General features: G+C 47.6%; 2 protein-coding genes across 3 annotated transcripts in view; one reads left to right on the top strand and one right to left on the bottom strand.

Moving 5' to 3' along the window:
• Positions 1 to 252: 252 nt before the first annotated feature.
• On the bottom strand, positions 253 to 28,905 carry LOC143935024 (TBC1 domain family member 24-like). The gene is made up of 7 exons (XM_077458603.1): positions 28,776 to 28,905; positions 17,823 to 18,849; positions 13,130 to 13,288; positions 11,496 to 11,559; positions 11,219 to 11,317; positions 4,370 to 4,685; positions 253 to 1,087 (listed from the first exon to the last, which is right to left on the bottom strand). Exons 2-7 carry the CDS (start codon positions 18,845 to 18,847, stop codon positions 942 to 944), a joined length of 1,809 nt encoding a protein of 602 aa, XP_077314729.1. The 5' UTR covers positions 18,848 to 18,849; positions 28,776 to 28,905; the 3' UTR covers positions 253 to 941.
• Positions 28,906 to 37,655: 8,750 nt separating this feature from the next.
• The window catches only part of STX8 (syntaxin 8), a 258,492-nt gene continuing 235,199 nt past the window's right edge, over positions 37,656 to 60,948 (top strand). For both annotated transcript variants that reach the window (XM_077458610.1, XM_077458611.1), the window contains exons 1-4: positions 37,656 to 37,736; positions 40,131 to 40,230; positions 57,711 to 57,805; positions 58,951 to 59,061. In XM_077458610.1, the coding sequence (XP_077314736.1) occupies positions 37,720 to 37,736; positions 40,131 to 40,230; positions 57,711 to 57,805; positions 58,951 to 59,061 (323 nt within the window). In that variant the 5' untranslated portion in view covers positions 37,656 to 37,719. The remainder of the gene's footprint in view (positions 37,737 to 40,130; positions 40,231 to 57,710; positions 57,806 to 58,950; positions 59,062 to 60,948) is intronic.

Below are 60,948 nucleotides of genomic sequence, written 5' to 3'. Positions count from 1 at the left end.
AACGGGCATGGATCGAGATGCATCATAAGTCCCTCAGTTATGGGGGGAGGAGGAGGGCCGGCTAGACTACAAATACGTGTGATGGAACCATATTGCTGCATTCAGCCCCCCCCCCCAGCCTAGACGTTCCGCTGTAAGTCTTCCCCAGGAACACTCATATTATATGAATTGCATTAATTGTATAAAGAAGCACAGAGACCCAGTGATGACATTATTGGGTCTAAAATAAGGTTTATAATGAACACAAAACAATTTTATTTAAAAATTTAATTGGCAAGTCGATGGGGGGTTGTCCCCAGGATAGGAAAGTCTTTCAATAACGATATCTGCCCTACAACAGGGGCACAGCCTGCAATAAACATCAATGCTTCCTCACTTTATCCAAACTAAATTTGGCCGGAGTTACGACTTAATAGAACAATGCAAACTGCACAACCCATGGCCCATAGGGAATTTTTTTTTTTTACGTGTTGAAGTGCTCCGAACTTTTCACAATGTACTTTATTGCTTTATTACACTCATGTCCCATTGGCGGAGCAGACCTTTGTCTAGGTGCTAGAGGCCATTCCGTGGGGGCAATTTGAAATTCACAAAAAAACAAAAACAAAAAAAACTAAAATGTGCACATAAAAGCATTTTTCACATTCAATAGTGTGTAAAAGGGGCCCTTGCAGCTCGAACAGTCCGTATTCCAACCTGCACGAGGCAAAGACTTGTTTCAAGCCAGTTTTATTATGAAGTCTTTCGTTGCTTGTTCTCATCTTCCAGTCTATTTTGTCTTCAAAGTTCTGCTCCCAAGTAAAAAAAAATCGGTGGATGGAGAGCGGAGACACAGGAACGTCGGAGGCCATTTGGTTACGGATAAGAAGAGCGCGGTGCCGGCTCTAGCCACCCATCTGTGATTTATACAATAGTTTTTTTCCTGTGGCCTCTCTGGGCATTTAGGAATTTTGGTAGCCCCAGACCTCCAGGTGCTGGATGTGAAAGTTCTCCTCGCAAAGCGGCGGGTTGTCAAAGGTCTCGCAGTGCTCCGTCCGCCCAATGTTCAGATCTGCGTCGATGTTTAAGGCCTGACCCCCGCCACCACCTGGAATGGAGCAAAAAAAAAAAAAAGAAGGTTTGGTCAGATAAAAAATCTGAAAGACAACTAAAGGGATGTGGGCACCTAACCATCACACCTACACCTGTATGGCCAATAACAGGGATCTCCAAACTTTCTAAACAAAGGGCCATTTTACTGTCCTTTAGACTTTAGGGGGCCGGACTGTGGCCATCGGGAGTACAAAATGTCCCAGCATCAGTGGAAGTAAGCAATCCACCATCATTGGTGCGATTGAAAGGAACTGAGCCCCATAGTGTCATTGGGAGGAATTGCACCCATCATTGGTGTAATTGGGAGGAATTGTGCCCATCATTGGAACTTTGCCCCATTATTGGTGTCCTTGGGAGGAGCTGTGCACCGCCATTGGGCGGAATTGTGCCCCATCAATTGTGTCATTGGGTGGAATTGTGCCCCATCAATGGTGTCATTGGGAGGAATTGTGCCCATCATTGGTGTAATTGGGAGGAATTGTGCCCGTCATTGGGAAGAATTGTGCCCATCATTGAAGGAATTGTGCCCATCATTGGTGTAATTGCGAGGAATTGTGCCCATCATTGGTGTAATTGCGAGGAATTGTGCCCATCATTGGATCTGTGCCCCATTATTGGTGTCCTTGGGAGGAGCTGTGCACCACCATTGTGCCCCATCATTGGTGTCATTGGGAGGAATTGTGCCCATCATTGGTGTCATTGGGAGGATTTGTGCCCATCATTGGTGTCATTGGGAGGAATTGTGCCCCATCATTGGTGTCATTGGGAGGAATTGTTCCTGTCATTGGGAAGAATTGTGCCCATCATTGGTGTTATTTGGGAGGAATTGTGCCCATCATTGGTGTTATTTGGGAGGAATTGTGCCCATCATTGAAGGAATTGTGCCCATCATTGGTGTAATTGGGAGGAATTGTGCCCATCATTGGGAGGAATTGTGCCCATCATTGGGAGGAATTGTGCCCATCATTGGTGTAATTGGGAGGAATTGTGCCCATCATTGATGTCATTGGGAGGATTTGTGCCCATCATTGGTGTAATTGGGAGGAATTGTGCCCATCATTGGGAGGAATTGTGCCCATCATTGGGAGGAATTGTGCCCATCATTGGGAGGAATTGTGCCCATCATTGGTGTCATTGGGAGGAATTGTGCCCATCATTGGTGTCATTGGGAGGAATTGTGCCCATCATTGGTGTCATTGGGAGGATTTGTGCCCATCATTGGTGTCATTGGGAGGAATTGTGCCCATCATTGGTGTAATTTGGAGGAATTGTGCCCATCATTGGTGTCATTGGGAGGAATTGTGCCCATCATTGGTGTCATTGGGAGGAATTGTGCCCATCATTGGTGTCATTGGGAGGAATTGTGCCCATCATTGGGAGGAATTGTGCCCATCATTGGTGTCATTGGGAGGAATTGTGCCCATCATTGGTGTCATTGGGAGGAATTGTGCCCATCATTGGTGTCATTGGGAGGATTTGTGCCCATCATTGGTGTCATTGGGAGGAATTGTGCCCATCATTGGTGTAATTTGGAGGAATTGTGCCCATCATTGGTGTCATTGGGAGGAATTGTGCCCATCATTGGTGTCATTGGGAGGAATTGTGCCCATCATTGGTGTCATTGGGAGGAATTGTGCCCATCATTGGTGTCATTGGGAGGAATTGTGCCCATCATTGGTGTCATTGGGAGGATTTGTGCCCATCATTGGTGTCATTGGGAGGAATTGTGCCCATCATTGGTGTAATTGGGAGGAATTGTGCCCATCATTGGTGTAATTGGGAGGAATTGTGCCCATCATTGGTGTAATTGGGAGGAATTGTGCCCATCATTGGTGTAATTGGGAGGAATTGTGCCCATCATTGGTGTTATTTGGGAGGAATTTTGCCCATCATTGGGAGGAATTGTGCCCATCATTGGTGCCATTGGGAGGAATTGTGGTCATCACTGGTGTAATTGGGAGGAATTGTGCCCATCACTGGTATCATTGGGAGGAACTGTGCTCAGTCATTGGGAGGAATTGTGCCCCATTATTGGTGTCATTGGGAGGAACTGTGCACCGTCATTGGGAGGAATAGTGCCCTATCATTGGTGTCATTGGGAGGAATTGTGCCCCATTAGCGGTGTCCTTGGGAGGATCTGTGCCCCATCATTGGTGTCATTTGGGAGGGATTGTGTCCATTACAATGTTTACTACACTTCCGTTTGAGAACGACCAGAAAGCCGCTCAGCGCAGAGCACTTCTCATTCATTTACCGTCCAGTTCAGCTGAGGCTGCAGAGAAAGGGATGGAGGAATCTCTGTCCTCCGTCCATTTATCTTTCTCAAATGTGAGACATCAGGTGACTGTTTCAACCCCTGATATGTCACCAAAGGTCCCCCCAACACGGCAGTTAAATTTTTTTTTTTTTTTTTTTTTACAAAATTAGGGACTCGTTCAAATGTGCTTTGCTCTCTATAGAGCAGTCAGCATTTGGATCACTCTTCAGAGAACATTTGACAGGCAGTGAGGAGGCATATTGCCTTCTCACTGCCTGCATTAACCCCCCCCCCCCCTGCACTATCACACTGCAACTGCTTTGCATGTGGGTTGGGGGGCGGCACTTGCAGAGCAATGCTTCTCACCTGACTGGGTCTTATTTTCGATCGATGAGGGTATCAATTTTTGCTAGGGCTGCGAAGCATAGCTTTGGGTCCATGGCATTTTGGCGAAAATATAATTTGATGGGGGGGGGGGGTCCTGTCAGACAGGCTGTATGGGGCTCCCCGTGATTTCTAACAGCAGCCCTGCATACAGTGTGTGACGCCACCCCCATCGTGCTGTACCATATGTTCCTGCTTAGGGCCCATATCGATTTTTTTTTGCATTCTCTGAATGTAGTCCAACAGAGTGATGGAGTTGCTGCTTAAAATGTGAAGAAGATCTAGAAGCGTGAAAGCAGAAATCTGACCGCTGGAATCCTCCAGAGAAAGAAGAAGCCAATAGGGTGGCTTAACCCTCCCATCATCTGCCAAACACTAGAATGCAGATTTTTGGAGGACCAAACCTTTACCACTGCTACAGAGCTTACTGCAGGAAACACGGCTATCCAAAATGGTTCTACTAGACCAGTTATGGTGAACATTGCCACCCTAGATGTTTTGAAACTACATCTCCCATGACGCTCATGCACTCTGCCATGTAGTGGAGCATCATGGGCAATGTTGACCATCACTTTACTAGACCTCTGTTGGCTGGTATGGGTTTGTGCCCTCGGTAATGGTTTCCACCCACCTTACCTATGATAAAACCTTGGCTGTTGCCAGACATAAACATGGAGGCAGTTTTGGAAGGCAGCTGGAAGTGACGGACGGACAGGAACGGAGATAACCGGCTTGGGTTTCCTTCCGCGGGGACGGTCAGAAAGTTGGAGGACTCCGGAGGGCTGCTGGGCGCAGAGCTCATACTCGATGAATGAGGACGCAGCGGGGGTAAAGCTATACGGGAACCGTGGGAGTAGGAACGAGGTCTGGAGCGCGGGGAAAGCGGGGCTACCTTCACCATCTCCGGCTTCCTCACCACAACCCACTCGTATCTCTCCATCTCTGGCCGGACCTGGGGAGGGAAAAGAAAAACTGTAAAAAAAATAATACTGTATTATGGGCACTAGATGGAGCTGACGATTGTAGTAAATAATCATAGCATAAATAATATGGCAAACATTTGTGGTACCCAGGACTTTTTTTATTTTCAGGGAATAGGTGCAAGTACTCCCTCCTTTCATATCACCCCTTGCCTCTGCCCCCTACCCACCTCTTAGCACCGTCCCTTGGTTCCACCACCTACCCACCTCTGAGCACCGTCCCTTGGTTCCACCCCCTACCCACCTCTGAGCACCGTCCCTTGGTTCCACCACCTACCATCCTCTGAGCACCGTCCCTTGGTTCAACCCCCTACCCTCCTCTGAGCACCGTCCCTTGGTTCCACCCCCTACCCACCTCTGAGCACCGTCCCTTGGTTCCACCCCCTACCCACCTCTGAGCACCGTCCCTTGGTTCCACCACCTACCATCCTCTGAGCACCGTCCCTTGGTTCCACCACCTACCATCCTCTGAGCACCGTCCCTTGGTTCCACCCCCTACCCTCCTCTGAGCACCGTCCCTTGGTTCCACCCCCTACCCACCTCTGAGCACCGTCCCTTGGTTCCACCACCTACCATCCTCTGAGCACCATCCCTTGGTACCACCGCCTACCCTCCTCTGAGCACCGTCCCTTGGTTCCACCACCTACCCTCCTCTGAGCACCGTCCCTTGGTTCCACCCCCTACCCACCTCTGAGCACCGTCCCTTGGTACCACCCCCTACCCACCTCTGAGCACCGTCTCTTGGTACCACCCACTACCAACCTCCGAGCACCAAACTTGGTACCACCCCCTACCCACCTCTGAGCACCATCCCTTAGTATCACCCCTTACCCACCTCTGAGCACCGTCCCTTGGTTCCACCCCCTACCCACCTCTGAGCACCGTCCTTTGATTCCACCTCCAAGCACCGTCCCTTGATCACACCCCCTACCCACCTCCGAGCACTGTCCCTTGGTTCCACCCCCTACTCACCTTATAGTACCACCCCTTTTAGAGAATACCATACCATGAAATTTGTACGGATAACAAGAAAAGCAATAAAATATATCCCCTGCAGCCAACAACAATAGACCCCCCCAGCAATAATAGATCCACCACAAAAAATACTCCCAACCCCAGCAACAATAGACCCCTCCCTCAACAGTAGATCCCTCCCAGCAACAATAAACGTCCACAGCAACCACTGGACCCCCCCCCCCCCACCACCACTGACCATAGATCCCCCAGCAGCCAGCATCAATAGACCCTCCAGCGCACTCTAGTACCCCTTGCCATTGCATACATACTGGAGGTGACAGAACTGCATTCCCCCGCGTTTCTGTTTGAAAAAAAAAATAAAAAATCCCGGTGGTACCCATACGAATAGTTAAGACATCTACATATATAGACCACTGTGCATATGATTGATAAAAATCTGCCACGGCTGAGCCTTATAAGAGTTTGCTTATACCAACTGTAATGATCTATAAATATATTGGCAAGTTATAATAAATGTGTGACATTAAATTGCAAATGGAAACTCCTTCCCATCATGAATTGATGTATGTGGTCGGGTGTAATTATTGAATTGACCACAAGATGGCGATATAATTATGAATTGCGTTATTTAATTTAAATAGATTTTAATTTGTATCATTTTAACATCTGTACCTTTTTATGAATTGTTTGACAATTAATTGAGATCATAACGAGTACAATTGTAAGGGAACGGGAATCAGATTCTGGATTCATGAGTTGGAAGCAGCTCCCATTTGTAGCGGTTCATATACAGGCGCATCTCAAAAAATGTAAAAATATCAAAAAAGTTTAAAGTTATTTCAGTAACTTAATTCAAAAAGTGAAACTCATATTTTATATAGATGCGTTACACACAGAGTGATATATGTCAAGCATTTCCTTTCTTTTATTTTGATGATTATGGCTTACAGCGAGTGACATCCCAAAATTCATTATCTCAGAACATGGGAATTTTATATAAGACCAATAAAAAAAGGATTTTTAATACAGAAATGTCCATGTACAGAATAAAATGCACTCAATACTTGGTCGGGGCTCATTTTGCATGAATTTTGGCATCAGTGGCGGCGTGGCATGGAGGAGATCAGTCTGTGGCACTGCTGAGGTGTTATGGAAGGTCAGGTTGCCTTGATATCGGCCTTCAGCTCGTCTGCATTGTTGGGTCTGGTGTCTCTCATCTTCCTCTTTCAGATTCTCTATGCGGTTTAGGTCAGGCGAGTTTGCTGGCCAATCAAACACAGTGATCCCATGATCATGTGACCAGTTATTGGTAGTTCTGGCAGTGTGGGAGGTGCCAAGTCCTGCTGGAAAATGAAATCGGCATCTCCATAAAGCTGGTCAGCAGAGGGAAGCATGACTGCACTGACTTTGGACTTGATAAAACACAGGAGGACCAACACCAGCAGATGACACGGCTCCCCAAATCATCACCGACTGTGGAAACTTCACACCGGACCTCATGCAACTTGGATTCAGTGCCTCTCCGCTCCTCCTCCAGACTCTGGGACCGTTATTTCCAAATGAAATGCAAAAATTTACTTTCATCTTTAGGCCGGGAAAGACTCTTCTGACGTCTCTGGTTTAGGAGTGACTTGACACAAGGAATGGGGCAGTTGTAGCCCATGTTGTGGACATCTCTATGTGGTGGCTCTTGAAGCACTGACACCAGCCGTAGTCCACTCCTTGTGAATCTCCCCTATATTCTTGAATGGTCTTGTCAGGTCATCTTGAGGCGAGGTGACAGGTGCACACCGAAGGATCAGGAGTGCACCGCAAGGTTGTGGACCCTACGGCTGACTGCTGCAGACGGGGGACAGATCCCACTGGGGTTAGAGCGTAAGATTCCCTGGGGCCCGGAGTCTAAGAGCCAGCAGGTGTTCACCAGAGCCTCGAGTGGTGAGGATGGACTTGGCTGAAACTGGCTCCAGGTCGCGACCCCCAGGGTCCCCCAGCTCACACCCACAGTAGGCAACAGGAGGATAGGAATGGTGAGGGACAAAGCCAAGGTCGGGGCCACAAGCAGACAAGAATAGTCAGGGACACGCCAAAAGGTCAGGATCACAGGCAAACAGGGATAGTCAAGACACGCCAAAGTCGGTAACGGAAAACAGTAGAAGCGCACACGGCAGGAAACAGGAAACTAACACACAAAGGAATATACAATGGTTGATCAGCTGATCTGTGTCTCACCTTTACTGCAGTGGGTCGGCTGCCATCTGTTGTCCACTGTCAGGTGTTCGGCTCTGTGCACTCTGCAGCTATGGGCATCGACACCCTTCACCTGTTGCCTGATATATGTTTCCTTCCTGCTACTTCCTGTCCAGCCCCTCATGTGCTTCTCTATTTAAATCCCTTCCTAACTTGCTACCATTGCTTGAGCAACGTTTGTTTCTGAAGCTCCCCTGTGTAACCTGTTTTACCTGACTTCTCGTGAACTGATCTTCTGTGTACCGACCCGGCTTGTTCTGATTACGTTGTCTGCAGCCCACTCTGACCTTAGCTCACTACCTGGCTTTCCTTGCTTCATCCATCCAACCATCCTTGTCTACAGTGTCTTCTGGTACTTCCCTAGCGAGCAGGGTGAACCCGGGGGTCGTGACCTGGGGTCAGCACGCAGCTAAGTCCAAACCTTCGTGAGAGGGTCCCTGGCAGAACACCGGCTGACTCTTAGATTCCACGCCCTGGGGGATCCCGTGTCACCTGCTCGCCTGTGGGTTCGTAGTACCGTGACAACAATATTCAACTTTCACAATATTCTAATTTTCTGAGATACTGAATTTGGGGTTTTCACTCGCTGTAAGCCATAATTAGCAAAATTAAAAGAAAGAAATGCTTGTAATATATCACTCTGTGTGTAACGAATCTACAGTATATAATACAGTTCCTTGAAAAAGTATTCATACCCCTTGAAATTCTCCACATTTTCTCATGTTACAACCAAAAACATAAATGTATTTTATTGGGATTTTATGTGATGGACCAACACAAAGTGGCACATAATTGTGAAGTGGGAGGAAAATGATAAATGATACAAATTAATGTGAAAAGTGTGGGGGGGGGGGGGGCATTAGCATGGCGCCCCCCGGAGTCAATACTTTGTAGAACACCCTTTCTCTGCAATTATAGGACATGGTGACACAAACAGCTATTTCTTCAGAGCAGAAAAGGTAGGAATCTGCTACAAAGTTTATTAAAAACCCTGCAACGTTCATAGATTACCCAGAGGGGATTGTTTTTTTTTTCTTCTCAACATAAATGGAATTATTCTCTAAGCTTTTCTGTAGAACTACAAACCTCAGATGTCCTATAAGGTCAGTTTTGACTGGAGTCTGTTTCCTTTACATATTCAGTATATACAGTATCTCACAAAAGTGAGTACACCCCCTAGTCTCCAACATCCACCAGCTCTGTGATGTCATCATGGGGGAGGGGAAGAGGACTCCAGTGGCGACCTGTGAAGCTCTGGTGACCTCCATGCCCAAGAGGGTTAAGGCAGTGCTGGAAAATAATGGTGGGCACACAAAATATTGACACTTTGGCCCAAATTTGGACATTTTCACTTAGGAGTGTACTAGAGCTGCACAATTAAAAATAATAATAAATCGTGATCTCGATTCAACCCCCCCCCCACCCCCCCTGACGATCTCTGTTGCAGAGTTTGCCGATTCTTTCATATAACAAGTGGAGAGACTTATCTGGTCAATCAACTGCCAAAAGAAAACATCTGGGCAGTCTGACAAGTTTTTAACATGAAACATTGTAACTAACCCTTCCTTCTTAGATCAAAGGGATAAACTTCTGTGTGTAAAGAAAAAAAATCCAGGCAGTCTGCCAAGTTTTTAAACAATGTGTAAATGCAGGAAGTTTAACCACTTAAAGTGTAAATCTTTTTCTGGCACTTGTTTCTTAACCGGTTCCCGACCGGCGCACGCCGATGTATGTCGGCAGAATGGCGTACAGGTACGTCCAATCTTTAATGCCGCCCTGCCATCGTGAGTGCGCCGCCAGACCCCCATGAGTCCGATCGCGGGTCCAGCGGACTCGATTGCCGCGGGCATACCCGCGATTGTCTCATGGGGCGGCTGAATGGAGGAAATGCAGTGTAAACAGCATTTCCCCATTCTGCCTAGCAACTAGTGACGTTGATCTCTGCTCCATGTGATTGGAGCAGAGATCAGTGTTCACTAAAAGAAAGCCCAGCCCCCCCACAGTTAGTAACACGCCCCTAGGAACACTTAACCCCTTCACTGCCACCCGCTAGTTAACCCCTTCACTGCCAGTGTCATTTACACAGGAATCACTGCATTTATATAGCAGTGATTACTATATAAATGACAATGGTCCCAAAAATGTCCGATGTGTCCGCCGCAATGTCGCAGTCACAATAAAAATCGCTGATCGCCGCCATTACTAGTAAAAAAATATATAATAAAAAATTATTAATAAAAATGCCATAAAACTATCCCTATTTTGTAAAAGCTATAACTTTTGCGCAAACCAATCAATAATCGCTTATTGCAATTTTTTTATTTTTTTACCAAAAATATGTAGAAGAATACGTATCGGCCTCAACTGAGGGAAAAAAATGTTTTTTTATATATTTTTGGGGGATATTTATTATAACAAAAAGTAAAAAAATAATGCGTTTCTTTCAAAATTGTCGCTCTATTTTTGTTTATAGCGCAAAAAAAAAAAACCGCAGTTGTGATCAAATACCACCAAAAGAAATATCTATTTGTGGGAAAAAAAATGACGTCAATTTTGTTTGAGAGCCACGTCGCACGACCGCGCAATTGTCAGTTAAAGCGACGCAGTGCCGAATCGCAAAAAATGGCCTGGTCTTTGACCAGCAAAATGGTCCGGTCTGTAAGTGGTTAAGATAAAATCAATATTTTTTGTTATAAAATTACTTGCAACCCCCCCAAACATTACATATATTTTAGCAGAGACCCTAGGGAATAAAATGTCAATTGTTGCAATATTTTATGTCACGCTGTATTTGCCCAGCGGTCTTTCAAACGCAATTTTTGGGGAAAAAAATACACTTCAATGAATAAAAAAATAAAAAAATAAAAAACAGTAAAGTCAGCCTAGTTTTTTTTTTTGTTTTAATGTGAAAGATGATGTTACCCTGCGAGAATCGTGATCTATCATCTAAGCAAAAAAAAGAGAAATATCACGATTCTGATTTTAGCCAGAATCGTGCAGCTCTAGGGTGTACTGACTTTTGCTGCCAGCGGTTTAGACATTAATGGCTGTGTGTTGAGTTATTTTGAGGAGACGGGAAATTTACACTGTTATACAAGCTGTACACTCACTACTTTACATTGTAGACAAGTGTCATTTCTTCAGTGTTGTCACATGAAAAGAGAGAAGAAAAGATTTACACACATGTGAGGGGTGTACTTACTTTTGTGAGATAGTGTATATATATGGCGATACAAAAATATATTTACAGTCTCCTTTAACTACATCCGGGACAACTTACCGTGAACACAAAGCATTCTCCAGTGCCGAAAAAGGTGGCCACTTGTCCACAGCATTTCCTCCGCTCATTCCAGTCAGTGGAGAGGTAGGCTCCGAACACCTGCGAAACACAGAGATACTCAGACCCTCAGATCTCTCCAAGCAAAACACAGGAAGCGTGAATAACCGGCAATACTACGGCCAGTTTATTATTTGCAGAATGTGTTGGCACTAAAGGAAAAAAAAAAAGCAACAGATAAAAACTTTATAGCTTTTTTTTTATTGGAGCTGTTGATTACCTTGCTTGTAGTTGTTTTGATGAGCAAGACGGTAGGTTCAAACCCTTCACAGTGGGCATAAAATCTGCAATTAGATATACAGTCATCACTGTTTCTGTTGGGGTAGGGTTGCCAAGGCACCATGGAGGTGTCAAAGAGAAGCTTGCCTTTCATATAAACTATATTGCCTTTACACACACGTGAACTTTAAAGAGGAAGTAAACCCTGATGGGTTTACTTCCTCTTTCATTCCCTGCAAAGGCAAAGCATAATGGACTACTATGCATCGCATCGCATCGCATCGTATCGCATAGTAGTCCGTTATGTGTCACTTACCTGACACAGGAGCCAGAGAAGTCACCGCTGTCCCCTGTAGTCTGGAGCCTCCATCTTCTCGGTGGGTCTCGTCGCCGCCATTCGGCGAAGCCCCAATGACATCACTCCCGCGCATGCGCACGGGAGCCGCCACGCATGGCATATCGCCGTTGACGGGTGCCGCGTTCACTGCGCCTGCGCGCTGCTGTCTACGGCGTGCTGTCTTTCGGCAAATATCTCCTAAACCGTGTAGGTTTAGGAGATATTTCTTGGACCTACAGGTAAGCCTTAATCTAGGCCTTACCTGTAGGTCAAAGTGTGTTGTAAGGGCTTTACAACCACTTTAATGGCATCCCAGTCTTAGTCCGGAGGGTTCAATATTGAGTTGGCTCCGCCCTTTGCAGCTATAACAACTTCACCTCTTCTGGGAAGGCCGTCCACAAGGTTTAGGAGGGTGTCTATGGGGAATGTTTGACCATTCTTCCAGAAGAGCATTTGTGAGGTCACGCAATGATGTTGGAGGAGAAGGCCTGGCTCACAGTCTCCGCTCAAATTCATCCCAAAAGGTATTCTATCAGGTTAAGGTCAGGACTCTTTGAAGGCCAGTCAAGTTCCTCCACCCCAAACTCACTCATCCATGTCTTTATGGACCTTGCTTTGTGCACTGGTCTAAATAATTTGGTGGAGGGTGGATAATGGTGTGGGGGGGGGGTTGTTTTTCAGGGGTTGGGCTTGGCCCCTTAGTTCCAGTGAAGGGAACACTTAAGGAGTCAGCATACCAAGACATTTTGGACAATTTCATGCTCCCAACTTTGTGGGAACAGTTCGGGGACGGCCCCTTCCTGTTCCAACATGACTGCGCACCAGTGCACAAAGAAAGGTCCATAAAGACAGGAACTTGACTGGCCTGAACAGAGTCCTGACCTCAACCTGATAGGACACCTTTGGGATGAATTGGAGTGGAGACTGGGAGCCAGGCCTTCCCGTCCAACATCAGTGCCTGACCTCACAAATGCTCTTCTGGAAGAATGGTCAAACATTCCCATAGACACCCTCCTAAACCTTGTGGACGGCCTTCCCAGAAGAGGTGAAGCTGTTATAGCTGCAAAGGGCGGAGCCAACTCAATATTGAACCCTCCGAACTATGACTGGGATGCCATTATAGTTTAAGTGTGTGTAAAGGCAGGCGTCCCAATAATTTTGACGCCGTGAAATGGTAAGTAATGTGTGCTACACATCTATTTATTTATTACACAGACATCACAGTACTCCCCCCCCCCCCCCCCCCCCTTGGCAATGCCTTCATCTGCTTTTCAGATATTTGACTATTGATTACTGACCTCTGTAAGCTATAGCCGTGTTCCAGCGTAGAGAACAGCAGGACAGGGGGGTACAAGGAAAACCGTTCCGGTATCCAGGACCAAACCACCCTCATCTCCTGCGCCGTGACAATTTCAGAGCTGAAATTCAAAATGTCGACCGACATATGCGCAGACTGCCTGCCGAGAAATAAAACATTATTATTATAAGGTTATTGTAATGGCGGGATTGCGCCCACCACAGCATAATGGAGCTCATATATAATATATATATATATATACAGTACAATAACGCAGAACAAAATAAGGGTTCTGAATACTTTTTCAAGGCACTATAACTATATACTGTACTGGTAACGTCATTTCATCGATAGTGATTGTGATAAATATTAACCACTTTCAGCCCCCGGACCATTTTGCTGGTCAAAGACCAGACCACTTTTTGCGATTCAGCACTGCGTCGCTTTAACTGACAATTGCGCGGTCGTGCGACGTGGCTCCCAAACAAAATTGACGTCCTTTTTTTTCCACCAAAAGCTCTCTTTTGGTGGTATTTGATCGCCTCTGCGGTTTTTATTTTTTGCGCTATAAACAAAAATAGAGCGACAATTTTGGAAAAAACGCATTATTTTTAACTTTTTGCTATAATAAATATCCCCCAAAAATATATAAAAAAATATTTTTTCCCCTCAGTTAAGGGCGATACGTATTCTACATATTTTTGGTAAAAAAAAAAAAAAAAAAAAAAAAATCGCAATAAGCGATTATTGATTGGTTTGCGCAAAAGTTATAGCGTTTACAAAATAGGGATAGTTTTATAGCATTTTTATTAATAATTTTTTATTATTTATTTTTTTACTAGTAATGGCGGCGATCAGCGATTTTTATTGTGACTGCGACATTGTGGGGGACCCATCGGACATTTTTGACACATTTTTTGGGACCATTGTCATTTATACAGTAATCACTGCTATATAAATGCAGTGAATCCTGTGTAAATGACACTGGCAGTGAAGGGGTTAACCAGTGGGTGGCAGTGTAGGGGTTAAGTGTTCCTAGGGGTGTGTTACTAACTGGGGGGGTTGGGCTTTCATTTAGTGAACACTCATCTCTGCTCCAATCACATAGAGCAGAGATCAGCGTCACTAGTTGCTAGGCAGAATGGAGAAATGCTGTTTACACGGCATTTCCTCCATTCAGCCGTCCCGTGAGACGATCGCGGGTATACCCGCGGCGATCGAGTCCGCGGGTCCCGCGACCGGACTCACGGGGGTCCCGACCGGCGCGGGAGCGCGCTCCCGATGGCAGGGCGGCATTGAAGATTGGACGTACATGTACGCCAATATGCCTGCCCGTGCCATTCTGTCGACGTACATCGGCGTGCGCTGGTCGGGAAGTGGTTAAAGCATCAACATGAAATATCTATAATCAGGTCATTGCATATCACACATAGTTACAAATGGTGTAATATTACTGTTTATAGAGACACAATAACTATTGATGGGACGTGGCACCCCTTCCTAGACATGTGCACTGCAGAGAAATGTGTTTGTTTTCGTTTCATTCTGGGGGTTTTTGTTTTGTTTTTTCCCATTTTTCAGGTCATTCGTTATGATCGCAATTCATAAATTCGAAAAGAAAGAGAAAATCTAAGAATTCAAAAGAATAACTAACTAACTAATAATAACTAACTATTCAATTATAGGTATTGTCAGGGCCGTCTTTAAGGCAGGGCAAAAGGGGCAGCTGCCCTGGGCCCTGTCATTGTTTTGGGGCCCAAAGCAGCTGCCTCATACTTGCCAACTATCCCAGTTTAAATTCCTTTGAAGTTTTAGTCCCTTGCTATGTCCTGATATCTCAGTGTGAAGTGCTGCTACTAATGCTGCCCAGCTCTGCCCTATTGTTGTGTACAGATAACTCACCTGCAGACCCTGTGTTTACATGTAAATAACCGGCATTCCTATGTAAATAGCAGCATTCCTATGTAAATAGCTTCATCCGAAGGCATAGATATGTAAATAAAGGCGGCATTCATATGGATATCATGCCCCCTGCAGCGAGCAGTATTACTGTACAGTAATCGCTAGCAACCAACCAACAAGAGGAAATCATGTGCTGTAACCTCTAGCAACTAATCAGCGAGCTGTAATGTGTGCTGTAACCTCTAGCAACCAGTCGGTAAGGGGTAATGATACAATGTAACCTCTGGCAACCAATTTCAATTGCTGCCTGATTTGATACAGTAAACTGATTTTTAGTCTAGCTGCTATTTATTGTATGTTTCAGAGCAGGTGGAGAGCAAAATTGTATTGGGGGGGGGGGGGGGGGGGGCAAGAAAACGTTTGCCCAGGGTCCAATTAAAGACGGCCTTGGGTATTGTAATTTCCTTTTCAAATTTGGGTTTTAGTGATCGGAACGAATACGAATTTATCCAAAGTTAGGAATTATCCAAAATAACGGATGCTGTATATAAACAGATTAAACATAACAAATTAATAATAAATAGTAATAAAAAGTTTTCATTATTAATTATTATTAATTCATTACATTGCATTTGTTTAGAGACGGCATTCAGGCATTTCTGATAAATCGTAACTTCAGATAAATTGGTATTTGTTACGTTCACTAACAGCCAAATTTGAAAGGAAATTAAAATACCTATAATTGAATAATTAGTAATAGTTAAGTTATTATTTCAGATTTTCGAATTTTCCGGTTTTCAGATTTACGAATTTTAGAATATTCAGAAACATTCGGTAAACGAGCTTTCGTTAATTCGGATATGTCCAAATTTGTCCAAAATTCATTAAAAAACTAATTCGTAACGAACCGAATTGCACATGTCTACCCCTTCCTGCATGGCTGCTCTGTGGGTCCCTCACTTGTATTTGAAGTATTGATTGTACAACACGATGAAGAAGAAATTCACTTGTATTGTTCCTTTAAGAGATTTAATTTCATATACAGTGCCTTGCGAAAGTATTCGGCCCCCTTGAACTTTTCAACCTTTTGCCACATTTCAGGCTTCAAACATAAAGATATAACATTTTTTTTTTTTTTTTTGAAGAATCACCAACAAGTGGGACACAATTGTGAAGTGGAACGAAATCTATTGGATAATTTAAACTTTTTTAGCAAATAAAAAACTGAAAAGTGGTGCGTGCAAAATTATTCGGCCCCCTTTACTTTCAGTGCAGCAAACTCACTCCAGAAGTTCAGCGAGGATCTCTGAATGATCCAATGTTGTCCTAAATGACTGATGGTGATAAATAGAATCCCCCTGTGTGTAATCAAGTCTCTGTATAAATGCACCTGCTCTGTGATAGTCTCAGGGTTCTGTTGAAAGCGCAGAGAGCATCATGAAGACCAAGGAACACACCAGGCAGGTCTGTAATACTGTTGTGAAGAAGTTTAACGCCGGATTTGGATACAAAAAGATTTCCCAAGCTTTAAACATCCCAAGGAGAACTGTGCAAGCGATCATTTTGAAATGGAAGGAGTATCAGACCACTGCAAATCTACCAAGACCTGGCCGTCCCTCTAAACTTTCAGCTCAGACAAGGAGAAGACTGATCAGAGATGCAGCCAAGAGGCCCATGATCACTCTGGATGAACTGCAGAGAACTACAGCTGAGGTGGGAGAGTCTGTCCATAGGACAACAATCAGTCGTACACTGCACAAATCTGCCCTTAATGGAAGAGTGGCAAGAAGAAAGCCATTTCTCAAAGATATCCATAAAAAGTCTCATCTAAAGTTTGCCACAAGCCACCTGGGAGACACACCAAACATGTGGAAGAAGGTGCTCTGGTCAGATGAAACCAAAATCCAACTTTTTGCCCACAATGCAAAGCGATATGTTTGGCGTAAAAGCAACACAGCTCATCACCCTCAACACACCATCCCCACTGTCAAACATGGTGGTGGCAGCATCATGGTTTGGGCCTGCTTTTCTTCAGCAGGGACAGGGAAGATGGTTAAAATTGAGGGGAAGATGGATGCAGCCAAATACAGGACCATTCTGGATGAAAACCTGTTGGAGTCTGCAAAAGACCTGAAACTGGGACGGAGATTTATCTTCCAACAAGACAATGATCCCAAACATACAGCAAAATCTACAAAGGAATGGTTCACAAATAAACGTATCAAGGTGTTAGAATGGCCAAGTCAAAGTCCAGACCTGAATCCAATCGAGAATCTGTGGAAAGAGCTGAAAGCTGCTGTTCACAAACGCTCTCCATCCAACCTCACTGAGCTCCAGCTGTTTTGCAAGGAAGAATAGGCAAGAATTTCAGTCTCTCGATGTGCAAAACTGATAGAGACACCCCAAGCGACTTGCAGCTGTAATCGCAGCAAAAGGCGGCTCTACAAAGTATTAACGCAAAGGGGGCCCAATCATTTTGCACGCCCCACTTTTCATTTTTTTATTAGTTAAAAAAGTTTAAAATATCCAATAGATTTCGTTCCACTTCACAATTGTGTCCCACTTGTTGATGATTCTTCACAAAAAAATTAAAATTTTATATCTTTATGTTTGAAGCCTGAAATGTGGCAAAAGGTTGAAAAGTTCAAGGGGGCCGAATACTTTCGCAAGGCACTGTATATACCCAATCACTAAGTACACAGAAGGAACCACAAGAAACAGAGAATCTGAAAAGCATACCATGATTTTGTCTGTCAATGGAATACTTGGTGGACAGCTAATATACTACTTACCTTGGCTGCATTACAGTAATCCCGCTTTGGGACAAGGCTTTTCTGTTGGCCATGTGCAACAGCCAGATCTCTTTGTGGGTGAAAAGTCGAATGCTGAAAGCTTTATCTAACAGCTTCTCTACACAGACATATTGGGAGATGTTCTTCACAAAATTCTGGATGTCGCCCCTGATGTCCTGTCCTACATATTCAGTTTGGAGTTTGTACTGTTTGAGTAGGGCTAGAGCCACTCGATACAAGACTTTGTTGCCCTCAAGAAGAAAAACGTCAAAGACCCTAATGGCATACTCAAAGGGTAAGTCACCAAAGACCCATGTTTGCCAGTCAGAGAAGACCTCTGCTGAATTTTCACAGTGGGAGACGATTAACTTATGACCGGCTTGACAATACTTCTTGGCCAAGTCACCAAAGGCCATGCTTGAGGCTTCGTAGGACAAGAAGCTTTGTTCAATGTAAGACTTGTGCGGATCAGTGCAAGAGATAAGACGACAAGTCTTCTCAAAACATTCTGCCTCGTCTTCACTGAAGTGCATCAAGAGCGCCACCACTGCCGGCAAGGCCGGGGAATAGGTAATGTCTGGATACTGGTTACTAATACAGATCAGTACTTTCTTCACAGCGTTCTCTCCTCTAGCAGTGAGGCAGTACATGGGCAGAAGACAACCCTCCACAAACTCCGGCAAAGGATGGTCGATAGCGTCATCATGACCGAAGAGCCTCTCGGCTACATCATGGTAAACCTTGGCATTGGGTGTGAATATCCGGCAGTTGATGTCCTTGATGATCTTGTTGTAGGCCTCTGCTCTCAAGGTTCGATGGCTAGCCCAAATGCCCTCTCTGGCCATCCGCTTGAGTTCCTTGGCGGAGAAGGGGATTTCCAGATGTGAGGGACCCTTCTTCTGAGGCTTGGCGGGGAACTGATCCCAGTCCACAAAATGACCACAGTCGGCATAGTGAGACGTGTCGATATCCCAGGCATTGTCGTCTGGCGTAACAATGATTGGTGGGGGGCAAAAGTCACTCATACCTGTTCAATGAGATAAAAATTATTTATATACATAGAAAAATACTGTAGGTTTTACTTCCACAAGCCACATCCGAAAACATTTATCAAATAAATCAAGCCAAACATAGCAAACAACCAGACTTTACTGGCTCAGCATGGGAGACGACAAATATTTTATGAACTATAAACTTTATTGTACATGTTAAAAAACACGTAGATAAAAAGGAATACCCTCAATGACCTAAAGCCCTTGCAGGGTTAAGAGTACAGTACCCCGATGAGGAACAACCGTAAAATCTAAATTCATATCACAAATAAATAACATATCCATGGTCATAACAGTATAGTGAATACAACTTTATAGATTTACGGTACGCATGTCGACGCGTTTCACCAATTGTTGACTTCTTCAGGACCCAATAGGAAGGGGTAGTATCAATGGATGTAACGGGTCAAGGGATATCCAAAATTGGCCCACGGACATCAGAGCAACCAGACAGGATATGTAGAAGATGACATAACAGTATAAAGAATTTGGATGGTAGAGCAGGTGAATGGACTTGAAGTACACCATTATCACAAGTATTGGTTTGGGACACCTGCCTTTACACGCACATGAACTTTAATAGCATCCCAGTTTTAGTTTAATATTGAGTAGGCCCACCCTTTGCAGCTGTAACAGCTTCAACTCTTCTGGGAAGGCCGTCCACAAGGTTTAGGAGATGTGTCTATGGGAATGTTTGACTATTCTTCCAGAAGCGTATTTGTGAGGTCAGCCACTAATGTTGGAAGAGAAGGTCTGGCTAGCAGTCTGCAGTCATCCCAAGGGTGTTCTATCGGGTTGAGGCCAGTCAAGTTCCTCCACCCCAAACTTGCTCATCCACATCTTTATGGACCTTGCTTTGTGCACTGGTGCGCAGTCATGTTGGAACAGGAAGGGACCATCCTCAAACTGTTCCAACAAAGTTGGGAGCATGAAATTGTCCAAAATGCCTTGCTATGCCGATGCCTTAAGCGTTCCCTTCACTGGAACTAAGGGGTCAAGCCCAACCCCTGAAAAACACCACCATAATCCCCCCTCCACCAAATGATTTGGACCAGCGTACAAAGCAAGGTCCATAAAGACATGGATGAGCGCGTGTGGGGTGGAGGAACTTGACTGGCCTGCACAGAGTCCTGACCTCAACCCAAAAGAACACTTTTGGAATGAATTAGAGTGAAGACGGCGAGCCAGGCCTTCTGGTCCAACATCAGTGCCTGACCTCACAAATGCTCTTCTGGAAGAATGATCAAACATTCCCAACATTCTTCCCACTGATCACCAATGTAAGGAACATTCTTCCCACTGATCACCAATGTAAGGAACATTCTTCCCACTGATCACCAATGTAAGGAACATTCTTCTCACTGATCACCAATGTAAGGGACATTCTTCCCACTGATCACCAATGTAAGGAACATTCTTCCCACTGATCACCAATGTAAGGAACATTCTTCTCACTGATCACCAATGTAAGGAACATTCTTCCCACTGATCACCAATGTAAGGAACATTCTTCCCACTGATCACCAATGTAAGGAACATTCTTCCCACTGATCACCAATGTAAGGAACATTCTCACTGATCACCAATGTAAGGAACATTCTTCTCACTGATCACCAATGTAAGGAACATTCTTTCCACTGATCACCAATGTAAGGAACATTCTTCCCACTGATCACCAATGTAAGGAACATTCTTCTCACTGATCACCAATGTAAGGAACATTCTTCTCACCGATCACCAATGTAAGGAACATTCTTCTCACTGATCACCAATGTAAGGAACATTCTTCTCACCGATCACCAATGTAAGGAGCATTCTTCTCACTGATCACCAATGTAAGGAACATTCTTCTCACTGATCACCAATGTAAGGAGCATTCTTCCCACTGATCACCAATGTAAGGAACATTCTTCTCACTGATCACCAATGTAAGGAACATTCTTCTCACTGATCACCAATGTAAGGAACATTCTTCTCACTGATCACCAATGTAAGGAACATTCTTCTCACTGATCATCAATGTAAGGAACATTCTTCTCACCGATCACCAATGTAAGGAACATTCTTCCCACTGATCACCAATGTAAGGAACATTCTTCTCACTGATCACCAATGTAAGGAACATTCTTCTCACTGATCACCAATGTAAGGAACATTCTTCTCACTGATCACCAATGTAAGGAACATTCTTCTCACTGATCATCAATGTAAGGAACATTCATCCCACCGATCACCAATGTAAGGAACATTCTTCTCACTGATCACCAATGTAAGGAACATTCTTCTCACTGATCACCAATGTAAGGAACATTCTTTCCACTGATCACCAATGTAAGGAACATTCTTCTCACTGATCACCAATGTAAGGAACATTCTTCTCACTGATCACCAATGTAAGGAACATTCTTCTCACTGATCACCAATGTAAGGAACATTCTTCTCACTGATCACCAATGTAAGGAACATTCTTCTCACTGATCACCAATGTAAGGAACATTCTTCTCACTGATCACCAATGTAAGGAACATTCTTCTCACTGATCACCAATGTAAGGAACATTCTTCTCACCGATCACCAATGTAAGGAACATTCTTCTCACCGATCACCAATGTAAGGAACATTCATCCCACCGATCACCAATGTAAGGAACATTCTTCTCACTGATCACCAATGTAAGGAACATTCCTCTCACTGATCACCAATGTAAGGAACATTCTTCCCACTGATCACCAATGTAAGGAACATTCTTCTCACCGATCACCAATGTAAGGAGCATTCTTCTCACTGATCACCAATGTAAGGAACATTCTTCTCACTGATCACCAATGTAAGGAACATTCTTCTCACCGATCACCAATGTAAGGAGCATTCTTCTCACTGATCACCAATGTAAGGAACATTCTTCTCACCGATCACCAATGTAAGGAACATTCTTCTCACTGATTACCAATGTAAGGAACATTCTTCTCACTGATCACCAATGTAAGGAACATTCTTCTCACTGATCACCAATGTAAGGAACATTCTTCCCACTGATCACCAATGTAAGGAACATTCTTCTCACTGATCACCAATGTAAGGAACATTCTTCTCACTGATCACCAATGTAAGGAACATTCTTCTCACTGATCACCAATGTAAGGAACGTTCTTCTCACTGATCACCAATGTAAGGAACATTCTTCTCACCGATCACCAATGTAAGGAACATTCTTCTCACCGATCACCAATGTAAGGAACATTCTTCCCACTGATCACCAATGTAAGGAACATTCTTTCTGTAAATATACATGTTTTTTAATAAAATGATACAATTTTAACAAACATTTGTCTGGGTACCTTAATGCCGCGTATACACGGTCAAACTATCTGGCGTACAATCCGCCCGTGTGTATGCTCCGGCTGACTTTTTTTCCCAAAGTCCGGCGGACTTAGAAAGTAGTTTTGACTCAAAAATCCGGCCGTCTGTGTGCTAGCCTGCCGGACTTTTGAAATGAACAGACTTCCCCGCACATGGAGAAAAGAACGCGGCTCCACATAGACGGGACTAGCGCAGGAGGTCAATGTTACAGCCTTCGGCGGCAAGATTGACACCTTGCTGGCCCGTCACCTGGTATGGACTTAAAGGGGAAGCCCTACGCTGAAAAAACGGTGTGGGGGTCCCCTCCAAGGTCCATATAAGACACTTATCCAAGCACGCAACCCCCCCCCCCCTCCTGAGCCGTACCAGGCCGCGTGCCCTCAACATGGGCCCCCCCCACCCCAAAGCACCTTGTTCCCATGTTGATGAGGACAAGGGCCTCTTCCGATAAGCCCCCCACCCGCAGACCCCGACAACCAACGGCCAGGGTTGTCGGGGTCTGCGGGTGGGGGGCTTATCGGAATCCGGGAGCCCCCTTTAATAAGGAGACCCCCAGATACCGGCCCCCCACCCTATGTGAATGAGTATGGGGTACAATGTACCCCTACCCATTCACCTGGTAAAAAAAAAAAAAAACACCACACAAGGGTTTAAAATAATTTATTGCACAGCTCCGGGGGTCTTCTTCAGTCTTGGGGGGTCTTCTCGCCGGACTCCTCCGCTATCTTCTGCTAGCTCTTTTACTAGCAGAGGAGCCCGGCTTTCTTCTTTGTCGCCGTCCGGAGGTCTTGTCCCCCTCTTCGGTTCTTCTTGCTGGGCCTCTGCTCCTTCTTCCAGCTCTTTTACTAGCGGTGGCCTGGTCTTCTGTTGCCGCCACCTTCTTTTATTCGTGCTTGAGATGTTGACTCGACGATGTCTCTGGCCGTAATGACAGGGACGTGTTGCGCGGCGACTTATATAGGGACAATGGGCGGGTGATGTCTCCGCCCATTATGATGTCACAGTCCCAGCATCCTCTGGGACTGTGACATCATAATGGGCGGGGACATCACCCGGTGACCCGCCCATTGTCCCTATATATGTCGCCGCGCAACATGTCCCTTTCATCACGGCCAGAGACATCGTCGAGTCAACATCTCAAGGAAGAAGAAGAGAAGGCGGCGGCAACAGCGGCGACAGAAGACCGGGCCACCGCTAGTAAAAGAGCTGGAAGAAGGAGCGGAGGCCCAGCAAGAACTGAAAAAGGGGACAAGACCCCCGAAGAGGGAGACAAGACCCCCGAAGTCAGAAGAAGACTCCCGGGCGGCGACGAAGAAGAAAGCCGGGCTCCTCTGCTAGTAAAAGAGCTAGCAGAAGATAGCGGAGGAGTCCGGCGAGAAGACCCCCCAAGATGGAAGAAGACCCCCGGAGCTGTGCAATAAATTATTTTAAACCTTGTTGAGGGCATGTGGCCTGGTACGGCTCAGGAGGGGGGGGGGCCTTGCTCGTCCTCACCCCCTTTCCTGACCGGTCAGGTTGCGTGCTCGGATAAGGGTCTTACATGGACCTTGGGGGGGACCCCCACGCCGTTTTTTTCGGCGTAGAGCTTCCCCTTTAAGTCCATACCAGGTGACGGGGCCAGCGAGGTGTCAATCTCGCTGCCGAAGGCGGTGAGATTGACTTCCTTCGCTAGTCACTTTCCTCCGTGTGTGGGCAAGTCCGTTCATTTTCAAAAGTACGGTGGGCTCCCGCCAGTCACCTGATTGGCCTGCCCTAAGCTCCTGCTCCTCTCCTCCCCATAGATGTTGCGTTTTGCTGTGTGAACCTTTCGCATGACAGTTGCGGCAGAATCGCGTCACGTTTGGAGTGCCGTTAAAGAATAGCATTGTGCAGCAATTGCCACACAATTTTGGATTCCAAATCATGAAGGGTGAATGGAGCCTGAATGTTTGCACCTATTTGGACTACATTGGGTGACTTCCCATGGTCTGGGAGGTCGGTTACTCTATTTATTTGTATATTGTGGGAATATTACAATGTATTTATTGATGTATGTTTATGTTGCAGATTATCACCAGATTGATTGTATCATTTTTGTGTGTATCACAATTTAAGTAATGTGACGCTTTTGTACACAGGAGCAGTGTATGGGTTGTGTTTATCCTGCTGTAGGGTGGAGGGTGTGACCTTAGGAAGGAACCCGGTGGCCCCGGGGAGGAATAATCGCGGTAAGGCGGTAAACATGTCATGCTCTTATGTATTCCTCACAACAAAGCACTTTGTGTCTGTTTACAGTAAATGAATGAGCTGACCTTGTTTTCAGCTCACAGTGTATCGAACGAATGAACAAATGAACAACGCTACCTGTTACATAGAAGGTGAGGTAAAAAAAAAGACACAAGTCCATCAAGTGCAACCTGTGATGGTTTTGTTATTGTAACATTCTGTATATGGGCTCTACACGGGCCCATTTATACTTCTGTTCTGGGGCCCCTAGAGATAGTGTGGGGGGAATCAATAAGGCTTTAACCACCGGTCTACCCGGGGGGGGGGGGGGGGGGCATTTTTTTACTTTTTTGCACAAATGTTAAAATGGACATTTTTTGCTAGAAACTACTGTAAACCCCATAAAAAGTTTATATTTTGTGAGAGCAGAGATCCTGGAGAATAAAATGGTGGATGTTGCAATTTTTCATGTCAAGAGATGCACTACCATGCAATACCATCCCAGTCTTAGTCTGTAGGGTTCAATATTGTCAGTGTGTCATTGTTCTGGACCCCAAGTGTCAGTGTGTCATTGTTCTGGACCCCCAAGTGTCAGGGTGTCATTGTTCTGTACCCCCAAGTGTCAGCATGTCATTGTTCTGGACCCCCAAGTATCAGTGTGTCATTGTTCTGGACCCCCAAGTGTCAGTGTGTCATTGTTCTGGACCCCCAAGTGTCAGTGTGTCATTGTTCTGGACCCCCAAGTGTCAGTGTGTCATTGTTCTGGACCCCCAAGTGTCAGTGTGTCATTGTTCTGGACCCCCAAGTATCAGGGTGTCATTGTTCTGGAACCCTCAAGTGTCAGTGTGTCATTGTTCTGGGACCCTCAAGTGTCAGGGTGTCATTGTTCTGGACCCCCAAGTGTCAGTGTGTCATTGTTCTGGGACCCTCAAGTGTCAGTGTGTCATTGTTCTGGGACCCTCAAGTGTCAGGGTGTCATTGTTCTGGGACCCCCAAGTGTCAGTGTGTCATTGTTCTGGACCCCAAGTGTCAGTGTGTCATTGTTCTGGGACCCCCAAGTGTCAGTGTGTCATTGTTCTGGACCCCCAAGTGTCAGTGTGTCATTGTTCTGGGACCCTCAAGTGTCAGTGTGTCATTGTTCTGGGACCCTCAAGTGTCAGGGTGTCATTGTTCTGGACCCCCAAGTGTCAGTGTGTCATTGTTCTGGGACCCTCAAGTGTCAGGGTGTCATTGTTCTGGACCCCAAGTGTCAGTGTGTCATTGTTCTGGGACCCCCAAGTGTCAGTGTGTCATTGTTCTGGACCTCCAAGTGTCAGCGTGTCATTGTTCTGGGACCCCCAAGTGTCAGCGTGTCATTGTTCTGGGACCCCCAAGTGTCAGTGTGTCATTGTTCTGGACCCCAAGTGTCAGGGTGTGATTGTTCTGGACCCCAAGTGTCAGCGTGTCATTGTTCTGGACCCCCAAGTGTCAGCGTGTCATTGTTCTGGACCCCCAAGTGTCAGTGTGTCATTGTTCTGGACCCCAAGTGTCAGCGTGTCATTGTTCTGGGACCCCCAAGTGTCAGTGTGTCATTGTTCTGGACCCCAAGTGTCAGGGTGTGATTGTTCTGGACCCCAAGTGTCAGCGTGTCATTGTTCTGGGACCCCCAAGTGTCAGTGTGTCATTGTTCTGGACCCCAAGTGTCAGTGTGTCATTGTTCTGGACCCCAAGTGTCAGATTGTCATTGTTCTGGACTCCCAAGTGTCAGCGTGTCATTGTTCTGGACCCCCAAGTGTCAGTGTGTCATTGTTCTGGACCCCCAAGTGTCAGTGTGTCATTGTTCTGGACCCCCAAGTATCAGTGTGTCATTGTTCTGGACCCCCAAGTGTCAGTGTGTCATTGTTCTGGACCCCCAAGTGTCAGTGTGTCATTGTTCTGGACCCCCAAGTATCAGGGTGTCATTGTTCTGGGACCCTCAAGTGTCAGTGTGTCATTGTTCTGGGACCCTCAAGTGTCAGGGTGTCATTGTTCTGGACCCCCAAGTGTCAGTGTGTCATTGTTCTGGGACCCCCAAGTGTCAGTGTGTCATTGTTCTGGACCCCAAGTGTCAGTGTGTCATTGTTCTGGGACCCCCAAGTGTCAGTGTGTCATTGTTCTGGACCCCCAAGTGTCAGTGTGTCATTGTTCTGGGACCCTCAAGTGTCAGTGTGTCATTGTTCTGGGACCCTCAAGTGTCAGGGTGTCATTGTTCTGGACCCCCAAGTGTCAGTGTGTCATTGTTCTGGGACCCTCAAGTGTCAGGGTGTCATTGTTCTGGACCCCAAGTGTCAGTGTGTCATTGTTCTGGGACCCCCAAGTGTCAGTGTGTCATTGTTCTGGACCTCCAAGTGTCAGCGTGTCATTGTTCTGGGACCCCCAAGTGTCAGCGTGTCATTGTTCTGGGACCCCCAAGTGTCAGGGTGTCATTGTTCTGGGACCCCCAAGTGTCAGTGTGTCATTGTTCTGGACCCCAAGTGTCAGGGTGTGATTGTTCTGGACCCCAAGTGTCAGCGTGTCATTGTTCTGGACCCCCAAGTGTCAGCGTGTCATTGTTCTGGACCCCCAAGTGTCAGTGTGTCATTGTTCTGGACCCCAAGTGTCAGCGTGTCATTGTTCTGGGACCCCCAAGTGTCAGTGTGTCATTGTTCTGGACCCCAAGTGTCAGGGTGTGATTGTTCTGGACCCCAAGTGTCAGCGTGTCATTGTTCTGGGACCCCCAAGTGTCAGTGTGTCATTGTTCTGGACCCCAAGTGTCAGTGTGTCATTGTTCTGGACCCCAAGTGTCAGGGTGTGATTGTTCTGGACCCCAAGTGTCAGCGTGTCATTGTTCTGGGACCCCCAAGTGTCAGTGTGTCATTGTTCTGGACCCCAAGTGTCAGCGTGTCATTGTTCTGGGACCCCCAAGTGTCAGTGTGTCATTGTTCTGGGACCCCCAAGTGTCAGGGTGTCATTGTTCTGGGACCCCCAAGTGTCAGTGTGTCATTGTTCTGGGACCCCCCAAATGTCAGGGTGTCATTGTTCTGGACCCCCAAGTGTCAGCGTGTCATTGTTCTGGGACCCCCAAGTGTCAGTGTGTCATTGTTCTGGGACCCCCAAGTGTCAGGGTGTCATTGTTCTGGGACCCCCAAGTGTCAGTGTGTCATTGTTCTGGGACCCCCCAAATGTCAGGGTGTCATTGTTCTGGACCCCCAAGTGTCAGCGTGTCATTGTTCTGGGACCCCCAAGTGTCAGTGTGTCATTGTTCTGGGACCCCCAAGTGTCAGTGTGTCATTGTTCTGGGACCCCCAAGTGTCAGGGTGTCATTGTTCTGGGACCCCCAAGTGTCAGAGTGTCATTGTTCTGGACACACAAACTCCATGTGGACTGATTCTGGGAATGCACTGCTACAAGGCGACAGTGCAATCAGAAGACACCGCAATGTCCCCCATTAGGTATATTAAAATGAATGTATAATAATATATTTATGTATGATGGTCCTGCCAAAAATCCTGTGAGCTCTCTGCCTGTGTTGTCTGTTATCAGTTGCATTGTTCTCAGCCATCTATGAGGACTACAGAACCCTCCCCCTCTCTGTTATGGTGCAGAGAAGAGAAAGAGGCTTTTGTAGTTCTGTCCATGGGGCAACACTGCTCCTCTCCTCCCTAGATACAGTATGGCGAATGAGTGTTATCGCCATAGATATGCGGAGCCTGTTGCATTAGGGTGGGCACCCCAAAGCTCAAAACACACGGTACCAATCACTCACTGTGTTCATTCAGAAAAGGAAGGGGTGGCGGTAAATGACATCACAACCTTCCCCCACTCATCCTAAAGCATCATCTGTGTGTGCCAGCAGAAGCAGCGGGGGGGGGGGGGGGGGGGGGAGCCAGCAGCAGGGCACACCAGACATACCCTGTGCAAATGCCTATGGTTATCGCTCTAATACAGGAAGTGTGTGAAAATAAAGGAAAAAAAGAAAAGAAAACTAAGGCAGCCACATATAAAGACTGATAACCAGCATTATAATATATTTTTGTGCGTTGCAAAAAAAAAAAAAAAAAAAAATTGCAACAGCCACCATTTTATTCTCCATGGCCTCTGCTTTCAGAAAGATAAAAAAATATATATATATTCTGTACAGTTGATACTTCTAGAGCCTGTGCAAGTATAATGGGACAGCAGGTTGAATGAACGCCATTCCCAATGGAATGATTCTACTGCTTTGTCCTAAAAGTGATATCGGTGGCAAGCATGACCCCTTCCCCTCCCCCCCCCCCCCGCATTTCAAGGGATTTCATCATAAGAAAGCATGAAATAAAATAAAATAAAATGTCCTTACTCGTTACAATGTTACCAGTGCTCTCTGCGATGCTCTCGGTCGCTCTCAGGTGAAATCTGCACCCAGGAGGAGCTCTCTGTGTCCCGCTCTCACCTGTCACTCATTCATTATGAAGGGCAGGTAGATAAGCCCCGCCTCCAGGTGATGTCACGCCTGCCCACGCCTTTCTGCCCTGGCCCAACCGGAAAAGCCGAGCCCGTTGTTTTCTGTTTTGGCCTCAGATTTTTCAGGCAGATAAATGGAGAACGTTTTTTCTTTCCACGCCAGGAGCACAACTGTCACTTTCTCTCAAGGACAAAGCCTCGGAGGATGGAATCGGAGTCACCGCTTTACGTCTTCCTGATCATCATGTGCGATGGGGAAAACATGGAGGAATGAGTCACGTTCCTCCACCTTCGGAAACGGAATGTTCTCAAGTGTAAAAAACAAAAAATAAGTATAAATGTGAATCGGAAAGTACCGGAAATATTTATACCTTTTAAAGTTAAAGTGGTAGCTAACCGTTCAAAAAAAAAATAAATAAAAAAAGTGGCATTAACCAGTTAAGACCCGGAGCATTCGGCTGGCCAAAGACCAGAGCGTTTTTTTGCCATTCGGCACTGCGCCGCCTTAACTGACAATTGCCCGGCGACTGGAAACAAATTTTTTCCCCACAAGTAGAGCTTTCTTTTGGTGGTATTTGATCGCCTCTGCGGTTTTTATTTTTTTTTGCGCTATAAACAAAAAAAGAACGACAATTTTGAAAAAAAAAAAGCAATATTTTTTACTTTTTGCTATAATAAATATCCCCCAAAAATATATAAAAAAAACCGATATTTTTTTCCTCAGTTGAGGCCGATACGTATTCTACATAGGTTTGGTAAAAAAAAAAAAATCGCAATAAGCGTTTATTGATTGGTTTGCGCAAAAGTTATAGCGTCTACAAAATAGGGGATAGTTTTATGGCATTTTTGTTATTCATTTTTTTATTTTATTTTTTTTGTTACTAGTAATGGCGGCGATCGGCGATTTTTATCGGGACTGCGACATTACAGCGGACACATCGGACACTTTTGGCGCAATTTTGGGACCGTTTCACATTTATACAGCGATCAGTGCTATTAAACATTGGCATCACTGGTGGGCAATGACAGACATCACTGATGGGGCTGCACTGATAATCAGGTCACTGATATGCTACACTGATGGGCACTGACAGGGTTCACTGATTGGCACTGAAAGGCAGCAGTGATGGGCACTGATTGGCTTCACTGGTGGACATCACTGGTGGTCACTGACATACATCACTGATGAGGCTGCACTGATAATCAATTCACGGATATGCAGCACTGATGGGCACTGGCAGGGTTCACTGATTGGCATTACTGGTGGACATCACTGGAGGGCACTGACAGACATCACTGATGGGGCTGCACTGATAATCAGGTCACTGATATGCAGCACTGATGGGCACTGACAGGGTTCACTGATGGGCACTGAAAAGCAGCACTGATGGGCAATGATTGGCATCACTGGTGGACATCACTGGTGGTCACTGACAGACATCACTGATGAGGCTGCACTGATAATCAGGTCACTGATATGCAGCACTGATGGGCACTAACAGGGTTCACTGATTGGCATTATTGGTGGACATCACTGGAGGGCACTGACAGACATCACTGATGGGGCTGCACTGATAATCAGGTCACTGATATGCAGCACTGATGGGCACTGACAGGTTTCACTGATGGGCACTGAAAGGCAGCACTGATGGGCAATGATTGGCATCACTGGTGGTCACTGACAGACATCACTGATGAGGCTGCACTGATAATCAGGTCACGGATATGCAGCACTGATGGGCACTGGCAGGGTTCACTGATGGGCACTGATTGGCATCACTGGTGGACATCACTGGTGGGCACTGACAGACATCACTGATGAGGCTGCACTGATAATCAGGTCACGGATATGCAGCACTGATGGGCACTGGCAGGGTTCACTGATGGGCACTGATTGGCATTACTGGTGGACATCACTGGAGGGCACTGACAGACATCACTGATGGGGCTGCACTGATAATCAGGTCACTGATATGCAGAACTGATGGGCACTGACAGGGTTCACTGATGGGCACTGAAAGGCAGCACTAATGGGCACTGATTGGCATCACTGGTGCACATCACTGATGGGCACTGACGAGCATAATTTATGGGGCTGCACTGATAATCAGGGCACTGATATACTGCACTGATGGGCGGCACTAATAGTTGGCACTGATGGGCACTGACAGGGTTCACTGATGGGCATTGAAAAGCAGCACTGATGGGTACTGATTGGCATCACTGGTGGACAGTCTATGTAATAGGCTCATTACTGTGATGTGATGTGCCCGTGCTGTGTGCCCCCCAGGGACACACATAAAGACGTCAGATGATGTCCAGTCAGAACAGTGAAGCCACCACCCGACCATCAGTCTGCTATAGGCTAGGTGGGCCAACATGACTGCGAACCAATGTACAAAGCAAGGTCCATAAAGACATGGATGAGCGAGTTTGAGGTGGAGGTACTTGACTGGCCCACACAGAGTCCTGACCTCAACCCGATAGAGCACCTTTGGCATGAATTAGAGCGGAGACTGCGAGGCAGGCCTTCTCATCCAACATCAGAGCCTGACCTCACAAATGCTCTACTGGAAGAATGGTCAAAAATTTCCATAGACACCCTCCTAAACTTTGTGGACGGCCTTCCCAGAAGAGTTGAAGCTGTTATATCTGCAAAGGGCGGGCCAACCCAACATTGAACCCAACGGACTAAGACTGGGGATGCCATTAAAGTTCATGTGTGTGTAAAGGCATGTGTCCCAATACTTTTGACAATATAGTGTATAACATTTTTATTGTGTCCACCTTAAATGCCGGCATCGGAACGTAATTTTTCAGTTAGTCCGCCTTAAATGGCGATATACTTTTTGTTTTCGTTTTTTTCGTAACGTGTAACCACTTTGTTTCCTTTTAGCACTACAATAAGGAATCGATGACAGAGGAGCAATAAATGAGGAACAATGGCCGCATTCTATTTAGCAATTACAAATCAATGTGACATCCAGGGCGAGGAGTCTGCCAGGCAGGAAGTTCGGGGACAATTAACAGCCGCTGAAATACAAACGTATCACAGTTCAGGATGAGCGGCGCGATAAGCGACTCCAACCGCAAGCGGAGCTTCTTCTTGGCCCGGCTCTCATGTTGTGGGGAAGCCAATTTCACCCTTCTGTGCTCTGGAATGACTCCATTGACCAGAGGAGCCCATGAGGTTTGGAGGCTTCCAAGGCAGGCAACTTAGGAGAGACTTCCAGCCAAAAATAACAAGATAAAATGAATAGCCCATTCAAAGACAAAATAACAAAGACAGCTTTTGCTGCAATGTTCATCTTCAATCCAGAGATTTCCCTGCAGTTCCTTTTTTTTTCCTGCCACAAGATGTCCTCACTCTGATGGCCAGTAGCTGGGGAGAAGGTAAGTCCTTGGAAGGATCTGATCAGTGCTCACTTTCTTTGGGGCCTCCTTCCCTGGGAGCCGGCCTGCATGTTGCTATGCTTCTGTCCAGCCTTTCTCGACCTTTTCTACATGGAGGAAACCCCTGCTAAAAATGACTATATCTTCAACTCATGTTGAAGATAGGATCCTCTGAGTACTGAAGGTTCTAGGAAACCTGGAAAATCATAGAAGACCCAACAGGGATCTTGTGAGTACTGAAGGTCCTAGGAATCCTGGAGAATCCTAGAAGACCCAACAGGGATCTTGTGAGTACTGAAGGTCCTAGGAATCCTGAAAATCCTTGAAGACCCAACAGGGATCTTGTGAGTACTGAAGGTCCTAGGAATCCTGGAGAATCCTAGAAGACCCAACAGGGATCTTGTGAGTACTGAAGGTCCTAGGAATCCTGGAGAATCCTAGAAGACCCAACAGGAATCTTGTGAGTACTGAAGGTCCTAGGAATCCTGGAGAATCCTAGAAGACCCAACAGGGATCTTGTGAGTACTGAAGGTCCTAGGAATCCTGGAGAATCCTAGAAGACCCAACAGGGATCTTGTGAGTACTGAAGGTCCTAGGAATCTTGGAGAATCCTAGAAGACCTAACAGGGATCTTGTGAAGTATTGAAGGTCCTAGGAATCCTGAAAATCCTAGAAGACCCAACAGGGATCTTGTGAGTACTGAAGGTTCTAGGAATCCAGGAGAATCCTAGAAGACCCAACAGGGATTTTGTGAGTACTGAAGGTTCTAGGAATCCTGGAAAATCTTAGAAGATCCAACAGGGATCTTGTGAGTACTGAAGGTCCTAGGAATCCTGGAAATCCTGGAAGAGCTGACAAGGATCCTCTGATTACCGAGGGCCCTAGGAATGCTGGAAAACCCAGCAGAGATCCTCTGAATACTGGAAGACCTTGTGGGGACCTTTTTGTTGATATGCCATCCTGCTGAATTTTGCAGTCACTATGGTCAAAAACTGGAAGACCTGTTCGAGGGTCCTGTAAATATTGGAGGTCCAAGACACAGCTGGAATCCAATGAATGTTGAAGGTCCTAGGAATCCTGGAAAACCCAACAAGGATTATGTGAGTACTGGTGGTCCTGGGAATCTTGAAAATCCTGGAAGACCTGGCAGGGATTCTGTGAGTTCTGGAGGACCTAGGAATCCTGGAAAATCCAATAAGGATCCTGTGAGTACTGGAGGTCCTAGGAATTCTGTATGACCCAACAAGGATCCCATGATTACTGAAGGTCCTAGGAATTCTGGAATACCCAACAAGGATCCTGTGATTACTGAAGGTCCTAGAAATCATTAAAATCCTGGAGGACCTGGCAGGGATTCTCTGACTACTGAAGGTCCTAGGAATCCTGAAAATCCTGAAAGATCTGGCAATGATTCTCTGACTACTGAAGGTCCTAGGAATTCTGACCATCCTGAAAGATCTGGCAGGGATCCTGTGAGTACCGGAGGTCCTAGAAATCCTGGAAAATCCAATAAGGGTCCTAGGAATCCTGGAAGACCCAACAAGGATCCTGTGATTACTGAAGGTCCTAGGAATCCTGAAAATCCTGGAAGACCTGGCAGGGATTCTCTGACTACTGAAGGTCCTAGGAATTCTGACCATCCTGAAAGATCTGGCAGGGATCCTGTGAATACCAGAGGTCCTAGGAATCCTGGAAAATCCAATAAAGGTCCTAGGAATCCTGGAAGACCCAACAAGGACCCTGTGATTACTGAAGGTCCTAGGAATCCTGAAAATCCTGGAAGATTTGGCAGGGATTCTCTGGCTACTGAAGATCCTAGGAACCCTGAACATCCTGGAAGACCTGGCAGGGATTCTCTGACTACTGAAGGTCCTAGGAATCTTGAACATCTTGGAAGACCTGGCAAGGGTATTGTGAGTACTGAAGGTCCTAGGAATCCTGAAAATCCCCAACAAGGATCCTGCGATTACTGAAGGTCCTAGAAATCATTAAAATCCTGGAGGACCTGGCAGGGATTCTCTGACTACTGAAGATCCTAGGAACCCTGAACATCCTGGAAGACTTGGCAGGGATCTTGTGAGTAGTGGAGGTCCTAGAAATCCTGGAAAATCCAATAAGGGTCCTAGGAATCCTGGAAGACCCAACAAGGATCCTGTGATTACTGAAGGTCCTAGGAATCCTGAAAATCCCGGAAGACCTGGCAGGGATTCTCTGACTACTGAAGATCCTAGGAACCCTGAACATCCTGGAAGACTTGGCAGGGATCCTGTGAGTACCGGAGGTCCTAGGAATCCTAGAAAATCCAATAAGGGTCCTAAGAATCCTGGAAGACCCAACAAGGATCCTGTGATTACTGTAGGTCCTAGGAATCCTGAAAATCCCGGAAGACCTGGCAGGGATTCTCTGACTACTGAAGGTCCTAGGAATCCTGAAAATCCCGGAAGACCTGGCAGGGATTCTCTGACTACTGAAGGTCCTAGGAGTTCTGAAAATCCTGGAAGACCTGGCAGGGATCTTGTGAGTAGTGGAGGTCCTAGGAATCCTAGAATATCCAATAAGGGTCCTAGGAATCCTGGAATATCCAATAAGGGTCCTAGGAATCCTGGAATATCCAATAAGGGTCCTAGGAATCCTGGAATATCCAATAAGGGTCCTAGGAATCCTGGAATATCCAACAAGGATCCTGTGACTACTGAAGGTCCTGTTTGGACAAATGCGGCGGCCCTTCGCACAAGTGTGCGCTTTAGCGTGCCCGTCAGAGCGAGGCCTAAAATGTTTTTATTGGTCATGGTGCTGGACATGTGCAGAAGGAAAAAAATATGTTTTGTGTCCATTTGCTATTCAGATAAATTTGTTTTAGTAAAATTCACTTGATTCGTTTTTGGAATTTGTTTCATTTATTCGAAACGATTCAAATTTTTTTTTCGAATTCCATCAATTTGCATTCAGATAGAAATTTATTCAAAATCAAATTTATTCTATTTGAATTTTGGTCTTTATATCCTTTCTATTCCATTCTATTCTATCAGCTTTTGAACACAAGAGTTAATTTCCATTAGGGAGGAATTCATCCTTGTAAAAAAAAAAAAAAGCAGCGAGTCCCCCGTCTCGTGTTTGTTGTGTAAATCGCCCGCAGTGGCTGTGGCCACACGTGATCCTCCGACCCCCATCCCCCGTGACCTTCACTCATAGTGGAAATTTGCTAAAAATAAGAGTCATGGAATGGAATCGGCTTGAGGTAACCGATGGCAATAACCAGACTTTACAGGACCGGAATCCTGACCCCCCGTGTTGTGTACACTCCCCGGCCGTGTTGATATTTCCATGCAGTGTTGCAATATCACAGTTATTACAGCGCATTTAAAACCGTGTCACAACAACGGACACACCCAGAGCCCAAAATGGATCCATTTTCTGTAAACATAAAACCACGTTAAATTAAATCCGAGGTTTATTATGCTTATGTTTTGCCTTCCCTGGTCCCTCCCTCTGCCCGCCATCAACACGCTAATGAAAATGTTAGAGAAAGCGTTTTCCTTTTCCATTATATGCCTATTGAAGTCATCACAGGGCCTCTGCGCGTCTCTATGCAATGCAGGCAGATGGTGGCGGGTGGGAGGGGCCGGCAGAGAGCCAGACGTAGCTTCCTGAAAACATCCCAGCCCCCCGGCCTCGGTACTTCTCTCAAGGACCCTCAACCCTTGCTGTTATGCAAATATCAAAATTCAGGAAGGGAGGGAGCGGGGCGTTCATAGGCAAGCTTCCATCGCATTTGAACCACCCGAGGTAACCTTGCCCTGTGATGCTGAGCCTGCACGATTGTACACTGAAATCCAGTGATTGGAAGGGGTGGGGCCAGGGACAGTCAGGTCAGGGAAAGGGGGGAAAGATGATGCTGGATGTCCTTCAGCCAGGAAATGAGGTGGGATCTGTCTGACCTGCTACCACTTCTAATGTACCGGTGACAGCAGGTGGAGCAGCAGCTAGGATGTAGGCGGCTTTTAAATGCAGAATTTTAGTATCCTTCTGTTGCTAGGACGCAGGAGGTTACTCATAGAAGTTGAAAAGTGTCCTTCTGTTGCTAGGATGCAGGCAATTCTTAAAGCCCCTTAACATCCTTCCATTGCTAGGATGTAGGCAGCTTTTCAGTGAAGAAGCTTAGTATTCTTCTATTGCTAGGATGCAGGCGGTTACTCATAGAAGTTGCAAGGCGTCCTTCTGTTGCTAAGACGCAGGTGCTTCTTAAAGCTGCTTAGTGTCCTTCTGTTGCTAGGATGCAGGTGGCTTTTCTGTGAAGAAGCTTAGTATCCTTCTGTTGCTAGGATGCAGGCGGCTTTTCAGTGAAGAAGCTTAGTATCCTTTTGTTGCCAGGATGCAGGCGGCTTTTCAGTGAAGAAGCTTAGTATCCTTCTGTTGCTAGGATGCAGGCGGCTTTTCAGTGAAGAAGCTTAGTATCCTTCTGTTGCTAGGATGCAGGCGGCTTTTCTGTGAAATAGCTTAGTATCCTTCTGTTGCTAGGATGCAGGCAGCTTTTCAGTGAAGAAGCTTAGTATCCTTCTGTTGCTAGGATACAGGCGGTTACTCATAGAAGTTGCAAAGTGCCCTTCTGTTGCTAGGATGCATGCGGTTACTCATAGAAGTTGCAAAGTGCCCTTCTGTTGCTAGGATGCAGGCGGCTTTTCTGTGAAATAGCTTAGTATCCTTCTGTTGCTAGGATGCAGGCAGCTTTTCAGTGAAGAAGCTTAGTATCCTTCTGTTGCTAGGATACAGGCGGTTACTCATAGAAGTTGCAAAGTGCCCTTCTGTTGCTAGGATGCATGCGGTTACTCATAGAAGTTGCAAAGTGCCCTTCTGTTGCTAGGATGCATGTGGTTACTCATAGAAGTTGCAAAGTGCCCTTCTGTTGCTAGGATGCAGGTGATTCTTTGCGCTGCTTAGCATCCTTCCATTGCTAGGATGTAGGTGGCTTTTCAGTGAAGAAGTTTAGTATCCTTCTGCGGATTCTCAATGACGCCGCCTTACATTCTTCCGTTGCTAGGACGCAGGCGGAGTCTCAGTGAAACCGTCTAACATTCTTCCGTTGCTAGGACGTAGGCGGAGTCTCAGTGAAACCACCTAACATTCTTCCGTTGCTCTGACGTGGGTCCTTGCAATACAGGGTATTAACAGGACTTTTAGCACCTCTTACATATTTACTTTGAGCAATAAAAACCTGGCGGGGGTTCTGTCAATTCCCTACTTCATCCAAAACATTAAAAGAAAAGTGTCTCCAGTTGCACTTGCACGTAGCTCAGAGATAACCCATATGAAGACAATTCCTCCAGTGACCACTAGATGTCCTCCTTTCCTCTCCACGCTCCCTCTCCCGGGTAGATTTGTCCCTTCGGCCGCGCCGTCCGTCACGTGACACAAACAGGAAGTGTCGCCGGTGTGGAGCGGCTGAGGCGATGGCTCCGGATCCCTGGTGGGTACACAGAGGGGTGGAGAGGGGTCCGGCTCAGAGCGGCCCTCTGGGTATGCTGGGAGTAGTTGTCCTTCTGGTTATCCAGCGGCTGTAGAGTCAGGAGAAGAAGCCTCCACCTCCAGTTTTATGGCTGCCCACCATCTACAACCAGTTCCCCGGGGGTGTTACTGGTGTGAGGGAGGCGGACACGTCATCATGGCGGTGCTGAGCGTCCTCGCCTTCCTTTTCCCATTGGTCAAAGCGAAAGCTTGCCAGGCGCTGGTGTGTCGGAGCCGCGGGGGTCTCATCCCTGTGTAAGCTCTATGTCCGAGCCCCGGGGGTCTCATCCCTGTGTAAGCTCTGTGTCGGAGTCACAGGGGTCTCATCCCTATGTAAGCTCTGTGTCGGAGCCGCGGGGTCCCTCATCCCTGTGTAAGCTCTGTGTTGGAGCCCCGGGGGGTCTCATCCCTGTGTAAGCTCTATGTCCGAGCCCCGGGGGTCTCATCCCTGTGTAAGCTCTGTGTCGGAGTCACAGGGGTCTCATCCCTATGTAAGCTCTGTGTCGGAGCCGCGGGGTCCCTCATCCCTGTGTAAGCTCTGTGTTGGAGCCCCGGGGGGTCTCATCCCTGTGTAAGCTCTGTGTCGGAGTCACAGGGGTCTCATCCCTATGTAAGCTCTGTGTCGGAGCCGCGGGGGTCTCATCCCTGTGTAAGCTCTATGTCCGAGCCCCGGGGGTCTCATCCCTGTGTAAGCTCTGTGTCGGAGTCACAGGGGTCTCATCCCTATGTAAGCTCTGTGTCGGAGCCGCGGGGTCCCTCATCCCTGTGTAAGCTCTGTGTTGGAGCCCCGGGGGGTCTCATCCCTGTGTAAGCTCTGTGTCTGAGTCACAGGGGTCTCGTCCCTGTGTAAGCTCTGTGTCGGAGCCGCGGGGGTCTCATCCCTGTGTAAGCTCTGTGTCGGAGCCGCGGGGGTCTCATCCCTGTGTAAGCTCTGTGTCGGAGCCCCGGGGGTCTCATCCCTGTGTAAGCTCTGTGTCGGAGCCCCGGGGGTCTCATCCCTGTGTAAGCTCTATGTCCGAGCCCCGGGGGTCTCATCCCTGTGTAAGCTCTGTGTCGGAGTCACAGGGGTCTCATCCCTATGTAAGCTCTGTGTCGGAGCCGCGGGGTCCCTCATCCCTGTGTAAGCTCTGTGTTGGAACCCCGGGGGTCTCATCCCTGTGTAAGCTCTGTGTCGGAGTCACAGGGGTCCCATCCCTATGTAAGCTCTGTGTTGGAGCCGCGGGGTCCCTCATCCCTGTGTAAGCTCTGTGTTGGAGCCCCGGGGGTCTCATCCCTGTGTAAGCTCTGTGTCGGAGTCACAGGGGTCTCATCCCTATGTAAGCTCTGTGTCGGAGCTGCGGGGTCCCTCATCCCTGTGTAAGCTCTGTGTCGGAGCCGCGGGGGTCTCATCCCTGTGTAAGCTCTGTGTCGGAGCCGCGGGGGTCTCATCCCTGTGTAAGCTCTGTGTCGGAGCCCCGGGGGTCTCATCCCTGTGTAAGCTCTATGTCCGAGCCCCGGGGGTCTCATCCCTGTGTAAGCTCTGTGTCGGAGTCACAGGGGTCTCATCCCTATGTAAGCTCTGTGTCGGAGCCGCGGGGTCCCTCATCCCTGTGTAAGCTCTGTGTTGGAGCCCCGGGGGTCTCATCCCTGTGTAAGCTCTGTGTCGGAGTCACAGGGGTCTCATCCCTATGTAAGCTCTGTGTCGGAGCTGCGGGGTCCCTCATCCCTGTGTAAGCTCTGTGTCGGAGCCGCGGGGGTCTCATCCCTGTGTAAGCTCTGTGTCGGAGCCCCGGGGGTCTCATCCCTGTGTAAGCTCTGTGTCGGAGCCCCGGGGGTCTCATCCCTGTGTAAGCTCTATGTCCGAGCCCCGGGGGTCTCATCCCTGTGTAAGCTCTGTGTCGGAGTCACAGGGGTCTCATCCCTATGTAAGCTCTGTGTCGGAGCCGCGGGGTCCCTCATCCCTGTGTAAGCTCTGTGTTGGAGCCCCGGGGGTCTCATCCCTGTGTAAGCTCTGTGTCGGAGTCACAGGGGTCTCATCCCTATGTAAGCTCTGTGTCGGAGCCGCGGGGTCCCTCATCCCTGTGTAAGCTCTGTGTCGGAGCCGCGGGGGTCTCATTCCTGTGTAAGCTCTGTGTCGGAGCCGCGGGGGTCTCATCCCTGTGTAAGCTCTGTGTCGGAGCCGTGGGGGTCTCATCCCTGTGTAAGCTCTGTGTCGGAGCCGCGGGGGTCTCATCCCTGTGTAAGCTCTGTGACGGGGGGGGTAGAAGAGTAGTCTGTTACACTGTGTGTACATTTCAGCCTTGTACTGTGTATGTTTCGGTTGCGGTAGAGAAGGTGTCGGTGAATGACGGGAGTTTTATTTGTGTTCTGGATGCAGGTTGTCGATCTACGATGACACGTACCACCTCGCCCAGGAGATCGCCGAGAAGGTCCATGAGAGGGATCGATACCTGCGGAATGGAGAGAACCCGGCCAGGGTAAGGTCTCGTGGGGGGGGGGGGAGGGGGTAAAGGGATGAATTGTGCTTCACTTTGAACCCATTTCTTATAGCGGGGGTTCCAAACTCAATTTTATCCCCGGGGGCTACATCAGCATTGCGGTTAAGGAAAGGCTGACCGCACCCCCAGGTATGACGCAGTGATGATAAAAATCCACCAAAATACATGACGACCTCTATGCAGGCATGGCAAGATGAACGCGTTTCACGGCTCAAGGTTCGTTGGTCATAGGACTAAGATTATGAGTAAGCAAACCTTGAAACGCGTTAATCTCGCCATGCCTGCATAGAGGTCTCGTGATGTATCTTGGTGGATTTTTATCATTACTGCGTCATACGTGGGAGTACGGTCAGCCTTTCTTGAACCATTGTCTCTTATCCAGGCTGCGGATCGGACCTGCACCCCAAGGTTGGGGGGAGGGGCACAGCTCTGTCTTTGTATCACCATTATGGTTTATCTGTAAAGTCTGGATGTCCAGAACACCCAAACCTCCTTACATCAGAAGTCAAGAGTTCCTGCACCCTCCTTTACACCACAATGCACCACCCTCACCTTGTACTGCTGCTGGGAAGAAGCTGGGGGCAGAGCTGGGAAGCAGGAAGTGCACTGTCTGGAGGAGGACCAAAGGAGGGCTGGAGTCAGCTGCTGAATGCTGAGACCAGGGGAGGTGGAGATGACGAGGAGGAGGGGAGGGGCTCTGCGCAGAATCTATAGGAGGAGTTCTGTCTTCCTTTCTGCCGCCGACTGCTGTGGGTGGGGCAGAGACTAGCCTCTCCTCAGCTGCACACAGAGAAGAGCAGGGTCTGGTGGGTGAGTTCTGTCCTCCTCTTTTGCTTGCTGAGTGCTGAGACCAGGTGGGCGGGGATGAATGGGGTGCCACAGCTGCGAGAGTGGGGCCTATGAAATAGGCTGGCGGGCCAGATTCGGCCTGTGGGCCTTATGTTTGACACATATGTCTTAGAGCAGAGCAGGGGGGGGGGGGTCTCCAAGCTGCGGCCCGGGGCCCCTTTGCCTGCCATTATCTGGCCCTTGGGGCACTATTCATCCCACTGATGTAAGACACTATTCTGCCTTCTGACACCAAAAATGGGCCATAATCCATGCCACTGGCACCAACAATGGGGCACTAGTTCTCCCCCTAGTGTCAAATATCATATCATATAATATATATATATATATGAGAGAAACCTACCTAACAATGAAATGTGAAAACCCACACCTCATCCCAAATAATCAAGGCAAAATAGGAAAAAATGCCCCGGGGATTGTACAGGTGAGGGTTAAAGCGTATAAAGTTTTACATTTTATTCAAAATACATAAAATACTCGGTTTAAAAACAAACAGTATATTGAACAATTCATAGTTAATCTCCTGAAGCATGACAGAGAGAACTCTAAAGCTGGCCATACACCATACAATTTTCTTATTCAATTTCCTTTAGATTTACCTTCAACTGTGTAGTAGAAGGGCCGGCCTGATTGCACACAAACTGAAATTGTTCAGATTTGACCTCATATTATATGGTTTTGGTAAATCTAAAGGAAATCTATAGAAGAAAATTGTATAATGTATGGCCAGCCTAAGGTGAGAGAACAAGATCAATCATGACGATCAGAATACCCAATATGTTTCGGAATTTTGCTTATACAGTTCCTTCTTCAGGGATTGCCTTTCATTATTTGCCATGCTCTATGTTGTTGTCCCCATTTTCTGCATATGCTTTATATTATTTGATTAATTTTCCATATTTATCGGCGTATAACACGCACTTTTTCCCCCTTAAAATCGGGGGTGTGTGTTATACGCCGATCCCCCGCTGTTTCTCACTCTTTCTGCCGTTCTCTGCGGCTTCCGGGTATTTTTGGCCGCACTCGGCGGCTTCCGGCTTTTCCCGAAACAACGGCCGAGTGTGGCCGAAAATAGCCGAGAACGGCTGAGTGTTTCCGAAAATAGCCGAGAACGGCCGAGTGTTTCCGAAAATAGCCGAGAACGGCCGAGTGTTTCCGAAAATAGCCGAGAACGGCCGAGTGTTTCCGAAAATAGCCGAGAACGGCCGAGTGTTTCCGAAAATAGCCGAGAACGGCCGAGTGTTTCCGAAAATAGCCGAGAACAGCCGCCGAGATACATGGGACATCTGCTCTGTATCTCGGAGGCGCGATTTTTAAACGGCAAACACACTGACAAGACTGCAAATGACTGACAAGGCTGCAATGCGAGGCTCCAAATGACTGACAAGGCTGCAATGCGAGGCTCCAAATGACTGACAAGGCTGCAATGCGAGGCACCAAATGACTGACAAGGCTGCAATGCGAGGCTCCAAATGACTGACAAGGCTGCAATGCGAGGCTCCAAATGACTGACAAGGCTGCAATGCGAGGCTCCAAATGACTGACAAGGCTGCAATGCGAGGCTGCAAATGACTGACAAGGCTGCAATGCGAGGCTCCAAATGACTGACAAGGCTGCAATGCGAGGCTCCAAATGACTGACAAGGCTGCAATGCGAGGCTCCAAATGACTGACAAGGCTGCAATGCGAGGCTCCAAATGACTGACAAGGCTGCAATGCGAGGCTCCAAATGACTGACAAGGCTGCAATGCGAGGCTCCAAATGACTGACAAGGCTGCAATGCGAGGCTCCAAATGACTGACAAGGCTGCAATGCGAGGCTCCAAATGACTGACAAGGCTGCAATGCGAGGCTGCAAATGACTGACAAGGCTGCAATGCGAGGCTGCAAATGACTGACAAGGCTGCAATGCGAGGCTCCAAATGACTGACAAGGCTGCAATGCGAGGCTCCAAATGACTGACAAGGCTGCAATGCGAGGCTCCAAATGACTGACAAGGCTGCAATGCGAGGCTCCAAATGACTGACAAGGCTGCAATGCGAGGCTGCAAATGACTGACAAGGCTGCAATGCGAGGCTCCAAATGACTGACAAGGCTCCAAATGACTGACAAGGCTCCAAATGACTGACAAGGCTGCAATGCGAGGCTCCAAATGACTGACAAGGCTCCAAATGACTGACAAGGCTGCAATGCGAGGCTCCAAATGACTGACAAGGCTCCAAATGACTGACAAGGCTGCAATGCGAGGCTCCAAATGACTGACAAGGCTCCAAATGACTGACAAGGCTGCAATGCGAGGCTCCAAATGACTGACAAGGCTGCAATGCGAGGCTCCAAATGACTGACAAGGCTGCAATGCGAGGCTCCAAATGACTGACAAGGCTGCAATGACTGACAAGGCTGCATTGATGGGCATTTAAATGTAAGTTTTTTTTTTTCCTTAAACTTCCCTCCTAAAAGTTTTTTTCTTTTAACCACTTCAATACGGGGCACTTAAACACCTTCCTGCCCAGACCAATTTTGAGCTTTCAGCGCTGTCGCACTTTGAATGACAATTGCGCGGTCATGCTACACTGTACCCAAATGAAATTTTTATCATTTTTTTCCCACAAATAGAGCTTTCTTTTGGTGGTATTTGATCACCTCTACAGTTTTTATTTTTTGCGCTACAAATAAAAAAATACCGAAAATTTTGAAAAAAAAAATGTTTTTTTTTGTTTCAGTTTCAAAACTTTGTAAATAAGTATGTTTTCTCCTTCACTGATGGGCACTGATGGGGCTACACTGATGGGCACTGATAAGGTGGCACTGATGGGCACCAATGTGGCACCAATGAAGTGGCACTGATAGGCGGCACTGATGGGCGACACGGATGGGCGACACGGATGGGCGACACGGACGGACACTGATAGGTGGCACAAATTGGCACTGATAGCTGGCACGGATGGGCGGCACAGGTGGGCATGGATAGGCGGCACAGGTGGGCATAGATAGGCGGCACAGGTGGGCATAGATAGGCGGCACAGGTGGGCATAGATAGGCGGCACAGGTGGGCACAGATAGGCGGCACAGGTGGGCACTCAGGCGGCACAGGTGGGCACTCAGGCGGCACAGGTGGGCACTCAGGCGGCACAGGTGGGCACTCAGGCGGCACAGGTGGGCACTCATAGGCGGCATCGGTGTTATAGTAATGGATGCCAATCAGTGCCAAACAATAATGCATGCCAATCAGTGATGCCCATTGTGGCCACTGATTGGCATCCATTATGGGCACTGATTGGCACCCATTGTGCTGACTGGCACCCTGGTGGTCTAGGGAGGATTGTGGGTTTTTATTACCTTTTCCCTGGTGGTCTAGTGGTGTCCCTGGTGGTCCAGTGTGGGCATCCTCGGGGGGGCTGTGCTGATAATCGATCAGCACAGACCCCCCCTGTCAGAGGAGCAGCCGATCGGCTCTCCTCTACTCGCGTCTGACAGACGCGAGTGAGGGAAAGCCGATCACCGGCTCTTCCCATTTACACTGTGATCAGCCGTGATTGGACACGGCTGATCACGTGGTAAAGAGTCTCCGTCGGAGACTCTTTACCGAGATCGTAGTTGCCGGGTGTCAGACTGACACCCCGCAACAACGATCGCCGCGATGCGCTCCCCCGGGGGCGCGCAGCGGCTCATTATCCTAATCACGTCATATGACGTCCGGTTAGGATAATGAAACCACTTTGCCGCCGTCAATTTGTAATAGGGCGGGCGGCAAGTGGTTAAATTCCCTCCTAAACTTGGGGCGCGTGTTATACGCCGATAAACAAGGTATATCTATGTATTTTTTATGATGGATTATACAGTATAGCTTTAAAACCCCTGAAGAAGGAACTGTATGAGCAAAATTCCGAAACAACATGTTGGGTATTCTGATCGTCATGATTGTTTAGAAAGTTTGGAGACCCCTGTCTTAGAGGATCACGGTGCCAAAAACTATTCTGGGGAATTCATATAGCCCCCATTTCACTCAGGCTGTCTAATGGGGTCCGCTTGTCAGTTTTTCAGGTTGACCTGTTTGGACCTTGCACCCTCCCCTGTGGACACGTGTCCGCTGACGTCCGCCGCTATCCGATCCCGCATGCAAAATCCAGGCGAATGGTGGTCCGATTTCCATCCACCTGGCGGATTGGATCGGATGATCGCACTGGCGGTTCATTTTCACTCGATTTCCCCATAGGGGAGAGCAGGACTGGGTCCGCGTCCGCTCCGTTCAGTGAGCGGGGACAGACCTGTCATCCACCTGATTAGCGGGAATCAGTGGAGGTATCCCCCGCTGAGCAAGTGGATTACGCAAGACGGAGGCACCCGTGTGAAAGGGGCCAAGGGATGGTGCAGCGGCCAATAATGTGTGTTGTGGTTGAGGGGAGGAGCCTAATTGGGAACGCTGCTATTGGGCTGAAGAGCGGCTATGAAATCTTCGCACTGCCATGCGCTGTCATTCACAAGAAACCTTGTAGGTAATTAGACTCTGAGTCCCCCCCCCAGGCTCTGCCCACTGTCGGCTCAGTGTAAATCTTGGTTGCTAGGATGCAGACGGCCTCCATCCTAGCAACCAATGGAAAAAATGTGCAGACTGACAGTAATTCTTTTGCAATCTGTCATAGTACTATTGCTGCTGTACTTGTACTTCTTTTCTGTTTTGCATTGTTACAGTAACTTATTGTTATGTTGAGTCCTGATGTGATCCTGTAAACAAAGAATTGCAAAAAAACACGATGTCACGGGGGAGACGTTGGCTTTTGAGTTTAACTTTTACTTCTCTTTTTTTACATCCTTTTTTGTTTCCCCCAACTCAGTGCTGCTGATCTTTCAGCTGCTTCCTGTCTTCATGCTCTTCGTCCAGTATCAGGGGCGCACCATTGCTCCTGATAGAGACGATGGTGGACCGTGACTGTGCAATGTATGTTGGTGCAGCTGCTTGTAGTCTTCACCATGGGAGCATGTGACAGGGTGGGGACGCAGGAGTGCAATTGGGAGACAGGCCACATAGTGTTATCACCCTGTAACAGGAAGTGCATGAGAAAAGCACTGAGTGGGGGTACTAATAAGCTGGGGGGATCTGCTGAGTGGGGGTGCTACTGAGCCCCTTTAAAACAAATAGCAAATCAACACACATGGGGCATTGGCCAAGCTTCATCAAAGCTTTAAAAAAGCATCACTAAAGCATAAAAACTGTTCATGGCAGGGTCACCAGGGATTGTCTTGCAAGTGGTTGCAAACCCTTACATACACCTGGTGATGTGACTGTCCTCAGATGAGGCACAAAGATTAAACAAATCCACCTACATAAGTTGTACATATCAGCGGAGTTTGGGGTTACTACTGAGCGGGGGATCAGCGGAGCTGGGGGTTACTACTGAGCGGGGGATCAGCGGAGCTGAGGCTTACTACTCGGTAGCGAGCGGGGGATCAGCGGAGCTGAGGCTTACTACTGAGCGGGGGATCAGCGGAGCTGAGGCTTACTACTGAGCGGGAGATCAGCGGAGCTGAGGCTTACTACTGAGCGGGGGATCAGCGGAGCTGAGGCTTACTACTGAGCGGGGGATCAGCGGAGCTGAGGCTTACTACTGAGCGGGGGATCAGCGGAGCTGAGGCTTACTACTGAGCGGGGGATCAGCGGAGCTGAGGCTTACTACTGAGCGGGGGATCAGCGGAGCTGAGGCTTACTACTGAGCGGGGGATCAGCGGAGCTGAGGCTTACTACTGAGCGGGGGATCAGCGGAGCCGAGGCTCACTACTGAGCGGGGGATCAGCGGAGCCGAGGCTCACTACTGAGCGGGGGATCAGCGGAGCCGAGGCTCACTACTGAGCGGGGGATCAGCGGAGCCGAGGCTCACTACTGAGCGGGGGATCAGCGGAGCCGAGGCTCACTACTGAGCGGGGGATCAGCGGAGCCGAGGCTTACTACTGAGCGGGGGATCAGCGGAGCCGAGGCTTACTACTGAGCGGGGGATCAGCGGAGCTGAGGCTTACTACTGAGCGGGGGATCAGCGGAGCTGAGGCTTACTACTCGGTAGCGAGCGGGGAATCGGCAGAGCTGAGGCTTACTACTCGGTAGCGAGCGGGGAATCGGCAGAGCTGAGGCTCGGTAGCGAGCGGGGAATCGGCGGAGCTGAGGCTCGGTAGCGAGCGGGGAATCGGCGGAGCTGAGGCTCGGTAGCCGAGCGGGGAATCGGCGGAGCTGAGGCTCGGTAGCCGAGCGGGGAATCGGCGGAGCTGAGGCTCGGTAGCCGAGCGGGGAATCGGCGGAGCTGAGGCTCGGTAGCCGAGCGGGGAATCGGCGGAGCTGAGGCTCGGTAGCCGAGCAGGGAATCGGCGGAGCTGAGGCTCGGTAGCCGAGCGGGGAATCGGCGGAGCTGAGGCTCGGTAGCCGAGCGGGGAATCGGCGGAGCTGAGGCTCGGTAGCCGAGCGGGGAATCGGCGGAGCTGAGGCTCGGTAGCCGAGCGGGGAATCGGCGGAGCTGAGGCTCGGTAGCCGAGCGGGGAATCGGCGGAGCTGAGGCTCGGTAGCCGAGCGGGGAATCGGCGGAGCTGAGGCTCGGTAGCCGAGCGGGGAATCGGCGGAGCTGAGGCTCGGTAGCCGAGCGGGGAATCGGCGGAGCTGAGGCTCGGTAGCCGAGCGGGGAATCGGCGGAGCTGAGGCTCGGTAGCCGAGCGGGGAATCGGCGGAGCTGAGGCTCGGTAGCCGAGCGGGGAATCGGCGGAGCTGAGGCTCGGTAGCCGAGCGGGGAATCGGCGGAGCTGAGGCTCGGTAGCCGAGCGGGGAATCGGCGGAGCTGAGGCTCGGTAGCCGAGCGGGGAATCGGCGGAGCTGAGGCTCGGTAGCCGAGCGGGGAATCGGCGGAGCTGAGGCTCGGTAGCCGAGCGGGGAATCGGCGGAGCTGAGGCTCGGTAGCCGAGCGGGGAATCGGCGGAGCTGAGGCTCGGTAGCCGAGCGGGGAATCGGCGGAGCTGAGGCTCGGTAGCCGAGCGGGGAATCGGCGGAGCTGAGGCTCGGTAGCCGAGCGGGGAATCGGCGGAGCTGAGGCTCGGTAGCCGAGCGGGGAATCGGCGGAGCTGAGGCTCGGTAGCCGAGCGGGGAATCGGCGGAGCTGAGGCTCGGTAGCCGAGCGGGGAATCGGCGGAGCTGAGGCTCGGTAGCCGAGCGGGGAATCGGCGGAGCTGAGGCTCGGTAGCCGAGCGGGGAATCGGCGGAGCTGAGGCTCGGTAGCCGAGCGGGGAATCGGCGGAGCTGAGGCTCGGTACGGAGCGGGGAATCGGCGGAGCTGAGGCTCGGTACGGAGCGGGGGACCGGCGGAGCTGAGGCTCGGTACGGAGCGGGGGACCGGCGGAACTGAGGCTCGGTACTGATTGGAGGGAAGAGACAACCCCCCCCTTTCCACATGGCACACAGGAACAGTGTACAGCGGTGGGAAAATGAGCAGGAGAGGTTCAGAGGTGGAACAGATAACCAGGAGGGTACAGCGGTGGGGCAGATGTGCAGGGAGGTTCAGTGGTGGGGCGGGAGAGCAGGGATACAGAGGTGAGACGTGCAAGATGTACATTGGTGGGGCAGATGAGAAAGCAGGGTTACAGTGGTGGGGCAGATGGGTTCAGTGTTAGGACAGATAAGAAGTTGATTCAGTAGTTAGACAGAAGAGCATGGGGATACTGTGGTGGAGCAGATGAGCAGGGGGGTTACAGAGGGAGGGCAGATGAGCAGGGGGGACAGTGGTGGGGTAGATGAGCAGGGGGGACAGTGGTGGGGCAGATGAGCAGGGGGGACAGTGGTGGGGCAGATGAGCAGGGGGGGCAGTGGTGGGGCAGATGAGCAGGGGGGGCAGTGGTGGGGCAGATGAGCAGGGGGGGCAGTGGTGGGGCAGATGAGCAGGGGGGGCAGTGGTGGGGCAGATGTGCAGGGGGGGCAGTGGTGGGGCAGATGTGCAGGGGGGGCAGTGGTGGGGCAGATGTGCAGGGGGGGCAGTGGTGGGGCAGATGTGCGGGCGGGGCAGTGGTGGGGCAGATGTGCGGGCGGGGCAGTGGTGGGGCAGATGTGCGGGCGGGGCAGTGGTGGGGCAGATGTGCGGGCGGGGCAGTGGTGGGGCAGATGTGCGGGTGGGGCAGTGGTGGGGCAGATGAGCAGGGGGGGGGGTCCGTGGTGTCCTTTCTTTGTATCCTCTGAGGACGGTCGGTGTTTTTCCCTCACATGATCTGCGGATGGATCTCCCTCCTCTATAATTACAGGATCAGTCTGTGTATAGACAACACTCGTCAATCTTTGCTCTCCAATTTTCTTTTCTTTGGGTTCTGGTTTTTTTCCATGATAACATTCACAAAACATAAACATGATTAGCGATTCATCAGCCGCAGCTCTCGTACCCTCCCCCCCTCTCGTACCTTCCCTCCCCCTCTCGTACCTTCCCTCCCCCTCTCGTACCTTCCCTCCCCCTTTCGTACCTTCCCCCCCCTCTCGTACCCTCCCCTCGTACCTTTCCCCTCCTGATCTTCATGTCATTGTAAAGATTCATGTATTTTTTTTAAATAATAAACATGTCATACTTCCCTCCTCTGTGTAATGGTTTTGCACAGAGCAGCCCCAATCCTCCTCTTCTGGGGTCCCACTGCGGCGTTCTTTCCCATTGAGTGCTCCCATGGAGGTGCGCTCCCGAGTCCTGCTGCTGCGTCCATTGATACAGACAGCAGGACTCGGCCCCGCCCCCGGCTCCCTTGTCACTGGATTTGATTGACTGCAGCAGTAGCCAATGGCTCCTGCTGCCATCAATTTATCCAATGAGGACCTGAGACCGTGGCTGGAGCTGCTGAGCCCGTTGCTTGTCACTGGAAATATCGGGTTCAAGTAAGTAAAAGGGGGGGGGGGGGGCTCTGGGGGTGCTGCACCACAAAAGGTTTTTCACCTTAATGTAAACCATGAGACTTTAACAACTCCTTTAAAACCTCAGTATGAATGGAAACACGCCACATGGTTTTTGTGCGGTTCTTGCACAATTTTCTGCTCAAATTACAAAATTTAAAACCTCAAATAGTAAAAATATATGAATAAATAAATGTAAAATAAACACTCAAATAACTAAAAATCAGCATAAATAAATGTAATCAATAACGTCTAATAATACATAAATAATAATGAACCCCTGACCTTAAAAATAATACATTTATTATTAATAATGATAATCACCCAAACCTGAAAACAATAATAAATAATATTACTAATAATAATAATGTAAAATCTAAATTAATAGATAAATGTCTCCTGTGTTCCTATCAAAATAATTAAACCGCAAACTATTAAAAATAATATAATTTGTGTTTGTATTAGAGGTCGACCGATATGGGTTTTTCTCTGGCCGATACCGATATTTAGAAATCGCCACGGCCGATGGCCGATATATGATGCCGATTTTTTATTTTTTTTGGCCCGATATGTTAGGCCGATTATTTATTTATTTTTTCCCCTTAATCTCATGAAATCTAACAGTTAGACACCTTTCCCACTGGGGCGTTTTTCAGGCGCTTTAAAATAGCGCCTGTAAAGTACCTGCAAAACGGCTCCCCTGCAGTCTGTGTGGAAGCCCCGAGTGCTTTCCCACTGAGGCGATGCGCTGGCAGGATGTTAAAAAAAAAAGTCCTGCAAGCAGCATCTTTGGAGTGGTGTATACCCCTCCCCCACCACTCCTGCCCATTGAAATGAATGGGTACCGCTGCCGAAGCACCTGCAATGCGATTTGGCAGCGGTGCTTCACGGGCACATTTAACCCCTTCCTGGGCCGCTAGCTGGATTATAAGTGCCCCGCTAAAATGACGGTAAAGCGCCGCTAAAACTGGCAGCGTTTTACCGTCAACGCCTGCTCGCTCCAGTGTGAAAGCAGCCTTAAGTGATACAGAAAATTTCTTACATTTATTAAACAAAACAAACATCCAAACAGTTCACTTGTATGTAAAAATTAGAATGAAATATATATATATAATTTTTTTTTATATATTTACACAAAAACAGGTAATCAAAACTTTTGGATGAAAAAAAATGGGATAACTTTACTGTTTTTTTTTTTTTTTTTTTTTTTTAATCTGTGTATTTTTTCCCCAAAAAATTGAGTTTGAAAGACCGCTGCGCAAATACTGTGTGACATAAAATATTGCAACAACCGCTATTTTATTCCCTAGGATCTCTGCTAAAAAATATATATATATATATAAGTTTTGGGGGGTTCTAAGTAAATTTCTAGCAGAAAATACAGGATTTTTATTTGTAAGCAACAAGTGTCAAAAAAGATTTAGTCTTTTAAATGGTTAAACTGAGAACTTTACACACAGAGATGATTTCATTCATTGAAGTGTAAACATTGTATCTTTTTGATCTTTTCTTGGCAAACTGCCCAGAGAGGAGGAAAGTCGCTTCACTCAAGTCTCCAGGCAACTTACACTGACTTCTATTACATTTGCAAGTCGCTCTGAATATATCATCGGCCTTTTTATCAGCACAATCGGCCGATGCCGATTAATTAAAAAACGCCAAATATCGGCCGATATATCGGTCGACCTCTAGTTTGTATTATGTATTGAGTTATCGTAGATGTACAATATTTACACTTTAAGAAGTTGCACTTTATTCGGGTAATGTTAGCGCTGTGGTTTGTTTTTTTAATAATAATAACGTATTTATTTATTTTGTGTTTTGGGGTTTTTAGTTGGTTATTATTTTATTTTACAGACTTTGGGGTTAAGGTTAGGGCATTCATTATTTATTATTACCTAGTATTTATTGAATTTATTTATTAGTTTCATTTATTTCTGTATTTATTCATGTAGTAGTAACACCCCAACATAAAATAATAATAACCACAACTCCTAATCCTAACCCTTAACTCCTAATCCTAACCGCCAACTTCTAATCCTAGCCGCCAACTTCTAATCCTAACCGCCAACTTCTAATCCTAACCGCCAACTTCTAATCCTAGCCGCCAACTTCTAATCCTAGCCGCCAACTTCTAATCCTAACCGCCAACTTCTAATCCTAACCGCCAACTTCTAATCCTAACCGCCAACTTCTAATCCTAACCGCCAGCTTCTAATCCCAACTAACTCCCAGCTTCTAATCCCAACTAACTCCCAGCTTCTAATCCCAACTAACTCCCAGCTTCTAATCCCAACTAACTCCCAGCTTCTAATCCCAACTAACTCCCAGCTTCTAATCCCAACTAACTCCCAGCTTCTAATCCCAACTAACTCCCAGCTTCTAATCCCAACTAACTCCCAGCTTCTAATCCCAACTAACTCCCAGCTTCTAATCCCAACTAACTCCCAGCTTCTAATCCCAACTAACTCCCAGTTTCTAATCCCAACTAACTCCCAGCTTCTAATCCCAACTAACTCCCAGCTTCTAATCCCAACTAACTCCCAGCTTCTAATCCCAACTAACTCCCAGCTTCTAATCCCAACTAACTCCCAGCTTCTAATCCCAACTAACTCCCAGCTTCTAATCCCAACTAACTCCCAGCTTCTAATCCCAACTAACTCCCAGCTTCTAATCCCAACTAACTCCCAGCTTCTAATCCCAACTAACTCCCAGCTTCTAATCCCAACTAACTCCCAGCTTCTAATCCCAACTAACTCCCAGCTTCTAATCCCAACTAACTCCCAGCTTCTAATCCCAACTAACTCCCAGCTTCTAATCCCAACTAACTCCCAGCTTCTAATCCCAACTAACTCCCAGCTTCTAATCCCAACTAACTCCCAGCTTCTAATCCCAACTAACTCCCAGCTTCTAATCCCAACTAACTCCCAGCTTCTAATCCCAACTAACTCCCAGCTTCTAATCCCAACTAACTCCCAGCTTCTAATCCCAACTAACTCCCAGCTTCTAATCCCAACTAACTCCCAGCTTCTAATCCCAACTAACTCCCAGCTTCTAATCCCAACTAACTCCCAGCTTCTAATCCCAACTAACTCCCAGCTTCTAATCCCAACTAACTCCCAGCTTCTAATCCCAACTAACTCCCAGCTTCTAATCCCAACTAACTCCCAGCTTCTAATCCCAACTAACTCCCAGCTTCTAATCCCAACTAACTCCCAGCTTCTAATCCCAACTAACTCCCAGCTTCTAATCCCAACTAACTCCCAGCTTCTAATCCCAACTAACTCCCAGCTTCTAATCCCAACTAACTCCCAGCTTCTAATCCCAACTAACTCCCAGCTTCTAATCCCAACTAACTCCCAGCTTCTAATCCCAACTAACTCCCAGCTTCTAATCCCAACTAACTCCCAGCTTCAACTCTAAAAAATAAAAATAAATTAATAATAAAATAAAAGCTAAAAAATCTGAAAGACCTAGCTACAAATGATGCAATAGATGAGTTTTCTCTATTGGGTAATAAAACAATGCCAACGTTCAGAATCGTACAAAAAATGCACCAAAAAACTCCAGAAAAATGCTCAGACGCTACGCTGAGATGTGAATGCAGCCTAAAGCCTGACTCCAGGCTCCGCCCCCCATCCCCCCTCCCTAAGGCTGGGTTCACACCGCGGTGCGACATCACAGGTGATGTTTGCGTGATGCAAATTCAGTCATACAGATAGTATGGCTGAATTTGCATCGCATTCGGACCAAAGGTGTGCAGGAGCCCTTTTTTTTTTTTGTCCGCACCAGAATCGGATCGTGTGATCCAATTCCTGTCTGAATTGACAGTTCGCACTGCGATGTGCCAACCCATCTGGGGGTGTCATTAACTTTGCATTGACACTCCCAGCGGTTTGCATATGGGAGTGTGAACTCGGGTCGGGTGCAATGTGGGAACCCCCTGCAGTGGATCCGCATCTCACCTAATCTGATCCTCGCTCCAGCCTTCCCTTCAGTCTTACCAGCTCCTCCCCCCTGGACTGAAATGGCCTCCTCCGATTTCACTGCACACTGTGAGCTTCTCACCATGTGCATTAGAAGTTGCAAGTCAGATAGAGCCCCCAGCCTAATTACCTGGCTTACAGCATCATCTAGCTCTTTTCTCCCCAGCCTGACTGGCCCAGCCCCTTTCATTCATTGGATTTCAGTTCTGTCATTAATGGAGGCTCAGCCTCACATTAGCATCGCATGTGGGCGGTCTGTATACAAATACAGCCTTCCTAGGAACACCCACCTATAAGGGCAATTTTGATATTGGCATAACTCCTCCCAAAAGCCGACCCACTGCTTACTTTACATCAGGGGGTCTCTGTTCAGACATCATTCAGGGGTCACCATCTATTTTCTGAACTGAGATTGCCGGCTCAGAGATGACACAATCACAAATGTCTGACACAGATCAGCCCCCTGCTGCAGCCTCTCACTTTGTCACTTGCAACAAAGTTACAATGTTGCAGTCTGATCAGTGGGGAAGTGGGGACTAAGTAAATGCTTCCTCCTGCCTGCAGCAGACTGATAACATCATCTCAGCCTGGACAAAGTCACGGGGCTGGAGCTCAGATTTTTTATTTTTTTTTATAATAAAAGTTGTGAGTTTCTCTTCGAATGATAGAGCTGAATGCAGTTTGTTGTCATGTTCCTCTTCATCAGGATCATATGAGGTGTGCTCAGCGCCCGTTTTTAGCGATTCAATGGACTCTGCAGGTTTTATATATTAGTTTTTTCAGCGGTGGGAGTGAACGGGTGAAAAGCTGCACATTTCCCCGGGGGGAGTCACCGGCTCCAAGTCTTGCTTCTACTGTAAACAACCGTCTGACGTGTTTGTGGTGACAACAATGGCTGCCCGGCCAGCCGTCGCCAGAAAATTCTCTGCGCAAATTCAAGAGCAAATGACGAAAGATAATTATTATTCCTCCTGTCTGCGGCGTGTGCTGTCTTGTGTCCGGAGTTCTGTGTTATCACATGACATAGGTAGTGGCTGATGCCATTGTCGGCCACGAGGCAGCCATGTTTTAGGTTGGTTAGGAGCACCTTGTAAAAACTGTCGTCTTTCTTTGGATGTTTTGTTCAAAAAACTTTTTGAAAACAGAGCGTCTGATACCGCCAACGCGTTTCTGGGGGATAGGCATCCCCCTCCTTCTTCAGGGTTTAACCACTTAAGCCCCGGACCATTTTGCAGGCCAAAGACCAGAGCACTTTTCGTGATTCGGCACTGCGGCGCTTTAACTGACAATTGCGCGGTCGTGCGACGTGGCTCCCAAACAAAATTGACGTACTCCCCCCCCCGCCCCCCCCACAAATGGAGCTTTCTTTTGGTGGTATTTGACCCCTGCGGTTTTTATTATTTGCGCTACAAACAAAGAGTGACAATTTTGAAAAAAACACATTATTTTTGCATTGTTTTTCTATAATAAATATCCCCCAAAAATATATAAAAAAAACATATTTTTTCCTCAGTCCGATACGTATTCTTTTATATATTTTTGGTGGAAAAAAAACGCAATAATCGTTTATCAATTGGTTTGCGCAAAAGTTATAGCATGCGATGGAACGGCGGCAAATTTAAAGGGACGTACCTGTGCGCTCATTTGCCTGTCCGTGCCATTCTGCCGACGTATATCGGGCGTGCGCCGGTCGGCATGTGGTTAAAGTGGCGTTCCACCCATTTAAAAGTCAGAAGCTACAAAAAGTATAGCATGTTAATGAACAATAATATTTTCATGCAGTTTAACGGAATGAATAAAAAAAAAATACTCGTAAGGGGGGCAGAAAAATGGTATATAAGCCCTGAAGAGGTAGAGAGCCTGAGGGCCCTTTCACACGGAGGTGTACGGGCCTCCGCTTCGCTCCGCAGGGGATCGCTCCAGAACATCAATGACAGCTTGAAGTCTTTCGTGGTATTTGTGGACGAGGCTCTTTATCTTCTCAGATGGTTCCACTTGCTAAAGTCTCCGGTTCCTGTAAATTCTTGGGCTGTCTTGCATGAATGGCACGTTTGAGATCTCCCCAGAGGGGCTCAATGATATTGAGGTCAGGAGACTGAGATGGCCACTCCAGAACCTTCACTTTATTCTGCTGTAGCCAATGAGAGGTGGACTTGGCCTTGTGTTTTGGGTCATTGTCATGTTGGAATGTCCAAGTACGTCCCATGCGCAGCTTCCTGGCTGATGAATGCAAAATGTTCCTCCAGTATTTTTTGATAACGTTCTGCATTCATCTTGCCAACAACTTTGACCAAATTTCCTGTGCCTTTTGTAGCTCACACATCCCCAAAACATCAACGATCCACCTCCGTGTTTCACAGTAGGGATGGTGGACCTTTCATCATAGGCTTTGTTGACTCCTCTCCAAATGTAGTGTTTATGGTTGTGGCCAAAAAGCTCAATTTTGGTCTTTCACCCCAAATTACTTTGGCAGAAGATTTGAGGCTTATCTCTGTGCTGTTTGGTGAATTGTAAGCGGTATACTTTGTGGCATTTGTGAAGTAATGGCTTTCTTCTGGCGACTCGACCATGCAGCCCGTCTTTCTTCAAGTGCCTCCTTATTGTACATCTTGAAACAGCCACACCACATGTTTTCAGAGAGTCCTGTATTTCACCTGAAGTTATTTGTGGATTTTTTTCTTTGCATCCCAAACAATTTTCCTGCCAGTTGTGGCTGAAATTTTAGTTGGTCTACCTGACCGTGGTTTGGTTTCAACAGAACCCCCTCATTTTCCACTTCTTGATTAGAGTTTGAACACTGCTGATTGGCATTCTCAATTCCTTGGATATCCTTTTAGATCCCTTTTTTCTGTTTTATACAGTTCAACTACCTTTTCCTGCAGATCCTTTAACAATTCCTTCGCTTTCCCCCATGACTCAGAATCCAGAAACGTCAGTGCAGCACTGGATGAAAGATGCAAGGGTCTGTCAGGAGTCCAGAAACTCATTGACCTTTTTATACACACACACTAGCAAACAGATCATAGGGGAGGATGGGGACCTTTAATAGCCATTCAAACCCCTTTGTGTCAACAAAGGCACAGTGGTGTAGTGGGCTGCACAGTGGTGTAGTGGTTAGCACTCTCACCTAGCAGTAAAAAGCGTCGCTGGTTTGAATCCCAACCACGACACAACATGCCTGGAGTTTGCATGTTCTCCCTGTGTCTGCATGTGTTTACTCCGGTTTCCTCCCACACTCCAAAGACATGCAGGTAGGTAAATTTGGCTTCTGTCCCAAATTGGCCCCTAGTATATGAATGGGGACCTTGGATTGTGGGCTCCTTGAGGGTAGGGAGCGATGTGAGTGTGCAATGTACAGGGATGGGGACAATTGTAGACACTCACTCAGGTTGAACTGGATGGACTGGTGTCTTTATTCAACCTTAGTAACTATGTAACTATGTGTTCATGTTATCAGGCCAAAATCTCTGGGGTGTGTAAACTTTTGATCGGGGTCATTTGGGTCGTTTCTGTTGCCATTATTATTTATAAACAGTAAACACGGCTGATTGATAATGAATGGCTTCAGCCAAATCACTAACCATGAGTGAAAAAAGTTTTTTGTGTTATTCATATTCTCTGAAAAATGGCCAAGAAATCATAAATTCTGCCAGGGTATGTAAACTTATGAGCACAACTGTATTCTATGAATGGGATTTGGCTTTAATCGTGCGATTCTCTCCCCCCTCCCCCGCAGGTCACGGTGACCATTCGCACTCTGATGAAGAAACTGAACGAGCGGATCGAACAGCTAAGGGATTCCCTCCTGAGATCGGTGTCCACACGTCAGATGTATCCTTCCCATACGGCTTCCGCTGACCCCTCCCCTCCCCCCCGGGGCTCCACCCTGTACAGCCTCTGATTTCACTGCACACTGTGAGCTTCCCTCACATCGAATGGCGGCGGCTGCTGCACCCCGAGAGCCGGAAAATCAACTGTGGTGCAGACATCGCGGGCTCCCCGGGCAGGTAAGTGTCCTAAGATTAAAAGTCATCAGCTACAGTAATGGGAAGCTGCTGACTTTTAATTTTTGGAGGGGAGGAGGCGGGAAATTTTTGGGGACACCAGAACTAGTGTTCCCATTGGAAGATTCATTATTTAAATATATAGTGTATTATAAAATAAAATATTTCTTCTTGTTCATGCCCCAATTTTTTTTATTATCTGTTCTATGGAATATGATAAGCAATACCAAGTAATTTTTTTTAATTTATATTGGAATGTATTTTGTCAAAAATAATAATTTTAAAAGTTAAAAAAAATTTTTTTTTGTCCTTTTTGAAGATTTTATTATTTATTTATTTTTTCATACTCTTATCAGAGTAGTAGTGTCCCCATAGTGACACTGTTAAAAAACAAAAACAAAAAAAAAACTGGGGTGATGTTTAGGGATTTTTTTTTTTTTTTTTTACACTACACTTTTATAAGCAATAGTTTTAGCTGTCATGAATAGCATGCTTGCAATAGGGATCTTTTAATTGGCTACAACTAATCACATGGTACAGGGTGTTCTGATTGGCCCAGGTACCATGTGATCGCTGTGGGCCAATCGCAGCATCACAATAGTAAGCAAAGCAGTCACGACTAGAAGCCACTTATTACTGTTTTTGTTTACATTGTAATCCTGTTTCCGCTGTGACCAGTTATATTGATCACGTGATGACCGCGGCCGCTCACAGCGATCACAGCGCATTGCTGCGGTTATCATGTGATCGATATGATTGTGTCATAGCGATCGCATGATTACAATGTCACAGGATTGCGCTGCTGCATGCCCCGGCGGTGGGGGTGGGGGGGAGCGCCAGTGATGTACAGCTGCCGCCCGGCTCGCAGTAAAAGTACCGCCGTGGGTGAGAGGGAGGTGGTTGAAGCTTGCAGTAAGGAAGGTTTTACTCTGCGACAAATCATATAAAAACCTTAACTTGCATGGCTCATAGCACCCAGCTGGAAGGGGATCGAAGACAGAACCTTGTGGATGAGCTGCTCACCAAAGAACGTCACCTTCAGATGTCCCTTTCTAATGAAGGCGCGGCGCCCGACGTGGTCAGGTGAGGAGCTTCTCGTTGTGGAAGATTTGGTTACGTTTCGGTATAAAGCTGTATTGTGAAGCCCGGCCGTACGTGGATCGGAATGAAGCCACTTCAGTAGGGACCGTCCCAATTCTTATCCATGTATGGCCAGTGCCGATTTCAAAAGGAGCCAGCTATGGGGGGGGGGCAGACTGTGGCCCACAGCAGCCAATCATTTTCTTCCTTCCTGTACTCTCCAAACCTTCCTGAAAACTAAAGGGAGGGATCCCTGATTGGTTGCTTTGGGTGACAAAGGCTGTTGATTTTTGAGAAGTCCTCAGTGACTCGTCGTCTTCTCACAGCAGCGCGGTCTCTATGCTGTGATTGTGGGAGCATCGGCTTCATTTTTACAGTTTTGTGATTACGATTTTGTGCAACGACCACCCCGGTACTTAAAGTATAACTAAAGGCTAAAAAAAAGGTTTTATTTATGTTTTTCTGTTTTTTTTTTTTTATATATTATTTTTTTTGTTTTTTTTTTTTCTTTGGTGCCCATGACTCTTCTTTGAGTTTTCCTGCTATAATAACAGGAACAAGAGTGATGCAATGGCAGCCTAGTGTGTAAACAGATTATCGGATGTGTGCCGTAACTGAGACAAGTGGCGGGAGAGTGACAACATGGCTTACCGCCAGTGTAATTAAAGCTGAACACCAAAATAAATCAAAATTGACCAAATCCATTCATTATGTGTGTGTTCTTCTCTGAATCTCGGTGATCTTTGTGTATTTGCTCCAGATCTGTGCAGTAATTGTGTGAGACTTCCTGTAATAAAGACCGCACACTGCTGCTCGTTCTCCTTGTGCAGGTGGACTGGTCTTGTCGCCGCCCCCTCCTCCTGTGGTTCTCTGATGACAGCCTGTAGTGGGTGGGGTCTGCTGGGCCCCTCCCACAGCTCTGCTCGCTCTTTTTGTGCAGGGTGACTAATCTTGTCTCCACCCCCTCCTGTAGTTTTCTGCAGGTAGCCTGTAGTGGGTGGAGCTTTTGGGCCCCTCCCACAATTTTGCACTCTCTCCTTGTGCAGGGTGACTGGTCTTGTCGCTACCCCCTACTATAGTTCTCTGATGACAGCCTGTAGTGGCTGGGGTCTGCTTGGCCCCTCCCACAGCTCTGCTCACTCTTTTTGTGCAGGGTGACTTATCTTGTCTCCACCCCCTCCTGTAGTTTTCTCCGGGCAGCCTGTAATGGGTAGAGCTTTTGGGCCCCTCCCACCGCTCTTGCTTTCTTTGTGTAGGGTGGTGTGTGTGTGTGTGTGTGTGTGTATTGTGTTTTTTAAATCTATATTCTCCACCAGGGGAAGCCCAAGAACCACAGTAGATGGCCATAACCGCTTCACACAGAGAAGACGGGGAACGCCCATCCCCCAATTTCCTCTTTGATGAATGAACCCGGAAGTGACGAGTACTTCATTACTTTCAGTTCCAGAGCTATCATTCCCTGGCTGTCGCAGCCAGAGAAGCAGCTAGAAAAGCATGATCTGTGCTTGGTTAGCTGATGTGGAGGGCAGGGGAGACATCGGGGGCCTAATAGACCCCTGATGTCTCCCTAAAGACTACTAGTATATCATTGTTTACTGAAGCTGCACATAGTTATTTGGTTGCACAGTAATATTTACAGAGCAATATTTACATTGATTTTAAGATATACACAGCTGTTTAATAAGTTGCGCTGATCACTCTTTATATCATCTCCCTAAAGACTACTTATCACCCACCTGACTACCTATCACCTGGGATTCGAACCGGTCATCGGTTCAAATCCCAACCACAGCACTACCTGCCTGGAGTTTGGATGTTCTCCCGGTGCCTGCGTGGGTTTCCTCCGGGTACTCCGGTTTCCTCCCACACTACAAAGACATGTTGGGAGGT

Source organism: Lithobates pipiens, unplaced genomic scaffold (genome assembly GCF_037356315.1).
Source record: "Lithobates pipiens isolate NorthernLeopardFrog02 unplaced genomic scaffold, aLitPip1_a1.2 Scaffold_28, whole genome shotgun sequence".
NCBI classification, from domain to species: Eukaryota; Metazoa; Chordata; class Amphibia; order Anura; family Ranidae; genus Lithobates; species Lithobates pipiens.
Note: the sequence above shows the minus strand (reverse complement) of the source record. Positions and strands in the feature narration are given on the sequence as shown.

Coding starts and splice junctions, on each gene's coding strand:
- LOC143935024 (XM_077458603.1), bottom strand. CDS start 18,847: ATGAGTGACTTTTGCCCCCCACCAATCATTGTTACGCCAGACGACAAT. Junction 11,318..11,495: donor TCAAAACAACTACAAGCAAG/GTAATCAACAGC, acceptor TGTGTTTCGCAG/GTGTTCGGAGCCTACCTCTC. Junction 4,686..11,218: donor GAGAATGCTTTGTGTTCACG/GTAAGTTGTCCC, acceptor TTCCCTCCCCAG/GTCCGGCCAGAGATGGAGAG.